At 36.6% G+C, this 72,089-nt stretch overlaps 2 long non-coding RNA genes across 7 annotated transcripts; both read right to left on the reverse strand.

The window, feature by feature from the left end:
- Positions 1–25,507: 25,507 nt before the first annotated feature.
- LOC113302632 lies at positions 25,508–28,812 on the reverse strand. 6 transcript variants are annotated; one of them, XR_003336977.1, is made up of 5 exons: positions 28,542–28,812; positions 28,295–28,392; positions 27,335–28,196; positions 26,175–26,665; positions 25,508–25,819 (listed from the first exon to the last, which is right to left on the reverse strand). It is a non-coding gene; the product is annotated as an uncharacterized LOC113302632 (long non-coding RNA). The 6 variants fall into 6 exon arrangements; XR_003336978.1 differs by having other exon boundaries at positions 27,335–27,651; positions 28,018–28,196; positions 28,295–28,812; XR_003336975.1 differs by having other exon boundaries at positions 26,175–26,308; positions 26,569–26,656; positions 28,295–28,812.
- Positions 28,813–57,742: 28,930 nt separating this feature from the next.
- LOC113302478 lies at positions 57,743–61,088 on the reverse strand. The gene is made up of 9 exons (XR_003336898.1): positions 60,960–61,088; positions 60,750–60,845; positions 59,980–60,241; positions 59,684–59,779; positions 59,489–59,542; positions 59,002–59,094; positions 58,593–58,701; positions 58,105–58,174; positions 57,743–57,985 (listed from the first exon to the last, which is right to left on the reverse strand). It is a non-coding gene; the product is annotated as an uncharacterized LOC113302478 (long non-coding RNA).
- Positions 61,089–72,089: the final 11,001 nt, after the last annotated feature.

Here is a 72,089-nt window from a genome sequence, read left to right on the forward strand (position 1 = left end):
GGTAGCTGTTGCAAAAGGGTTAATTCTTCCTGTAGATTTTTAACTTTATCATGTATATTACCAAAATTTTCTTTGTTCCATTTAGAAAAGTCTCTTCTATTTGTATCTAGTTTCTTATTCAATCTTAAAGCAGCTGATGCTTGCACTGGGTTGGACCAAGATTCACTGATCTGGTCTTTACAAGTACTGTCTCTCAGCCAACACTCAAAGAACTTCCAATTTTTTCTCTTAATAGTCTCAATAGGGTAAAAATATAGAAAATGGGGCAATGATCAGATCCCAGAACAAGTAGATGTTTTAGGACAGTATCAGGAAAATTTACTAACCAATCTGAGTTAATGATAGATCTAGCTATCTAATATAGACTTAAACCTACCAGTGCCATTTTTTCCACTAGTCCATGTGTATGAACTACCGTGATAACCCAAGTCAGATAGTCCAGTGTCATAGATCATCTGAATAATTTTAGGTGTTTTTGAAGAAGAGCCAGAGCAATTTGCTCTTTCATCAGGATGCATGGTGATGTTTATGTCACCAAGAATGATCAATGGGGCATCAATGTTGTAAGTATCACAAACTGTTTTAATGAAGCTCAATTGAGCTTTCTTTTCTTGTGGATATGGAGAACCATAAACACGTGAAAGAAGCCATTGTGGCTTAGCAGGGTCAGTTTTAACTAGAAAATGGAACATATTTTTATCCTTGTAAAAAATATCTAATTGAAAGCCATCTTTCCACAAGAGGAAAATATCTCTAGCTCTTCCTATAGAGGGTACATAGGAATGATTTGGAAACCCTAGGGTCTAACATGTTGGAGGATCTTATCAGAATCAATTTTGGTTTCTTGCAAAAAAAAAAACTATATATGGATGAAGTCTTTTATTAATATCATAAATAGTTTTTTGTGTCTCTGGCGGCATAGCCATTACAATTCCAGGATATAATTCGCATAGTGCATGAGAAGTAAAGACAGGTAATAAATTCAGGTGGTGAAAAGAATAAACAAAAATTTAATGTAATTAAACCATATGGGATAACTTGTTGTAAGAGTTTTGAGTTTACCTGCATGGTCTGAGCCTGACTATGATCTGTGGTTTCAGCAGTGTTATCCCTTGGTTCATTAGATTCCATCATCGAGTTATTGTGATTTTCCAGAGTGGTAATATTTGCATTGTCACTAGTAATAGGAGTTTGAACATGAATGTTATGAGGGTTCATAAGAGGTTCATTGTTTAGCTTAGAGTTTGTCATTCTTTTACCTTGTCTTGATTCATCTTCAGCTTCAACTGCACCCATAGTAAGTGTCATTTCATCTTTTTCCATACTTTCTCCGCCATTAACTTCATAGACATCAGCTTCATTCCTCAGGTACTCTTGATATTCTTCATCATTCAAGGTATCCAAATACAGAAGATGAGAAGTGTACATGCATTTGCTATCGTCATGATCAATAACAAAACACTTTGGGCAAATCTTTTTTGGATGCAATTCCCAGTGATAGTGAATCCAAACTTTTTCATTTGTGGCTGTGTTCCACCACCCTCCCATATGCAATGGCTCATTGAGACTCATTTGTACTCTGGCTTTGACTGTATTACCATATCGTGGTCTGCAGTTTGGAGAAGTTGTAGACACTTTCTTCCCCATATAACCTATAGCTTCATCCATCACCAGGGTGTTGAGATGTTCAAGCCTTAAGTATTTGAACTGTATAGTAAATACTTTGTGTGTGAACTTATATTCAGATATTGGTACACCATTGGTATATTTTTGAACAGCAAAGAGATCTTCTCCTACAATCCATGGTCCATTTCTTATAACTTCATCTCTTTCCTCTTCTGAGTTCAGTCAAACCAGCATAAGATTGTTGCCTATCACGCGGATATGTTTGTTTCTATATTTCCTCCATACTGAGTTGATATCTTCCCATATGGTCCTCATATCAATTTTTTTTCCACATTAGCTTACCCAAAACTCCAAAAACCCATTCTTCCGCAGCACTATTAACTATTTGTGAGGAGCCAACAGTTCTTCTTGTTGTTGGTAACTCGATATTAGCCTTTCCGAGCTGCCTTGATAACTGATTGATATGGTTATTGTTGGATGAAGACATGGTAAGGTTTACTTTGAGGTTACTGAGCAAAGGAAAAGTAGGTTTTGGGTTTTGAGTCCATGTAACATAATATATACTGACTTTCCTTGAATGGTTGTAGACTTTCCTACTTTGATAAGTATCGATCCTACAATTCAGGAAGGGATCATGACGCAGTAAATGGCCATATATTTTGCTTAACAGGATATAGTTTTCTTTTGGGAAAGTATCTCTACAGAAAAGGTAGAAACTTATTCCTCGACAACAAGTACGGATCTGTTTGGGAGGTAATTTTTGAATTTGAATAACTGAGAGGTAATGGTTTTTGACTAAACTCCGGTTTGGAATGAAAATTGAGATGGGTTTTCTAGGGCTACTGTTTAGTTTTTGATCTAAGGAGACTCTTATATTAATACTACTAAGGAGGACTATCTCAGAGATGATGGTTAGCACCACTGCTTGAAGCTTTAATGTTTTGAACACCATTGTCATTGAACCAAGAACATTCCACATACTGAATATAAAGCACCACTGGATCCCACATAAAGTCAGGAGACCGGCAAAAAAATTAGACCTCCACTAGAACATCGTAAGAAAAGAAAGAAGCAAAGAAAAAGATGATTGTACTACTAAGTGACACTAACACAGATAAGTTTGTAATATTGGAAAAACCATTATGATGGTACCACAACCATTAATTAGTTTTAGAAATATGCATTCGAAAAAGTAAAAAAACAGAAGAAATTTATGATGTGGGATCGAAAAGAAGAATCAAGACATGAATCAAATATCATAAAACTCAAAATCAAAAATTGGAAAAAAAATTCATGAAAGAGAAACTCTGCCTTACGCGCCCATGACTAAGATGCTGATATAGCCACGGTCTTGCTAAAAGTATAATAAGAGACTCCAAAAAAGAATGACAAGAAATGACAGAAAATCATTGAGACTAACTAAAGCTTGAATTGTAGGAAAAGTATCATATTAACATGCTGACTCAAAAACATATTTGCAAATTAGCGAGCACCAAAATCCTACTTACATTCATGAATTACTATTGGGCCTTTCATTCTATATAGGTCCAGCAATTGGTTGTCCCTTAATCCAATAAGGGGGAGCTAAATAAAGAAGGTGAAAAAGAGGGGGTACAACAACCACACCCAATATTTCGCTTAGCAATCTGTATGGACTAACTCCAATATACTTTCAAGAGAATCAACCAGACTCAATCTTAATAAAGTATATCAAAGAGTTATAATATCTCGATCTCTCGATTTAATCCTTACTCAAGCAAATAGAAATCTGCGAGTCTGATTAAATATAAGAGAGATAACTTGGATGGTACCAAAGACCAATATCCAAGTGTCAATCAATGTAAATCAACGACCAAAGGTCGGATATTCTAATTGATTGAACTAACAAACGACCTGTGATATTTCAATTATAAAAAAAAATATAATGCGGAAAATAAATAACACAAACACCAGAATTTTGTTAATGAGGAAACCGCAAATGCAGAAAAACCCTGGGACCTAGTCCAGATTGAACACACATTGTATTAAGCCGCTATAGACACTAGCCTACTACAAACTAAATTCGATCGGATTGTAGTTGAACCCCAATCAATCTCACACTGATCCAAGGTACAGTTGTGCTCCTTACGTCTCTGATTCCAGCAGGATACTACGTACTTGATTCCCTTAGCTGATCTCACCCACAACTAAGAGTTGCTATGACCCAAAGTCGAAGACTTTAATAAACAAATCTGTATCACACAGAAAAGTTTACAGTAATAGATAAATATGTCTCCCACAGAAATACCTACGAGTTTTGTTCTATATTTTGATAAATCAAGGTGAACAGGAACCAATTGATAACCCGGAATTATATTCCCGAAGAACATCCTAGAATTATCAATCACCTCACAATAATCTTAATCGACGCGGCGAAAGAAGAGATTGTGGAATCACAAACGATGATACGAAGATGTTTGTGATTACTTTTATATCTTGCCTATCAGAGATATCAATCTCAAGCCAATCTTTACGTTGTACTCGTACGATAGAATAGGAAAGATCAGATCACACAACTACGAGAAAGTAGTACCGGTCTGGCTTCATAATCCCAATGAAGTCTTCAAGTCGTTAACCTGGTTTCCAAGAAGAAACCTAAGGTTAAAGGAGAATCGACTCTAGCTAATACAACTAGTAAAAAACGTAAGGTGTGGGGATTAGGTTTCCCAGTTGCCAGAGTTGTCCCTTATATAGTCTTTCAAATCAGGGTTTGCAATCAATGTTAGATTGGTAACAAAGCATTCAATATTCATAGTCAAATGAAAACCTGATTAGATTCAAGCTAATATTTTTCAACCGTTAGATCGAAAACCTAGCCTGTTACACACAAATGAAATGTACGATTTTAGGTTTGTGTAACTGTACCCAAACAAGTACATTAGTTGGTTCAACAATAGTTAACAAATGGTTAGCCATATGATCACTTTCATATTAGCCATATTCTTCTTTACCATAACTAGTTCAAATGACTCAAATGAAATAGTTAGAGAGTTGTTCAATTACTTAGATCTTATAGAAGTATACAAGACACAATCGAAGCAAAAACGATTTGATTCACTCGAATCCATTCATGAACTTTATAGCCACGGTTTACAAACTTGCATTCCTTAGTTTTTATAAGTTTAAGTTCACGAATAATCGTCTTTAGAAATAACCAACTCAAGTATGCGGAATTAGTTCGTGAACTTAAGTTCCCTGAAGAGTTTACAAACTCCAGCAGATTTTCTCGGGTCGAGAACCTCCGACAGTTCGCGGACTGAGTTCGCGGACTGGTTTTCCGGTTTTCCTGATACGCATACTTTGGTTCAAGGAATAAGGACTTATACATATATGTGTTACCACAAAATGCTTATATCCAACATTAGTTATATATTCTAAACTCTCATTTCAATCATTGAAACATTCTTAGAGGACGTTATATAGTTGTTATTCACAAACCATTTTTCTTCAAAGCCATTTCCAAGTGATTGAAACTTAACATGAATTTCGTCACTAGGTAAAGATAAGATTGGCCAAAGCGAAAGCTTACCAACACATAATTCGAGAAATAGATAGGCGAGATAAACCCGACTCGAAATAGCAAATGTGTATAATCAAAGTCTATATAGAAAAACGACTTTTGTCTCAAGATAGGAGATAGAGTAGATAGACTTTTGAGTTATAAATAAGTTCAAGTATCCACATACCTTCTAGTCGATGAAGTCCCACCAGTTTCTTGAGTAGTTCTTCGACTTGTATGATGATCGCCATGGAGTTCTTTAGCTCAACTACACTTTCTATCTTAGTCCGAGACTTAGCTATAATAAACTAGAAATCTAGACTTATAGTTTTGATCACTAACATTGACAAACATGCTTGAGATAACAACGCATGCGAGTTCGACCGAGCAGTGCTCTAACAATCTCCCCCTTTGTCAATTTTAATGACAAAACTATTAATACATATGGAATACAAAAATAAATAATACACTTTTGTAGATCCTATTCCACATGCCTAAGCTTCAACATTACTCGAAATCTTCGTCACTTCCAATTACTCCAATGATTCCAAAGGTTGTAAGTTTAGCATCATCGTTGTTGAAAATCCGTAGCTATAACAATGAGAAAACATAATTCTCGATCATTGTTATACAGTATCATAATATCATTATGTAGTATCAAAGTTCAATCATATCACAACTTCGACAACAATACCATGGTGATATGTATCACTCCCCCTTAGTCAATACTCTACCTCACATGGAAACCACTCCCCCTTAAATAATGATCCGAAAACCATATGTATTTGTAGTGTGAACAACATATTAATTCTTCCCATTTTTGTCAATAAAATTGGCAAAGGTACAAGAATGAGATCCTAATGAAAATTTCCATAGAGACATTTCATGACCAAAAGAAAGCACATATCAACTTATTTAGATGCAATCATATATCCAAAGCTAAATGCTTTCATCAAGGAGTTTATAAAGATACAAGATAACTCCTATAATATTCCACAGCCGCACTCCTCACAAAGATTTGGCAATTAAGCACAAGTTCATTAAGAACTATCCCCCATAATATGTCATTCTTGAAAGAACAACAAGAGCGACCTTAATTTCAAAATAAAAGAAGGATTTCTTTGGACATAACAAATCACATACGAGTATGAATTTGAATCCAATTAATACTCAATTCAATTAACCACAAGAAAACCCATGATTAATTAAATCGGAAATCATCAACATAAGAGAACTTACGGAGCCGCACAGTATATACATAAAATATGGATCAGGGAAGATCAATACTGCAGAATAGACAAGGATTCATTCTATTTTCCATCACTATTTGCACAATGACATATAATAGACATAATCCTCGTAAACAAAAGTCCATCATATCTTCCATCAATAATGACATAATAGGATTCAAACTTTTGTAATGTCAAAAGTCCATTCATTCTTTTATCAATACATGCATATCGACATACGAAAGACATAACTTTTGACAAGGTATGGGACAATAATAGTTCACGGACGCAAACACACATATCCCATAACATATTGCAATATATAAAACCATAGAGATTAATAATGCAAAAATATCATCTTCCAATTTTTTTTTTAGAATTTAAACAAATAAACCTAAAAACATGAAGATGAAAACGTTGGACATAGCTATGTGTAATCACAATAATGGTTATTCCAAACTCTAGTTATTCTTATAAATAAAACAATAAAAGAAGATTTACTAGGAAATAAGACCTTTGAAGAATTCTTTATCGTCCCCGAACTCCTTATCGTCAACAACCATTGGGACATAAGGTTCATTAAGATAGGAGTTGATATCAATAAACCTTCTTGACTGATGTCGAACCAGGGCCTTCTGAATCTCATGAGTCTTAAACACAAAAGCCTTTATTTTTCGAATCTCCTTTCACATCTCCTTCAACACTTCAAACGTCAGAAAACTTCTGAGAATTTGAAGGAACGGCTCTTGGCTTCCTCACATTCCTCCTTTTTATTTTCAATGTCGGAGATAATAGAGATTTCTCTTTTTCCTTAATGATTGATGTATTAACAATCGTATTAACATATTTTCCATCAGAAGACATGATGCTTGGAGTATCCATAAACGTATGGGTTTGTGAGAGGAAATCACAATTTAAACTCAACAAGTAGTCTTGAGATAAAAAGAGGTTCCAAGGAAGGAAAAAGGAATGTAAGGTTATGCAACCTTTTAACAAGTTCTTGCACGCACAACTTTGAACCCTAGAGAGAGTAGAATTGTCGAGAATAACCCTCCTTTATTGATAGACACAAAAAAAAAAACTAAGAAAATAAGAAAAAAAAATTTCCTAAAGTCTGAGAGGTACACAATCTTGTCTCTTTTGATCAGGCACATGAGACAAGATTTACAAATCAACACAATCACGTTGTGTTGCGGTGAATAAAAATTTTTCCACCATGATCCTCTTGAGAGGAATCCACAGACCTCTGTCTATCAAAACGATTTGACCATACTTTCTTTTCTAATGGTCTTGTTTTGTCCTTGCAAACTAACTTCTTAGACGAAGATAGAATCTTACATACCTCAGCGGTGTTCTGGGCAAGTTTAAGCTTATTTGCTAATCGATTTGCTCTTCGTTGAAGATTGTTGACATGCCTCAATTTGTGTTTGTACTTGTAACACTTTGATAGTTCATGACCCTTGAGAGAACAGTATGAGCACGTCAATCTTGGATATAAATCAAGCATCTGAGATGTGCAAGCTGCTAGACACACAGTGGAACCTGAAATATTATACACAGAGTTTCCAAAGAAGGGGTCAATTTTTTCTTCCAGATTGATTGAGTTTTCTTCTGAAAGAATATCAAGATTGATGTATGTATTGCTACAATTATTAAAGTCAATATTTTCACCAAGAAGTGAAACACTTGATTTCTCCTCTTCATTAGAATCATAGTTGTCAGACATTTCATCAAGAGTTGCAGCAAGACCTTTGTTCCCAGTGTATTTCTTTCGATTTGGACACTCATTTGCAAAATGACCAAAACCTTTACACTTAAAGCACTGAGGCATATCCTCGTCATCAGTCTCATCAATATCCCTATTTTTAGGAGTAACACGATTACGGGGTTTATCTGACGACTTGGATTTATCTCTGGAAAATCGTTTACTTCTCTTCAAAAGAAGATCCCTAAACTGTCTTGTGATCAACTAGAATGACTTGTCAAGATCTTCATCTGATGAATCAGCCTCAGAAAGATCATCTTCATAGATACAAACACTTTTACTTTTATCAAGTAATTTAGTATTCTTTAGTGCTTTGAACGGACGTATGCTCATGATCAAAGATCTTTAGCTTCCCAACCAGAGTATTTTTGGAAATCATTGCGAGATTATTTTCTTCAACGATGGCATGATTCTTAGAGTCGTATTTAGATGGCAGCGATCTGAGAATTTTCATCACAATGTCCTTTTTAAGAATAGTCTTACCCAATGCAAAAGATGCATTAACAATTTCAGACACTTTGTGATTAAACTCATCAAACGTTTCTTCATCTTCCATACGAAGGTTTTCCCAATCAGAACATAAGTTTTGAAGTCTAGCTTCCTTCTCATTGGTATTTCCTTCAAATACGGTTTCTAATATATACCATGCTTCTTTAGACTTAGTGCACTTAGTCATATGGTGCTGAAGATCTGGGGTAATTGCATGTATGATAACATTTAAGCCGTTCGAATTTCGCTTTGCAGCAAGAACTTCTTCTGCGCTATATCTACCAATATCCTTCGGTATAGTTACATCACCTTTTGTAATAACCGGAGGTTCATAGCCATTAACTACATGTACCCATGTTTGAAAATAACGACCTTGAAGAAAAGCACGCATAGAAATTTTCCACCATAGGTAGTTTGAGACATCGAAGACTGGTGGTACGTTTATGGAGATAAAACTTATGTCCATAGAGCCAGATCGCTACAAACACAGACTTGTAAGGTCTTTAAACGTTTTTTCCTGCTATGATACCAATTGAAAAGGCGGGGGTACAACAACCACACCCAATATTTCGCTTAGCAATATGTATGGACTAAATCCAATATACTTTCACGAGAATCAACCAGACTCAATCTTAATAAAGTATATCAAAGAGTTAAAATATCTCGATCTCTCGATTTAATCCTTACTCAAGTAAATAGAAATCTGCGAGTCTGATTAAATATAAGAGAGAGAACTTGGATGGTACCAAAGACCAATATCCAAGTATCAATCAATGTAAATCAACAACCAAAGGTCAGATATTCTAATTGATTGAACTAACGCACAACCTGTGATATTTCAATTATATAACAAAATATAATGCGGAAAAGAAATAACACATACACCCGAATTTTGTTAACGAGGAAAACGCAAATGCAGAAAAACTCCGGGACCTAGTCCAGATTGAACACACACTGTATTAAGCCGCTACAGACATTAGCCTACTTCAAACTAACTTTGATCTGGACTGTAGTTGAACCCCAATAAATCTCACACTGATCCAAGGTACAGTTGTGCTCCTTACATCTCTGATCCCAGCAGGATACTACGTACTTGATTCCCTTAGCTGATCTCATCCACAACTAAGAGTTGCTACGACCCAAAGTCGAAGACTTTAATAAACAAATTTGTATCATACAGAAAAGTCTACAGTAATAAATAAATCTGTCTCCCAAAGAAATACCTACGAGCTTTGTTCCGTCTTTTGATAAATCAAGGTGAACAAGAACAAATTGATAACCCGGACTTATATTCCCGAAGAACAGCCTATAATAATAAATCACCTCACGATAATCTTAATCTACGCGGTGAAAGAAGATATTGTGGAATCATAAACGATGAGACGAAGTTGTTTGTGATTACTTTTATATCTTGCATATCGGAGATATCAATCTCAAGCCAATATTTACAATTGTACTCGTACGATAGAATATGCAAGATCAGATCACAGAACTACGAGAAAGTAGTATCGGTCTGGCTTCACAATCCCAATGAAGTCTTCAAGTTGTTAACCTGGTTTACAAGAAGAAACCTAAGGTTAAAGGAGAATCGACTCTAGCTAATACAACTAGTATCACACGTAAGGTGTGGGGATTAGGTTTCCCAGTTGCTAGAGTTCTCCCTTATATAGTCTTTCAAATCAAGGTTTACAAACAATGTTAGCTTGGTAACAAAGCATTCAATATTCACTGTTAGATGAAAACCTGATTAGATTCAAATGAAATGTACGATTTTAGGTTTGTGTAACCGTTCCCAAACATGTATATTCGTTGGTTCAACAATAGTTAACCAAATGGTTAGCCATATGATCACTTTCATATTAACCATATTCTTCTTTACCATAACTAGTTCAAATGACTCAAATGAACTAGTTAGAGAGTTGTTCAATTGCTTAGATCTTATAGAAATATACAAGACACAATCGAAGCAAAACGATTTGATTCACTCGATTTGATTCATGAAATTTATAGCCACGGTTTGCAAACTTGCATTACTTAGTTTATATAAGTTTAAGTTCACAAATAATCGTCTTTAGAAATAACCAACTCAAGTATGCGGACTTAAGTTCCAGGAAGAGTTTATAAACTCCAGCAGATTTTCTCGAGTTGAGAACCTACGACAGTTCGCGGACTGGTTTTCCGGTTTTCCTGATCAACAAAGTACGCATAATTTGGTCCAAGGAATAAGGACTTATACATATATGTGTTACCAAAAATGCTTATATCCAACATTGGTTATATATTCTAAACTTTCATTTCAATCATTGAAACATTCTTAGAGGACATTATATAGTTGTTATTCACAAACCATTTTTCGTCAAAGCCATTTTCAAGTGATTGAAACTTAACATGACTTTCGTTACTAGGTAAAGATGAGATTGGCCAAAGCGAAAGCTTACCAACACATATTTCGATAAATAGATAGGCGAGATAAACTCGTCTCGAAATAGCAAATGTGTATAATCAAAGTCTATATAGCAAAACGACTTTTGTCTCAAGATAGGAGATAGAGTAGATAGACTTTTGAGTGATAGTTAAGTTCAAGTCTCCACATACCTTTTAGACGATAAAGTTCCACCAGTTCCTTGAGTAGTTCTTCGTCTTGTATGATGATCGCCATGGAGTTCTTGAGCTCAACAACACTTTCTATCCTAGTCCGAGACTTATCTATAGTAGACTAGAAATCAAGACTTATAGTTTTGATCACTAACATTGACAAACATGATTGAGATAGAAACACATGCGAGTTCGACCGAGAAGTGCTCTAACAGAAGGTTAAGTTAGAAAAGTGAAATAGCTTTGATATATAAACTCTTGTCCGTGTGAACGAGAATGTAGTGTCAACCAAAACAGGAGGAAAGTGAAAAGAAGCAGCCACCATTAGAGAAGTTTGGTTAACATTTTGTGAGCTCGAAGAATAAGGGTGTTCTAGGAAGAACTGGTTTGGTTGGTGAAGATTTATCCACCGCATCCTACATCTCTTCAAAGGGGTATTTTCTATGGTTTGTTCAAATCTTAGTAGTAGTAAGTTTCTCATCTTCCTTGTTTTGTTATTGGTTGAATCTACCTAAGTATTTGTTAAAGAATAAGTGATCCACCATTAACGGTGAGTAGAAAAAGAGGGAATTGTTATCCAAGTGTTATATGCACCTTGAAGTTGTGTGGAACCCAAATTTGGTAGATATTGTTGTACCCCATTATTTTTCATAGTGGAAGTTTTCCCTTAATCTTTGGTGTTGTGTCATTGGTATTATTTTCGTCGTATGGCATATTATTGCTTGTGCAGGTTCCATATTGTGCATAACGTCCCAGATCGGTAATTCTCCCAACATTAGGTGCTAAAATGTGCGGAATTCAATCAGGGATGGACCCATGATCTTTTCTTGGGAAGGGCTGCAAAATCATCTTCCAAACAAACTTTAGAATTTAAGTAAATAAATCTAAAAACATTGAAGATGAAAACGTTGGACATAGCTATGTGTAATCACATTAATAGCTATTCCAAACCTTAGTAATCCTTCTTAAAAAAACAAGAATAAATTCTCATAAGAAGTTTTTCTAAGGAAAAACAAACACAACTCCTATGAAGCATTTCACTTACTTTGAATACTCTTCTCATATTCCTTATATTCATCAAGCTCGTCCTCTATCATATCAATCCTGGATTCAGGATTATCTATCTTTTCTTCAAGTCTTTTGGAAGAGGATTCAAGTTCACTCTTCAGGGCACGTACTTGTTCCAAGAATAGATTCATGGTTAAAGAGATCTTATCAAAATGAGAAACAGAGGGATTCCCATTAGGATAGGAATCACGCTTGTTAGAGAACATCTCACTATCAGAAGAATCAAAATGAATCTTCTTAGAGGGAAAGAGAACAATCCAGAAATCACTTTCTTTGCTAGAAAGACTTGATGAGAACATGATAAAAGAGAAAAATGAAATGCTCTCATCAAGGAGATATCTTCATTTTTAAGAAGGAATGAAGATATGGGATAAAATTTCCAAAAATACCTTTGACCAAAACCCTAACAGAATTTGGTTATCCCCAAGAAAAAGTTTTTACGGGAAAAACCGTTTACGTACACAAACGGTTCTTAACTAAAAAAAGAGCAACGAAATAAACAGAGTCAAACTAGAGAAACAAGAATCATCTTAAACAGAATTACAAAATGTAATTTCTCCAATCCACAACAGGACTGGATGATTTCTTACGAGGGGATGAAGTATTCGTTATTCCTTTTTTCTGTTTTTACTTTAGGGAAGAAGAGTTATGCGTATCATTCTTTCCCCTTTTTAGCACAGTTTCGAATACCTTGTTTGTTAATTTTTGCAAGCTATGAAAGGATTTGGAAATACTTTTTGAAAGAGGTAAGGATTTCATAGTGGATTTCCTTTTCATATTCTGAAACAAGGTTTAACAGAGGAGAAATATTCTTGATCTTTAGTGCATACAATATCAAGATGATCCTGATTTCCACACAAGGAGACCAAACTATTTGGTAAGTCCTTGTAGTTTTTCATATTATCCTTTTCAGAGTGATTTGAGAATGACATAGAATCAGGAGAAATTTGCTGATAATGATTAACAGAATTAATCGAAGAAGTTCGATGTTTCTTATTAGCATCACAATTATGAATGATAGCAACTTCCTGTCTTAAATTAAACAGTTGACATTCCAGATCTTCAATTGAAACTCTTCTGGAGAAGATTTTCTTTTCCAGTTGAAACTCTTCTGGAGAAGTAAGATTGTGCATCATGGAATAATCAGGATTGTTAGGAACACAAGTGTGATTATCAGCAAAGAGTTTAAGAGAACCTTCACAGATACCATCCTCAGGACAGTAGTCAAGAGTAGCCATCCATGCTTTAGTTAATTCACTTAACTTCTCATCATAACTTTTGGAAGTATTATGGATACTTCTATAGCACTTAGACCAAGCTTCATAAACATATTTTTTCTGAACTTTTCAATCCCTTTTTCTGACTGACTGGGCTTTCTTTTGAGACTTTCTTTTATTCTGTCTAAGAGTTTTCTTAAGTTGTTATATAAACAGTGACAGAGTTGAATTAAAGCAATTCCCATCCCTTGTATCAATCAGTTTAGGACGTCGAGACTTTTTATCAGATGAAGCAATATGGTTGCTTAACAAGTGACGTTTTTCTCTTTGACAAAGTTCATGATCGAAAATTTTAAGCTTTCCAACAAGAGTATTCTGGAAAGAGTATCAAGGTTATTCCTTCAACGATGGCATGCTTCTTAAAATCGTATCTGGATGGCAGGGATATGAGAATTTTCATCATAATGTCCTTTTCATGAATAGTCTTACCCAATGCAAAGGATGCATTAACAATTTCAGACACTTTGTGATTAAACTCATCAAATGATTCTTCATCTGCCATACATGTATATTCGTTGGTAACAAAGCATTCAATACACAAAGCATTCAATATCCACTATTAGATGAAAACCTGACTAGATTCAAGCTAATATCTTTCAACCGTTAGATCGAACTTAGCTTTTTATACACAAATGAAATGTAACTTCATTTAGGTTTGAGTAACCGTACCTAAACATTTACACCTAGTTTGTTCAACAATAGATAACCAATAGTTAGCAATATGAGCACTTTCATATCAACCTTATTCATCTTCACCACAACTAGTTCAAATGACTCAAATGAACTAGTTAGAGAGTTGTTCAATTGTTTATGTTAGAGCGCTGCTCAGTCGAACTCGCATGCGTTGCTATCTCAAGCGTGTTTGTCAATGTTAATGATCAAAATTATAAGTCTTGATTTCTAGCCTATTTATAGATGTCTCGGACTAGGACATAGATTGTGTAGTTGAGCTTAGTTTTCACGTCGTTCATCATTTGAAGACGAAGAACTACTAAGGAGAGCTTGTGGAACTTCATCGACAAAAGGTATGTGGATACTTAAACTCATCTATCACTTGGAAAGTCTATTTCTACTATATCTCCTATATTGAGACATAAATCGTATTATGATATAGTTTTCTATATACACATTTGAGATTTCGATCTGAGTTTAACTCGCTTACATATTTCTCGAAATATGTGTTGGCAAGCATTCGCTTCGACCAAGTTCATCTTATATCATGTGAAAATTTCCGAGTAACATCTTACGTGGTTTGTGTGATACAATCATTTGGTGTTGTCTTGGAATGTTACGTAATGATTATTTCAATAACTTGAAATTTTTTTTGATGCTAATAGTGTGTGAAAACGGCTATTGTCATCCACTAAGAAAGTTTCAATGATTGAAATAATAGTTTAGAACACTTAACCATTATTGGATATGTCATGTTGTGCACTCTTACACATATGTAATCCATGTCCGGGAACCATATAATGCGCACCCATTTGCGTACCTGTCGGTTTGAGAAATCCGGGAACCTAAGTATGCGTACCCGTTTTCTTACTGGCGTACAGGTTCATTTCCGAGAATTTCTGCTGGGATTTGAAGTTCGTGTACCCGTTTAATTCTATGAGAATATAGCAATTGAACAACTCTTTAACTAGTTTCATTTGAGTCATTTGAACTAATTATGGTTAAGATGAATAAGGTTTATATGAGAGTAATCATATGGCTAACCTCGGTTAACTATTTGTGAACCGACATGGTGTACACGTTTGGGTATGGTTACATAAACCTAAATGAGGTTACATTTCATTTGTGTGTAACAAGCTAAGTTCGATCTAACAGTTGAAAGATATTAGCTTGGTTGAATCAGGTTTTTCATCTAACGCTGAATATTGAATGCTTTGTTACCAAGGTAACTTGGATTGCAAACCCTGATTTGAAAACTATATAAAGGAGAAATCTAGCAACTGGGAAATCTAATCCCACACCTCATGTGTGTTACTAGTTGCATAACTAGAGTCAATTATCCTTTAACCTTAGGTTTCTATCGAGACCCTGTAGGTTAACGACTTCAAAGACTTCATTGGAATTGTGAAGCCAGAGCCAACTATTTTCTTTGTAGTTGCATGTTCAATCTTTCCCGATTCTATAATATTGAGTACAATTGAAATAATTGACTCGAGATTAATTTCTCCGATATGTAAGATAAAAGTAATCACAAACATCTTCGTCTCACCGTTTGTGATTCCACGATATCTTGTTTTGCTAGTCGATTAAGATTATTGTGAGGTAATTGATAATACTAGGATGTTGTTCGGGAATATAAGACCGGTTTGTCAATTGGTTCCTGTTGACCTTGATTTATCAAAAGGCGGAACAAAAACTCTTGCGTATTTCTATGGGAGACAGATTTATTCAATCTATAGACTTTTTTGTGTGAGACATATTTGTTTATCAAGTCTTCGACTTTTGGTCGTAGCAACTCTTGTGTTAGAGCACTGCTCGGTCGAACTCGCAAGCGTTGCTATCTCAAGATTATTGTCAAGTTTAGTTGCCAAAACTATAAGTCTTGATTTCTAGTCTACTTATAGCTAAGTCTCGGACTAGGATAAAATTGTAGTTGAGCTCTAGACTCCATTGCGATCATCATACAAAGACGAAGAACTACTCAAGGAACTGGTGGAACTTCATCGACTAAAAGGTATGTGGAGACTTGAACTTATCTATCACTCAAAAGTCTATCTACTCTACCTCATATCTTGAGACAAAAGTCGTATTGCTATATAGACTTTGATTATACACATTTGCTATTTCAAGCCGAGTTTATCTCGCTTATCTAGTTATCGAAATATGTGTTGGTAAGATTTCTCTTTGGCCAAGTTCATCTTTACTAATGACGGAAGTTATATTAAGTTTCAATTACTTGAAAATTGCTTTGACGAAAAATGGTTTGTGAACAACAACTATACAATGTCCTCTAAGAATGTTTCAATTATTCAAATGAGTATTTAGAATATATAACCATGGTTGGATATAAACATTTTGTGGTAACTCATACGTGTGTAAGTCCTTATTCCTTGAACCAAAGTATGCGTACTTTGCTTCTCAGGAAAATCGGAACTAAAGTCCGCGTACTGTCGGAAGTTCACATCCCGTGAATTTCTGCTGGAGTTTGTGAACTGAAAACAAACTTATTCCGGGTACATAAGTTCGCGTACCAGTATGCGTACTTAAGTTGGTTATTTTCTAAAAACGATTATTCGTGAACTTAAACTTATATAAACTAAGGAATGCATATTTGAAAACCGTGGCTATAAAGTTCATGAATCGATTCGAGTTAATCAAATCGTTTTTGCTTCGATGTGTATTGTATACTTCTATAAGATTTAAGCAATTGAACAACTCTCTAACTAGTTCATTTGAGTCATTTGAACTAGTTGTGGTAAAGAAGAATATGGTTGATATGAAAGTGCTCATATGGCTAACCATTTGGTTAACTACTGTTGAACCAACTAAGTGTACATTTTTGGGTACGGTTACACAAACCTAAATAAACGTGCATTTCATTTGTGTGTAACAAGCTAAGTTTTGATCTAACGGTTGAAAGATATTAGCTTGAATCTAATCAGGTTTTCATCTAACGGTGAATATTGAATGATTTGTTACTAAGCTAACATTGATTGCAAACCCTGATTTGAAAGACTATATAAAGGAGAACTCTAGAAACTGGGAAACTTAATCCCCACACCTCCTGTGTGATACTAGTTGTATCAGCTAGAGTCGATTCCCCTTTAACCTTAGGTTTCTATCGAGACCCTGTAGGTTAACGACTTGAAGACTTCATTGGGATTGTGAATCCAAACCCAACTATTTTCTTTGTAGTTTCCTAATCTGATCTTGTTATTTCTATCGTGCTAAGTACAATCGTAAGATTGGCTTGAGATTGATTTCCCCGATAGGAAAGATATAAAAGAAGTCACAAACATCTTCTCTCATCGTTTGTGATTCCGCAATATCTTCTTTCGCTAGTCAATTATGATTATTGTGAGGTGATTTATAATTCTAGGTTGTTCTTCGTGAATATAAGTCCGGGTTATTAATTGGTTCCTGTTCACCTTGATTTATCAAAATACGGAACAAAAACTCGTAGGTATTTCTGTGGGGGATAGATTTATATATTAACGTAGACTTTTCTGTGTGATACAGATTTGTTTATTAAAGTCTTCGATTTTGGGTCGTAGCAACTCTTAGTTGTGGGTGAGATCAGCTAAGGGAATCAAGTGCGTAGTACCTGTTGGGATCAGAGACGTAAGGAGCGAAACTGTACCTTGGATCAGTGTGAGATTGATTGGGGTTCAACTACAGTCCATACCGAAGTTAATTTGTAGTGGGATAGTGTCTGTAGCGGCTTAATACAGTGTGTGTTCAATCTGGACTAGGTCCCGGGGGTTTTCTGCATTTGCGGTTTCCTCGTTAACAAAACTTCTGGAGTCTGTGTTGTTTCTTTTCCGCGTTATATTTTGTTATATAATTGAAATATCACAGGTTGTCCGTTGAATCGATCAATTGGGAAATCCAACCTTTGGTTGTTGATTGAAATTGATTGATCCTTGAACATTGGTCTTTGGTACCGTTCAAGTGATTTCTCTTGTATTTAATTAGACTAGCAGATTTCTATTTGCTTGAGTAAGAATTGAATCGAAAATGTGAGATATGACTCTTTGATATACTTTTACTAAAATTGAGTCTGACTGTCTAGTTAATTCTCTTAAAAGTATATTGGAGTTAGTCCATACAGATTGCTAAACGAAATATTGGGTGTAGTTTTTAGACCCTCGCTTTTCAGAGCAGGCAAACACGTTTAAAAGACCTTATCAGTCTGTGTTTGTAGCGACCTGACTCTATGGAAAGAAATTCTATCTCCATAAACTTACCACCAGTCTTCGGTGGCTCAAACGGAAAGTTTTTATGCTTGCTTTTCTTCATTCTCGTGATTTTAAAACATGGGTACGTGCTGTTAATGTCTATGATACTCCGGTTAATATAGAAGGTGATGTATCTATACCTAAGGATATTGGTAGATACATTCCAGAAGAAATCCTTGCTGCAAAGCAAAATTCTGACGGCTTAAATGCTATCATACATGCCATTACCCCATATCTTCAGCACAATGTGTCTACGTGTACAAAGTTTTAAAAAGCCTGGGATATCTTAGAAACCGTATTTGAAGGAAATACCAGCGAGAAAGAAGCTAGGCTTCAAAACCTAAATTCTGATTGGGAAAACCTTCGTATGGAATATGAAGAATCATTTGATAAGTTTAATCACAAAGTGTCTGAAATTTTTAATGCATCTTTTGCATTGGGTAATACTTTTCCTGAAAAGGACATTGTGATGAAAATTCTCAGATCACTGCCATCTAGAACGATTCTAAGAAGCATGCCATCATTGAGGGAAATAACCTTGATACTCTTTCCAGAAATAATCTTGTTGGAAAGTTAAAAATACTTGATCAAAATTATGTTCGAACATCTGCATTCAATGTTGTTTCCAACACAAGTGAAGCCTCTAACTTGTCTTGGGCTGATGAATTTTGTTCCAATGATGTTTGTTTTGAGAAATCACTGATAACAGAAAGGATCAGAGAATTTTTAAAAAAAAGCAATAGATGTGATAAACGTCTTTTGACAGCTTTTGCTTCAGATGATTCAATAGAAGAAAAATCCTTCCTAGGTGTCAGCGTCTTGGATACGTCTGATGGATGTAATGAACCCTCAGCTCTGCAGCAAAAACATCCACCTACTCAATTTCTCATTCACAACTTGAGTTTGACACAAAGATTTTTGAATTCTTGAATAGAGAGGTTCTTCAAGAAAATCTTCAATTAAAAGCTTCATTGAAGAAACTTGAATCATCAATTCAGGTGAAAAATCTTGAGATATATTGTCTTAATGATAAACTCACCAGAACCATAGTGCTAAAGGAAAAAGAGATTAATACTCTTAAGGATGATCTACAGAGATTATGTGGAAGTTCTGACAAAATTTCAGCAATGCTATTCGGTCAGAAATCCTTTGGAAATACAAATGGTTTAGGATTTAAAGGCAAAACTGAAAGCATAATCAACTCCATTGTTCCTGTTGATCATGAAAGAATAAAGGTTGATGGTTTTGATAAACATAAGGAAATTCAGCAAGACAAAGAATCTTTATTGATTTGTTCGTTTTGTGAAAATGCAAATCATGTTCAAAGCACGTGTTGGAGATCAAAAGGAACAACAAAATAATTTCCAAACTACAAGAGAACATGCGAAAGATGAATCTGGATAATCAACGTGGTCTTCCTAAAACCAGTGCTTCCAGAGTCAGAAGAGGTAAGAAATCTATTTATACAACAAACCTTGATAATCCACTATGTGGTAAAAGAGGGGAGCGTTTGGCTCACGACGTCACTGTCTAATACCAGTGACGTTCGCATCCTCATATTTAACTTGAGAAAATGAGGTTTGCGTCTATGTGGCTCAAGTGGTGTATTTATACGATTTTCTTATTTTTGTTACAAAAATATTTTCCTAATGTTATAGATAATGGATCATTAAACCACGGAAGACTTGTTCTACATTATTCAAGGGTTTGGGCATTCATAAGTCTATTTATAATCGTTTCTAGTCTTCTTCTTCCCTAAAAGATACAGTTTCATGGCTCCTGTAACTAGAGGCACCACAAGTAGGAATGCATTCGAAGCAGTTAATGTGTATCTGTGTAAAGGAATCTCTTCCTCAAGGGTGAAGAAAGTGAAAGCTACAAATAATGGAGAAGGTTCTTCCTCTAACTGCCTCTTGTCTGTTTATCATCTTGATAATAACTTCAGAGGTTTGGTGAAAGATTTCATCAACAAAAGAAATGATTTAAAATCTCAAATTGTTTCGTCTTTAGAAGAGATAACTCACTATGAACAAATGTTGTCTCTAAAAAAGAACACCTTGCGTGATCTAAAAAGAAAACTTAGTGAGTTGAAAAATATTTCTGAAGATTTAGAGGAATTGAACGATCCCATAATCGATGGGTTTTTCAATAATGAGAAGGAATTCTCGGTAGATGCTCTGAGAAAGTTCTACAATGTCTAGTAAATCTTCTGATGAGAATTTTATTTCTTGTTCTATTTAGAAGAATAACTAGAGTTTGGAATAGCCATTATTGTGATTTCACATAGCTATGTCCAACGTTTTCATCATCTTTGTTTTTTAGGTTTATTTGTTTAAATTCTAAAATTGTTTGGAAGATGATTTTTGCAATATTAATCTTTATGGTTTTATATATTGTAATTTGCTATAGGATATGTGTGTTTGCATCCGTGAACTATAATTGTCCCATACCGTGTCAGAAGTTAAGTCTTTCATATGTCGATATGCATGTGTTTATAAAAGAGTGAATGAACTTTTGACATTACAAAAGTTTTAAGCCTATTGTATGTCATTATGCAAATATTGATGGAAGATATGATGAACTTTTGTTTACGAGGATTATGTCTATTGTATGTCATTGTGCAAATAGTGATGGAAATTAGAATGAATCCTTGTCTATTCCGCAGTATTGATCTTGCCTGATCCATATTTTATGTATATACTGTGCGGCTCCGTAAATTATCTTATGTTGAGTTATTCCGATTAAATTATTCATAGGTTTTCTTAATTTAATTGAGTATTTTTGGATTCAAATTCATATTCGTACGTGATTTGCTATGTCCAAAGAAATCCTTCTTTTCTTGTGAAAGTAAGGCCGCTCTTGTTGTTCTTTCGGGAATGCCATTTTATGGGGAGGAGTTCTTAATTGAACTTGTGCTTAATTGCCAAATATTTGTGGGGAGTGCGGCTGTGGAATATTATAGGGGTTATCTTGTATCTTTATAAACTCCTTGATGAAATCATTTAGCTTCGGCTATATGATTGTATCTAAAAAGTTGATATGTGCTTTCTTTTGGTCATGAAATGTCTCTATGGAAATTTCATTAGGATCCCACTAGTTTTCGTACCTTTGCCAATTTTATTGACAAAAAAGGGGAGAATGAATGTGCAGTTCATACTACAAATACATATGGTTTTTGAATCATTATGTAAGGGGGAGTGGTTTCCATGTGACATGGAGTATTGACTAAGGGGGAGTGATACATATCACCATAGTATTGTTGTCGAATTTGTGATACAATTGAACTTTGATGTTGTGAAATAATACTATGACACTGTGTAACAATGATTGAGAATTCTTGTTTTCTCATCGTTATAGCTACGGATTTTCAACAACGATGATGCTAAACTTACAACCTTTGGAATCATTGGAGTACTTGGAAGTGACAAAGATTTCGAGTAATGTTGAAGAACCAAGTAGATCATGCAAGTGGAAGAGAAGCTACAAAGGTTTATTTATTTATTTTGTATTTCATATGTATTGATAGTTTTGTCACTAAAATTGACAAAGGGGAAGATTATTAGAGCACTGCTTGGTCGAATTCGCAGGCGTTGCTATCTCAAGCTTGTTGTCAAGTTTAGTTGCCAAAACTATAAGTCTTGATTTCTAGTCTACTTATAGCTAAGTCTCGGACTAGGATAGAAAGTGTAGTTGAGCTCTAGACTCCATGGCAATCATCATACAAAGACGAAGAACTACTCAAGGAACAGGTGGAACTTCATCGACTAAAAGGTATGTGGAGACTTGATAGAAAGTATAAATGAGTCAAAAGTCGTATTGCTATATAGACTTTGATTATACACATTTGCTATTTCGAGCCGAGTTTATCTCTCTTATCTATTTCTCGAAATATATATTGGTAAGCTTTCGCTTTGGCCAAGTTCATCTTTACTAATGACGAAATTCATATTAAGTTTCAATTACTTGAAAATTGCTTTGACGTAAAATGGTTTGTGAACAATAAATATATAACGTCCTCTAAGAATGTTTCAATGATTTAAATGAGAATTTAGAAAATATAACCATGGTTGGATATCAACATTGTGTTGTAACTCATACATGTGTAAGTCCTTATTCCTTGAACCAAAGTATGCGTACTTTGCTGCTCACGAAAACCGGAACTAAAGTCCGCGTACTGTCGGAAGTTCACATCCCGTGAATTTCTGCTGGAGTTTGTGAACTGAAAAACAAACTTATTCCGGGTACATAAGTACGCATACCAGTATGCGTACTTAAGTTGGTTATTTTCTAGAAACGATTATTCGTGAACTTAAACTTATATAAACTAAGGAATGCATATTTGCAAACCGTGGCTATAAACTTCATGAATCGATTTGAGTGAATCAAATCGTTTTTGCTTTGACTGTATCTTGTATACTTCTATAAGATCTAAGCAATTTAACAACTCTCTAACTAGTTCATTTGAGTCATTTGAACTAGTTGTGGTAAAGAAGAATATGGTTGATACGAAAGTGCTCATATGGCTAACCATTTGGTTAACTACTGTTGAACCAACTAAGTGCACATGTTTGGGTAGAATTACACAAACCTAAATAAACGTGAATTTCATTTGTGTGTAACAAGCTAAATTTCGATCTAATGATTGAAAGATATTAGCTTGAATCTAATCATGTTTTCATCTAACGGTGAATATTGAATGCTTTGTTACTAAGCTAACATTGATTGCAAAACCTGATTTGAATGACTATATAAAGGAGAACTCTAGCAACTGGGAAACCTAATTCCCATACCTCCTGTGTGATACTAGTTGTATTAGCTAGAGTCGATTCTCCTTTAACCTTAGGTTTCTATCGAGACCCTGTAGGTTAACGACTTGAAGACTTCATTGGTATTATGAAGCCAGACCCAACTATTTTCTTTGTAGTTACGTGATCTGATCTTGTTGTTTCTATCGTACTAAGTACAATCGTAAGATTGTCTTGAGATTGATTTCTCTATAGGCAAGATATAAAAGAAGTCACAAACATCTTCGTCTCGTCGTTTGTGATTCCGCAATATCTTATTTCTCTAGTCGATTAAGATTATTGTGAGGTGATTGATAATTCTAGGCTGTTCTTCGGGAATATAAGTCCGGGTTATCAATTGGTTCTTGTTCACCTTGATTTATCAAAGACAGAACAAAAACTCGTAGGTATTTCAGACTTTTCTGTGTGATACAGATTTTTTTATTAAAGTCTTCGACTTTGGGTCGTAGAAACTCTTAGTTGTGGGTGAGATCAGCTAAGGTAATCAAGTGCGTAGTATCCCGCTGGGATCAGAGACGTAAGGAGCGCAACTGTACCTTGGATCAGTGTGAGATTGATTGGGGTTCAACTACAGTCCAGACAGAAGTTAGTTTGTAGTAGGCTAGTGTATGTAGCGGCTTAATACAGTGTGTGTTCAATCTGGACTAGGTCCCGGGGTTTTTCTGCATTTGCGGTTTCCTCGTTAACAAAACTTCTGGTGTCTGTGTTATTTCTTTTTCGCATTATATTTTTTTATATAATTGAAATATCACAGATTGTGCGTTGAATTGATCAATTGGGAAATCCAACTTTTGGTTGTTTATTGAAATTGATTGATCCTTGAATATTGGTCTTTGGTACCGTTCAAGTGATTTCTCTTATATTCAATTAGACTCGCATATTTCTATTTGCTTGAGTAAGAATTGAATCGAGAAAGTGAGATATAACTCTTTGATATACTTTTACTAGTATTGAGTCTGACTGTCTAGTTGATTCTCTTAAAAGTATATTGGAGTTAGTCCATACAGATTGCTAAGACAAATATTGGGTGTGGTTGTTAGACCCCCGCTTTTTCATCTTGGTTGTGGGTGAGATCAACTAAGGGAATCAAGTGCGTAGTATCCTGTTGGGATCAGAGACGTAAGGAAAGAAATTGTACCTTGAATCAGTGTGAGATTGATTAGGGTTCAACTACAGTCCAGTCCGAAGTTAATTGGTAGTAGGCTAGAGTCTATAGCATCTTAATACAGTGTGGTGTTCAATATGGACTAGGTCCCGAGGTTTTTCTGCATTTGCGGTTTCCTCGTTAACAAAATTCTGGTGTCTGTGTTATTTCTTTTCCGCATTATATTTTGTTATATAATTGAAATATCACAGGTTGTGCGTTAAGATCAATCAATTAGAATATCCAACCTTTGGTTGTTGATTTACATTGATTGACACTTGAACATTGGTCCTTGGTGTCGTTCAAGTAACTCCTCTTATTCAATTGGGCTCGCAGATTTCTATTTGCTGATTGCGAATTGAATTAAGAGTTAGAGATATTAAACTCTTTGATATACGTTACTCTAGATTGAGTCTGCCTATCTAGTTGATTCTCTAGAAAGTGTATTGGAGTAAGTCCTCTCAGATTGCCAAACTAATTGTTGGGTGTGGTTGTTAGACCCCCGCATTTTCAATTGGTATCAGAGCAGGCAAACACATTAAAGACCTCATAAGTCTGTGTTTGCAGCGATCTGATGTGGACAGAAGTGCTATCTCTATAAACGTACCACCAGTCTTCGATAGCTCAAATTACTTGTGGTGGAAAATTGCTATGCGTGCCTTTCTTAAAGCGCGTGATTTTCAATCATGGGTTCACTACACCAAATTCTGGGATTAGAAACAGAGCTAAATCGTTACTAAACGGGGTTGTAACGGCTCTTGCGTGTTTCAGAAAGAGCTATTATAATTTCTTTGTAACGCCAATGTGGCCGTTACGAATTTTGGGTTGTAACGGCGTATGCAACAGGCACCAGCCGTTACTAAGTGGCGAGTCGTAACAGGCAAGAGCCATTACGAAAGTTTTGTAACATGACAGTCTTAACATCTCCAAGCCGTTATGAATCTTTTTGTAACAGCAAAAAAAATTACTGCCAGTCAACATTGCCCTGGTCAAAATTGGTCAGTGACCGGCAGTATATTTTCTTCCGGAAATACAATTAACCTGCATTCCTTTCGTCTATCACATTCAACAATAGCTTCATTCAATTCATATCAATATTCATTCGACTCATACCACATTCAAATTTAATCAATCAATTCATATCAAAAAAGAACATCAAATTCCGAGGGAATACATAGAAACTTCCTAAGTTCAGTTCCTTCTCACTTAGGTCGGTATATGTTCAGCTCAAAAACTACGTACAAAAACTTGCAGATACTTCTCAAAACTTGCAGATAGTTGCCAAGCATTCTTCATCAAGTTCTCCGTAATCCCTGACTTATTCATAAGGATAATAACCAGGCCGTTTGCAGTTCCTGCACAAAGAATCTGGCCTTCAAAAGGAAGGTAGAAAACAAAATCAAAACCGTTAAGAAGCCAAGATTTAAATATACATGCAATTTTGACGTAATTTGCAGAGCTTAGTGCTTTTAATGCAATTATCCTATATGAAACTCTGCAAACGATATGTAAAGAATCCTGAAGTTCTATAAACTGATCCAAAACTACTTATGCACTAGATCCAAAACTACTTATGTAAACTGCAAAAATTTAGGCTCTACCACCCATCACAGAGGAGATACCTATGAAGAAAAGATGGTTATGAGTATCATTGGTACAAATACATATATTAGAAGAAAAATTTAGGCTGTACCACAAATACAAATAGAAGAAAATTTTAGGCTGTACCACAAATACAAATATGAAGAAAAATCACAGCCGATGATGTTGCCATGACCACAAGAAAATGAATGTGGTGAGTGTAATCCCTGTGCCTGACCAGAAAATCACCAACCATTGAGGCATTGAGTGGGGAAACAAGCCTGAAGAGACCGGGGAAAATTGTCAAATTAGTGCTGGAAGTATTCTACTAACCATCATCAGAATGTGGCTATGACATAATCCTTCTGAGGAATGGGGTTTTTATACTACTCTAGTGACAATCCCATGGAGATGGCTGATGATTGTTAACCACTTACACTTTAAAATTGGGAGTTGAACTCAAAAGCGCATAACAAATTGGCAAATGCGAGTACACAGTAATCCTAAAGCATGCTAGTAAATATCAGATTGTATAACTCACCATCCCCAAATTTGATCATATAAGGAGATCAACTATGCAAATCGCGATGGAAAGCCAACAAAATGTTCCAACCTTTTTCACTGTTTTTCTGGAATCACTAAAAGAAGAAGTATAAAGATGATGTTCACATGTGTATATGTGAACGTTTGTCTTAATATGTGTGTGTGAGAGTGAGAGCATTGTAGGAATGGCAATTAGCCACCACAATATCAATCTATAACTAATAACAGGGTTTCGAGGAGGAATCCAGAGGCAAAACTTAAGAAAAAAGGTATTTAGCTCCACAGTCAAGAAGATGATGCAGAGGCAGAGAACTTGGATGAACCGCCAGGGGCCAAGCAAGGGATGCCATTCATCTTTGTCCCATTGAGCTGGTGAGAATTGACCTAATGTTCGTTTTAACGAAACATAAATACAGTGAAAACTCGAAGAGATCTCAAGAGACTTTCCACTACCAAGAAATTCTAGGCATTTACCACTGGCCACTGAAATTCAACACTAGGACCATCTCAATGTGGGCCCAACAGCCATAATTGGTTTTAATCACTTTCCACGATAATAAATTATCATGTGAATATGTATAGCATATGTATCACCATCAGTCAATTGGTTGTGATTGTTTCTACGCCTGCCTGCGAAGCAAACCAAAAAGGTTCACTTGAACAACAATTAACTCTACCTATTGTCTACTAATTTACTTAGTAAGTTATAACTGACCAAAGAATTTTTAAGACAATGCATACGATAGAAGAGAAACAGAACATACTTTATCGATAATATTCTGCTGGCGACTTATACCAACCAACTCGTATATAGTGAGATGTGAAAGAAGCCATCATACATAAACATTCTTAAACCTGTTATTTGTATTCTCCTGCACATAAATACGGCAATCTGTACAATAAGATCTTTCAGGAAGCTCTACAGAACGTACAGAAAAAATGAGCCACAAAAGACATAGTAAGAGTTAAGGATTCAACGAGCTTTTCCAACATGATGAAAAGGTCTTCAGGGCTAAGATGTAATACCAACACCAAGATCGGGATGAAGAAATTTAATGAACTGCCTAGCATCATCACATCTCTGGAAACAGAAAAGTTGCTAAGTCAAACACCATAGATGGTTGCACATATACATTAATAGATCCCAGATCAGCAGATGCACTTCAGTATGTAAACACCGAAAAACTGATGCCAGTTAAATTTAAGGAATTAAGTACACATTTGAACGAAATGACAGGAGAGGAACTAATACACTAAAAAGCACAGTGGCAATTGACTTTTCTGTTGTTGACGGAGTTGTCAAACTTCTATATTGGAAAGTTCTGAAATGTTTGATGCATGAACAGTATACACTAATAGGACAGATACAGTTGTTTTTGGGTTATGAGCCTTCTACAGGTGTCACATATATTTTCTAATTACTAATAGGATAGAAGTTAGGTAATACCTCCCTCAACCTAGTAGAAGTTAGGATATATTTTTCAAGTTACTACAGGACAGCTTAGCAAAAACCCCAGATCACTATAATTTGGACCAGAGAAAGAACAGATTCTACAATCTCAATTAGCAGAAAAACATTTGAACTAATACACAAAACTGACCGCTCCCTCTACTTCTTAACCTGAACTGCAAACAACCATGACAACCCATTAGCTCAAATATTCTAGCTTCAACAACCAATCAATCACAAAAACAAACAAAAAACCAAAAAACATCAAAATTACCTTAGAAGTAGTTAGAACACCACCATCAGCGCTACCAGAAGCAATCCCAACCCCTTGTAGCTTCTCAGCCAACTTATCAACTTCATTCCCATGCGCAGCTGAATAAAATGCCCTAAATCAGAAACCGAAATCTCATAATCGATTGAACAAGAAACCCTAAATCAATTATCTTTTTGAAACCCTAAAACAAATACCTAGATCTAGCTGAAAATAAATCGAAATCAAAACTAAATTAAACAAAGTAGACCAGATGCTTTCACACGATTAGCTGAGAGTGAAGATCAGTTCTTCCAAGTTCGAACTCCGACGAACAAACTAAAATCGAATAAATGAATCATAATACAGATTGAGACCCTAAAATCGATTTATGAATCCCTAAAAATCCTATTATAGATGATGAAGAAACTGAATCAAAATTGATTCATCAAACTCGATCTAGTTTCATCGGCTGAGAGGAAGAGAAGATAGGTTGAGAGTAGGAACTCGATCAGGTTTCATCGGCTGAGAGGAAGCGAAGAGAGGATGAGAGCAGAAGAGAGAAAAAAAAGAAACGAAAAATGAAATTCTCCATCTGGTTACATTAGCGTATACAAAAATCACGCATGTGAATCGCACACGCATGGGGGAAAATATCCTCTAATGTTACTCATTTTGGGTGGAAACACAGAAGTACGCGTGTGAATGGAACACTCACAGACTCCAGGTTTTACGACCCAGATGTGACGAAGCGTGTGGCTGGCATGCCTATAAAAAAACTTCGTAACGGCTGACCTCTGTTGCGAATTTTTCGTACCGGCCATTTGTAACGGGGATTTCGTAACGGCCAGAAAGCCATTACGAATTTCTGTTACTAATCTGGGATTTTGATGTAGTGGTTTATGTGGTTAATGGCTATGATGCTCCCGTTGTGGCAGTAGGGAATGCGACCGTTCCTAAGGATATTGGTGCATATGACGTTGTTGAGATACTTGCTGAAAAGCAAAACTCCGACGGTTTGAATGCCATCATGCCATTACCCCAGATCTTCAGCACCATGTGACTACATGCACTCGGTCTAAAGATGCTTGGGATATCTTAGAAACCGTATTTGAAGGGAATACCAGAGAAAAGGAAGCTAGGCTTCAAAACCTTAATTCCGATTGGGAAAACCTTCGTACGACAGATGAAGATTCGTTTGATGAGTTTAATCACAAAGTGTCTGAAATTATTAATGCATCTTTTGCATTGGGTAAGACTATTCCTTAAAAGGACATTGTGATGAAATTCTCAGATCACTGCCATATAGATACGATGCTAAGAAGCATGCCATCGTTGAAGGAAATAACCTTGATGCTCTCTCCAGAAATACGCTGGTTGGAAAGCTAAAGATCTTTGATCATGAGCATACATCCAAAATCGGAAAAGATGTTGCTTTCAAAGCACAAAAGAACACTAAATTACTTGACAAAAGTAAAAGTGTTTATGTCTCTGAGGATGATCTTTCTGAGGATGATTCATCAGATGAAGATCTTGACAAGTCAGTCTCTTTGATCACAAGACAGTTTAGAGATCTTCTATTGAAGAGAAGTAAATGGTTTTCTAGAGACAAACCTCGGTCATCAGTTAAACCTCACAATCGCATTCATCCTAAAACACAGGGATGCTGACGAGGCTGATGACGAGGATATGCCACAGTGCTTTAAGTGTAAAGGTTTTGGTCATTTTGCAAATGAGTGTCCAAATAGTAGAAAATACACTGGGAATAAAAGTCTTGCTGCAACTCTTGATGAAATGTCTGGTCACTATGCTTCCGAAGACGAAAAATCAAGTGTTGCGCTTCTTTGTGAAGATGTTGATTTTGATAATTGTAGAAATACGTACATCGATCTTGATATTCTTTCAGAAGGAGACACAAGCAATCTGGAAGAGAAAATTAACCTTTCTATTGGAAACTCTATGTCTGATTTTTCAGGTTCCACTTTGTGCAGCTTGCACATCTCAGGCGTCTGGATCATCTTATCCATTGACATGCTCTTATTGTTCACTCAAAGTTCATGAACTTTCAAAGTGTTTCAATTAAAAACACAAGATGAGATATGTCAATAAACTTCAACGAAGAGCAAATCGCCTAGCAAACAGGCTTAAACTTGTTCAAAAAACCGCTGACGTACGTAAGATTTTATCCTCTTCAAAAAAGTTGGTTTCCAAAGATAGGTCAAGACCACTAGAGAAAAGAGTACGGTCTAAAAAATTTTATAGACATGGGTCTATGAATTCCTTTCAAAAAGGTTATGGTTCACCACAGCACAACTTGATTGTGTTGTTTTTGGTGCATCTTGTCTCATGTGCCTGATTAAAAGAGACAAGATTGTGCACACCTCAGGCTTTAAGAAAAAATATTTTTGTGTGTGAAGTTGGAAGGGACTTCCCTGGTTAATCAATAAAATAGGGTTATTCTCGACAATTCTACTCTCTGTAGGGTTGTGATTGTGCGTGCATGAACCTGTGTGGTTAAAGGTTCCATAACCCTACATTCCTTTTCCTTCTCTAAAACTCTTTTCATCTTAAGACTGCATGTTGAGTTTAAATTGTGACTTCCTCTCACAAACCCATACACGTATGGATACTCCAAGCATCGTGTGTTGTGATGGAAAAGATGTTAATATGATTGTTAATCCATCAATCATGAAGGAAAGAGAGAAATCTCCGTTACCTCCAACTTTGAAAATAAAAAGAAGGAATGTGAGGAAGCCAAGAGTTGTTCCTTCAAATTCTCAGAAGTTTTCTGGTGTTCTTGAAGAGTTGAAGGAAACAAGGAAGAAGATTCAGCAAATAAAGCCTTTTGTTATGAGTACTCTCGAAATTCAGAAGGCCCTGGTTCGACATCATCAGTCTAGAAGGTTTGTTGGAATTGACTCCTTTCTCCATGAACCTTATGTTCTTATGGCTGTTGACAACAAGGAGTTCGGGTACGATAAAGAATTCTTCAGAGGTCTCAATGTCTAGTAAATCTTCTTATGAGAATTTATTTCTTGTGTTTTTATAATAATAACTAGGGTTTGAAATATCCATTATTATGAGTACACATAGCTATGTCCAACGTTTTCATCTTCATGATTTTAGATTTATTTATTTAAATTATAAGTTTTTTGGAAGATGATTTCTGCAATTTTAATCTTTATGATTTTATATATTGCAAATTGTTATGGGATATGTTGTTTACGTCCGTGAACCTGTGACAGACCCATACTTGTTCAAAAGTTATCATTATTATGTCAGTATGAAAGTATTGATAAAAGATATAATGAACATTTGACTTACAAAAGGTAAATCCTTTTATGTCATTTTTTTTATGGAAGAAAGGATAAATTTTTGTTTACAAGGATTATGTCATTGTGCAAATAGTGATAGAAAATAGACGAATCCTTCTGTAGTCTGCAATATTGGTCGATCTCCGATCTACATTTTTGTGCACATACTGTGTTGCTCCGTAAGTTCTCTTATGTCGAGCATGACCAATTGAATTGATCATTTTTGTGGTTGATTCAATTGAGATTTTTGGACACAAATTCATGTTTTCATGTGATTTGGTTATGTCCAAAGAAAAATCCTTCTTTTCTTGTAAAAGCAAGGTCGCCTTTGTTGTTCTTACGGGAATGACATTTTATAGGGGAGAGTTCTTGATTGGACTTGTGCTTAATTGACAAATCTTTGTGGGGAGAGCGGTTGTGGAATATTATAGGGGTTATCTTGTATCTTTATAAACTCTTTGATGAATGCATTTAGCTTCGGCTTTATGATTGCATCTAAATAAGTTGGTATGCTATTCTTTTTTAGTCATGAAGTATCTCTATGAAAATTTCATGAGGATCCCACTAGTTTTCGTACCTTTGACAATTTATATTGACAAAAAGGGGGAGAATTAGTGTGTAGTTTCATACTACAAATACATATGGTTTACGGATCATTATTTAAGGGGGAGTCGTTTTCATGTCTAGATGAAGTATGACTAAGGGGGAGTGATACATATCACCATAGTATTGTTGTCAAAGTTGATATACAATTGAACTTTGATGTTGTTTAATAATACTATGACATTGTATAACAATGATTAAGAGCATTAGTTTTCTCATTGTTATCTCTACGGATCTTCAACAACTATGATGCTGAGTTGAACACGTTTAGAATCATGGAGTACTTGGAAGTGCCGAAGTTTTCGAGTCGTGTTGAAGATGCCAAGGAGACCAAGCATTTGAATGAGAATCTATAATTTTTATTTATTTTAGAATCCATATGTATTGATAGTTTTGTCAATTAAAATTAACAAAGGGGGAGATTGTTAGAGAATTGCTCGGTCGAACTCGCATGCGTTGCTATATCAAGCATGTTTTTCAATGTTAGTGATCAAAACTATAAGTCTTGATTTCTAACTTATTTATAGATGTCTCGGACTAGGACATAGATTGTGCAGTTGAGCTTAGATTTCCCGGCGTTCATAATTTGAAGACGAAGAACTACTAAGGGGAGCTTGTGGAACTTCAGTGACAAAAGGTATGTGGAGACTTAAACTCATCTATCACTTGGACAGTCTATTTCTACTCTCTCTTATATTGAGACATAATTCGTATTACGTTATAGTTTTCTATATACACATTTGATATTTCGAGCTGTGTTTAACTCGCTTACATATTTCTCGAAATATGTATTGGCAAGATTTCACTTCGACCAAGTTCATCTTATATCATGTGAAAATTTCCGAGTAACATCTTACATGGTTTGTGTGATACAATCATTTGGTGTTGTCTTGGAATGTTTCGTAATGATTATTTCAATAACTTGAAAATTGCTTTGATGCTAATAGTGTGTGAAAACGGCTATTTCATCCTCTAAGAAAGTTTTAATGATTGAAATAAGAGTCTATAACACTTAACCATTATTGGATATGTCATGTTGTGCACCCTTTCACATATGTAATCCATGTCCGGGAACCATAGTATGCGCACTCGTTTACGTACCTGTTGGTTTGAGAAATCCGGGAACCTAAATATGCGTACCCGTTTGCGTACTGGCGTACAAGTTCATGTCCGAGAATTTCTGCTGGGATTTGAAGTTCGCGTACCCGTTTGCATACTACATAACTCAATCTTAGACCGAGAATTTCAAGTATGCGTACCCGTTTGCATACTTGAAGGTTAAAATTCTAAAATAGGTTTTAAACATGAACATAAACATTTATATAATAAGGAATGCAATCTTTGAATACCTTGGCTATAATGTTCATGATTGATTCGAGTGAATCAAACCAATTTTGCTTCAATTGTGTTCTTGTATAATTCTATTAGAATATAGCAATTGAACAACTCTTTAACTAGTTTCATTTGAACTAGTTATGGTTAAGGTGAATAATGTTGATATGAGAATAATCATATGGCTAACCTCGGTTAACTATTTGTGAACCAACATGGTGTACACGTTTCGATACGGTTACATAAACCTAAATAAGGGTACATTTCATTTGTGTGTAACAAGCTAAGTTCGATCTAACGCTTGAAAGATATTAGCTTGGTTGAATCAGGTTTTTCATCTAATGGTGAATATTGAATGCTTTGTTACCAAGATAACTTGGATTGCAAACCCTTATTTGAAAACTATATAAATGAGAACTCTAGCAACTGGGAAATCTAATCCCCACACCTCATGTGTGTTACTAGTTGCATGACTAGAGTCGATTCTCCTTTAACCTCTTAAGTTTCTATCGAGACCCAGTAGGTTAACGACTTCAAAGACTTCATTGGGATTGTTAAGCCAGACCCAACTATTTTCTTTGTAGTTGCGTGTTCTGATCTTGCCCGATTCTATCATACTGAGTGCAACTGAAATAATTGACTCGAGATTAATTTCTGCGATAGGAAAGATAAAAGTAATCACAAACATCTTCGTCTCATCGTTTGTGATTCCAAAATATCTTGTTTCGCTAGTCGATTAAGATTATTTTGAGGTGATTGATAATACTAGTCTGTTCTTCGGGAATATAAGACCGGTTTATCAATTGGTTCCTATTCACCTTGATTGATCAAAAGACGAAACAAAAACTCTTAGGTATTTCTGTAGGAGACAAATTTATTCAATCTATAGACTTTTCTGTGTGAGACAGATCTGTTTATCAAGTCTTCGACTTTAGGTCGTAGAAACTTTTGGTTGTGGGTGAGATCAACTAAGGGAATCAAGTGCGTAGTATCCTGCTGGGATCAGAGACGTAAGGAACGAAACTGTACCTTGAATCAGTGTGAGATTGATTAGGGTTCAACTACAGTCCAGTCCGAAGTTAATTGGTAGTAGGCTAGAGTTTGTAGCGGCTTAATACAGTATGGTGTTCAATCTGGACTAGGTCCCGGGGTTTTTCTGCATTTGCGGTTTCCTCGTTAACAGAATTCTGGTGTCTGTGTTATTTCTTTTCCGCTTTATATTTTTTTATATAATTGAAATATCACAGGTTGTGCGTTAAGATCAATCAATTAGAATATTTTTTTAGTGTATGTGTTTTCCAAACTTTGGTTGTTGATTTACATTGATTGACACTTGAATATTGGTATTTGGTACCATTCAAGTAACTCCTCTTATTCAATCGGGCTCACAGATTTCTATTTGCTGATTGCGGATTAAATTAAGAGTTAGAGATATTAAGCTCCTTGATATACTTTACTCTATATTGAGTCTGACTGTCTAGTTGATTCTTTAGAAAGTGTATTGGATTAAGTCCTCTCAGATTCCCAAACGAATTTTTGGGTGTGGTTGTTAGACCCCCGCATTTTCAGCTTAGATCTCATATAATTATACAAGACATAATCGAAACAAAAACAGTTTTGATTCACTCGAATCGACTCATGAACAATATAGCCACGGTTTGCAAAGATTGCATTCCTTAATTTATAAATGTCTTAGTTCACGAATTAAACTGTTTTTAGAAAATAACCCACTTAAGTTCGCATATGGGTACGCATACTTAAGTACCCGGACTGATCTTGTTTTCATCTTACAAACTCCGGCCGAAATTCACGGGATGTGAACTTCCGGTAGTACGCGTACGGGTGCGCGGACTTAGCTCCTATCATCCTGAACAAGAAAAGTACGCATACTTTGGTTCAAGGATTTTGGACTTACATAAGTATGAGTTAAAATACAATGTTTATATCCAAACATGGTTATATATTCTAAACTCTCATTTCAATCATTCAAACATTCTTAGAGGATGTTATATAGTGGTTATTCACACACTATTTTTCATCAAAGTGATTTTCAAGAGATTGAAATAACTAACATGACTTTTGTCCCGAGTAAAGATGAACTTGGAAAAAGTGAAAGCTTTCCAACACATATTTCGAGAAATAGATAAGCGATATAAACTCGGCTCGAAATAGCAAATGTGTATAATCGAAGTCTATATAGCAATATGAATTTTGTCTCAAGATAGGAGATAAAGTAGATAGACTTTTGAGTGATAGGTAAGTTCAAGTCTCCACATACCTTTTTTTCGATGAAGATCCACCAGTTCCTTGAGTAGTTCTTCGTCTTTGCATGATGAACGTCGTGGAGTCTAGATCTCAACTACTCTTTCTATCCTATTCTGATACTTAGCTATAAGAAATCAAGACTTATAGTTTTGGAAACTAAAATTGACAAACAAGCTTGAGATAGCAACGGTTGTGAGTTCGACCGAGCAGTGCTCTAACAGATAGAATGTGTAGTTGAGCTTTAGATTTCACGGCGTTCACCAATTGTAGACAAAGATTACTGAGGAGCTTGGAGGAACTTCATCAACAAAAGGTATGTGGAGACAAAAAGTTATCTATCACTCAGAAGTTTATTCTATTTGTATCTTCTAATGATACTAAGTCGTATAGCTATATATACTTTTACATTATACACATTTGATATTTCGAGCCGAGGTTAACTCGCTTATCTATTTCTCGAAATATGGGTTGGAAGCTTTTTGCTTTAGATATGTTCATCATATTCTTGACGAGTTTAGATGGAAACAATTTATTTGTTGGAAACTAAATATAATGTCAAAAGATGATCATGTGAAAATTACCTTGAACATCTTATATGATTTGTGTGAGACGGTCATTTGATGTTAATTTGGGAAGTTTTTTATTGATCATTCGATCACTTGAAAATTACTTGAAGCTAATGGTTTGTGGGAGGCAACCATTGTCGTCTTATAAGGATGTTTCAATGATTGAAATGAGAGTTTAGAACACTTACCCATGTTTGGATACAACATGGTATGCAAACCTAGTATACAAACGGATTTACCTGAGAAGGTAAGAAACTCTTGTTTGTGTACCTAGTATGAAACGGGTTTACCTGAGTTGGGTCTGGAACGGTTGTTCACGAACCGGGTTTACGAACGGCTTGACTAGGCCAAGGTACAAAGCTTTGTCCGCGTAGGTGAAGTTCTAGAATCGGTCATGTATGATTCTCATACTCATGAACTAAAACATTTATGATTTAAGGACTGCAATCTAAGCAAATCGTGGCTTAATGTTCATGAATTGATTCTTGTAAAAGTACTTTGTACGATTACGAATCAAACCGATTTTGATTTAATTTGTTCATATATAATTCTATGATATAGTGAACAATTGAACTTTGAAACACAATTAGATTCATTTGATTATCTTTCATAATTGATTGATCTTCATATTTGATATGCAAGTGTTAGATGAATACGGCTAAGATAAAAGTGTTCATATGGCTATCTTCGGTTAACTATTATTGAGCCAACTCAATATACACATTTAGGTACAGTAACCCATATCTAAATGAAGGTATATTTCATTTGTGTGTAACAATCTAAGACCATATAACGGTGGAGATTGATTGCTTTATTTTTAAGAAAACTTAGCTTGAATCTTAAATCAGGATATCATCTAACGGTGAATGTCGAATGCTTTGTTACTAAGCTATCTTAGCTTTGATTGAAAGCAACCCTGATTTGAAGACTATATAAGGGAGAACTTTAGCAATGGGAAAACCTAATTCCCACACTTATGTGTGTTCCTAGCGTACTAGAGTCGATTCTACTTTGACCTAGGTTTTTCCAAAACCATTATAGGTTAACGACTTGAAGATTTCATTAGGATTGTGAAGCCAGAAACAACTATTTTCTCTGTAGTTGTGTATTCTGATCTTACTTGTTATATCGTATTAAGTTTTATCTTCTCTAAGATTTACTCGAGATTTATTTCCGACAGGTAAGATATAAAAATTAATCGCAAAAGTTGTTCGTCTCAGACTCTTGTGATTCCGCAATAACTTTTCCTATTACTAAGTTGGGTTATTGTGAGGTGACTATATTTTCTAGGCTACTCTTCGGGAGTATAAAACCGTATTATTAGTTGGTTCATGTTCATCTTGATTTTATCAAAATACGGAACAAAAACAGAATAAAGAATAAACATATCTGTGGGAGACAAATTTGTTTATAAATCTTCGATTTTGAGTCGTAGAAACTCTTAGTTGTGGATGAGATCAGCTAAGGGAATCATGTGCGCAGAATCCGACGTGGTTCTAGAGGCGTAAAGGAGAGTAATTGTACCTTAATCGGTGTGAGACTTGGTTAGGGATCAACTACATTCCAGAACGAAGTTAACTTGTAGTTTCCTAGAGTATGTAGCGGCATAATACAGTGTGGTGTACAATCTGGACTAGGTCCCGAGGTTTTTCTGCATTTGCGGTTTCCTCGTTAACAAATTTTTTGGTATCTATGTTATTTTTTTCCGGATTATATGTTTATATAATTGAAATATCACAGGTTGTGCATAGTTCAATCAGTTGATAAATCCGACCTTGTTTATTGGATAGAACTTGATTGACACTTGGGCATTGGTCATTGGTACCGTCCAAGTTATTTCTCATATCAATCAGACTCGCGGATTTCTATCTGTTTGATTTGCTGATTGTATTGGGAAAGAGATATAAACTTTTTGATATAATTCTTGATTGAGTCTTTCTTTTAAGTTGGTGCTCTCGGAATTAAGTTGGAGTTTAATCCATACATATTGCCGAACAAATTATTGGGTGTGGTTGTTATACCCTCGCTTTTTCAATTGGTATCATAGCAGGAAAACACGCTAAGACCTCATAAGTCTATGTTTGTAGCAATCTGACTTTATGGACAGAAGTGTTATCTCAAACGTTACAACGCCAGTTCAGAAAAATTCTGAATTGGTTCAAAGCTTGGATTAACTTGAGGATTCTCTCACATCTTTTTCATTGCCTGAAACTGTGTATAACTGGGAAACCCGCCTGGATGGACAGTTGGATGAACTTTCAGATGAAAGTGATTCAGATGTTGAAAATGATGTTGATGAGGAAGTCTCGCAATATATCAAGGTTTTCGACCATCTCATTAAGAAAAAGAAGTCAACGTCTTTCTTGACTGAGTTTCTGACTCCTCTCTGTCAAGAATACAAGAAAATGAGAAAACTGTTTAAGGGTTATGATTGAAGATATAATCTGTTACAATCTCTTCTTAAGGATCGTGAAGAAGATGTGCGTTCAAAAAATTCAGAATGTGAAAATCTTCATCGTAATGAAAGAAAAACTTGCAGAATCTGAAGCAAGGTGTGAGTCTCAACAAAGTTGTTTCAGTGAAGATAAAATGCTTTTCTTTCTCGAGAAAAAATATTAGAGGCTGACCTAATTGCTGCTCTCGATAAGGTCAAAATGTTGGAAGAAAACTTGAAAAATTTTGGCTCTAGTTCAACCTTATCCATTATGCTGGGAGCATGTAAGAAACTTCGTGATACACGAGGTTTGGGATATAAAGGAACAAACACTTCAACTATTAGTAAGATTGGTGTTGTTCATGCTAATAGTGTTTTCCAACAGAAGAATCTCACTAATAACAAAAGTGATGATCTACCTCCAGCAGCTGAAGTACCAGAGAAGGTTCGTCAACCTCCAAAGACAGCTCTCATGAGATCAGGTAGTGGCATTCCATTCAGTTTCCATTACTGCAGAAACAAAGGTCACCTTGAAAAGAGATGTTGTTTTCGTCTACGGAATGAGAAACTTCATAACATTCTTGTTTGGATGTTTAAATAAGTGATCAAACATATATCTCATATTACATGTTTGGATGTCTAAAGAAGTGATCAAACATAGGACGTTGTGCAGTTGTTTGCACCATCTCTCTTTGTACGTGCCTAGCTTCTTTTTGAAATTCATTTCTATGGTTTTTTTTGTGGCCTCCGCTTTCCCGTTGCTTTTTGGATAAATCGGAGTTGATTTTTTTTTCTGGATGTTGAAGATCTCGAATACATGTCGATGTTCTTCCCTTGCAACTACTTGCCATTGTCTGAAACTATGGCTGCGGATATTGCAAACCTGCATATAATTACAAGAATCCAAAGACATCAGAGTCTATGATTCTTTCCAAAGGATTTACTTCCACCCACTTAGTGATGTATTCCGTAGCCACGATCAAGTATTTTCTTTTCAGTGTACCCTCCACCAAGGGTGCGACTATATCAACCCCCCATTTGACAAATGGCCAAGGGATAATAACCGAATTAAGCTCCGTTGTTGGGGCTTTGATCTTCCTGGCAAAGCGTTGACATTTTTCACAGCGCTTAGCCATGTTCTTTGAATCTTCGTCTATGAAAGGCCAATAGTATCCTTGCATTTTGGCCTTGAGAGCCAAAGACCTTCTTCCATTATGGTTGTCGGTTTCTCCATTAGGTATGTCGTTAAGTATCATTTTTTCTTCGGTCCTCGAGAGACATCGCATCAATGGTCCGATAAATGACCTTTTATATAATATCCCGTCACGTAGCGCATATGTGGATGCCTTTGATGTGATCTTCCTCGCTTCCTTTATATCTGCGGGCAGGGTACCTTTGTCAAGATACTGGTGAATTGGGATTTTCCAATCATCCTCTGGTTCATTCCCCTCGTCGTCTTCCACCATGGGTTGATCTTCGTATGATTCTTTATATTCTTCTTTAGTTTCTTATTCGTTTGGATCATCCTTGTCTAGCTCTCTCATGGCCCGAGTTTGGACAGCCAGTGTCTCATATGTTCATGAGACTCAACCTCCTATCGAAGGTTCATATATTATTCTGATCAGCACAACTGAAGTGGTTCTATCTCTTAGCATTGATGATATGTATGCCAAGGAATTTGCATGCATATTATCCTTTCGACAAACATGCCTGAACTATGTTCCTTATTTGGGACGCATGCTCCTGTGCTAGCGTTAGATACGTGGATAATAATAGACCCAAAGTTTGATATTTGAGTTCGATTTGCCTAATGACCAACTGAGAGTCACTAGTTAACCGAAAATCTGTCAGTACAAGCTCCCTTTCTAAGCGCAATGCATGTATCAGTGCTTCGTACTCCACAATATTGTTATTGTATCGATCGAATTCTAGCCTGAAGGCATAGATTAATCGATCTCCCGTAGGTGTTGTTATCACCACTCCTATGCCTGCGCCTTCTCTGTTGGAGGAGCTATCTACGAATATTTCCCACTTGCGTATAATCTGAGGTTCAAGCAAGATCTCAGGGTCCTCCTTGTATTCTTCCATCCCCGGGATGTCATCTACTTCTGCTTCTTCCTTGATGGGTAATCCTGCTAAGAAGTCTGTCAGTATCTGCGATTTCTCGGCCTTCCTTGTTTCAAAAATTATCTGGAACTGTTTGATCAACGCGTTCCAATTCTCCACCCTTCCTATTTTCTCCATGGTGTCGAGGATCTGACCTATTTGGGACTTTGTTAGGACTCGGATGGTACGTGCATCAAAGTATATCCTTGTTGGTGGGAGAAAACGATTTGCTGATTTTTCTAGGAAAGTGGAGAGACGACCGTGCGGAGGAGACTCTCGACCGATCAAATTGCTTTAACCTTTTAAAAACAGATGCACTACATGGGAGTGCTTTGAGTTCGAGATATCAATCTGTAAGACTCCGGCCTAATCCAAGACAATGGTCGTTCCAGAGTCAATTCGGTCACAAGAGAGGATGGGTCGATCTGTAGGAGGGAAGCTGAGAACTGTTTGAGATCAATCTTGATCAAGGATTGTGGATGTGTTGTGTATTCTGAGTGAATAAATTCTGATCGATTGCATTTACTCTGCTGAGAGTGATTGCTCAGACGCTAAGAATTCTTGTACTGTTGTTTCAATCATGGGTTCATAGACTTATTTATATTGCAAGAAATAGTAGACACGTTGATCTCAGTAAGTGTGACGGTTTCTGGAGTCAAAGAGTGAGAAAGTGGGAAATTGTGTTAAAACCAGTTAATCATCATGAGGATACTTGGTTGATTGTCCATCCACTACTTCGTTAACTCTTCCAACCGCTTGCACGACTTAGTCACATTCTCATCGTGGGTGAACACACGTGTCGTAGGCCACCAGACCAAAACCCTAGTTAATATCCCCATGTGACACGATTGATATCTCGTGATTGTGGAGTCTGCAAGGAAGACGTTTATTTAATTAGTTAGTTGTTGACTTGATTGGAAGATGAGTCCTTGTATTGCTAGTCGAGCATGATTTACGAACACTCTAGGATTCATGAATTAAACATGTCTATTGAGACAGTTGTATAATTATCGAATGAATGTCAATAGTTAAAGTGAGCAAATATTGCTCATTTTATAAATTGTTGAATATTGATAGTTGAACCAACATTCATAGTCTGAGCAAATATTGCTCGTCTGATGCATTAAATATTGATGATCGAATCAATATTCCTAGTTTGAGAAAATATTGCTTGTTTGGTGAATTATTAGTAGAGGGACCAATTAAATTATTAATTTAAGATACTGGAAACTGGACGAGTATAATCAATTAAAAATGTCGATTGCAGGGTCAACATAAAACTATTAGTATTTGAACATGTTCAGAATTATGCTTTAATTAATGATTTTATGAAAAATCAACCACTGGGTGAAAGAGGGACCGACTATATGGGATGATGAGCCGACCATGTAGTGCCCAGATGCTCGAGTGAGCAAATACCAAAGTCTCTTTGTTAGATCATTGCTCGGTCAAACTCGCATGCGTTGCTATCTCAAGCATGTTTTTCAATGTTAGTGATAAAAACTATAAGTATTAATTTCTATCCTATTTGTAGATGTCTCGGACTAGGACATAGATAGTGTAGTTGAGCTTAAATCTCTCGAAGTTCATCTCTTGAAGACGAAGAACTACTAAGGGGAGCTTGTGGAACTTCTTCGACAAAAGGTATGTGGAGACTTGAACTTATATATCACTTGGAAAGTCTATTTCTACTATCTCCTATAGACATAAGTCATGTTACGATTTCGAGCTGAGTATATGTCGCTTACATATTTCTCGAAATATGTGTTGGTAAGCTTTCGCTTCGACCAAGTTTATCTTATATCATGAGAAACTTGCCGAGTAACATCTTACATGGTTTGTGTGATATAATCATTTGGTGTAAGACTTGGAAGGTTTCAATAATGATTATTTCAATATCTTGAAAATTGCTTTGATGTTGATAGTGTGTGAAAACGGCTATTAACATTATAGAAGAATGTTTCAATGACTGAAATAAAGAGATGATAATGTAACAATCTTTGGATATAAGCATATATAGTGTGTTCGCACATTAGTGTATAAGTCCATAAACCGGAATCCAAGAGTATGCATATGTGTGTATACGGATTTGGTGAAGGAGACAGGTTAAGTATGCGTACTCGTACGTATACTGGTGGAAGTTCTCAAACCGAGAATTTCTGCTGAATATGGTTTTGGCAAAACTCACAAACTAGTCACCTTAAGTATGCGTACCCGTACGCATACTGACGGAAGTTTTTGAACCGAAAATTTCTGCTGAGTTTGAAAACTTCACAAACTCAAAACCGGTTGCTTAAGTACGCATACTTAAGCTGGTTACTTTGTCAAATTGGTCAAGTCCATGAACTTAAACATTTAAATCATAAGGAATGCAATCTTTGCAAACCGTGGCTATAATGTTCATGATTGATTCAAGTGAATCAAACCGATTTGATTTCAATTGTGTTTTCTAAACAATTGAAGAACTCTTAACTAGTTTCATTTGAGTCATTTGAACTAGTTATGGTTAAGATGAATAAGGTTGATATGACAGTAATCATATGGCTAACCTCGGTTCACTATTTGCGAACCAACATGGTGTACACGTTTAGGTACGGCTACATAAACCTAAATGAGGGTGCATTTCATTGGTGTGTAACAAGGTAAGTTTGGTCTAACGGTTGAAAGATATTAGCTTGGTTGAATCAGTTTTTTCATCTAACGGTGCATATTGAATGCTTTGTTACCAAGGTAACTTGGATTGCAAACCCTGATTTGAAAACTATATAAAGGAGAACTCTAGAAACTGGGAAAACTAATCCCCACACCTCATGTGTGTTACTAGTTGCATAACTAGAGTCGATTCTCCTTTAACCTTAGGTTTCTTCTCGAGACCCTGTAGGTTAACGACTTGAAGACTTCATTGGGATTGTGAAGCCATACCCAACTATTATCTTTGTAGTTGCGTGATCTGATCTTGCTGTTTCTATCGTGTTGAGTGCAATTGAAATAATTGGCTCGAGATTTTATATCTCCGATAGGAAAGATATAAAAGTAATCACAAAAAAACTTCGTCTCATCGTTTGTGATTCCACAATAACTTGTTTCGCTAGTCAATTAAGTTTATTGTAAGGTGATTGATAATACTCAGCTTTTCTTCGGGAATATAAGTCTGGTTTATTGATTGGTTCATGTTCACCTTGATTTATCAAAAGACGGAACAAAAACTCTTGGGTATTTCTGTGGGAGACAGATTTATTCAATCATATAGACTTTTCTGTGTGAGAAAGATTTGTCTATCAAGTCTTCGACTTTGGGTCGTAGAAACTCTTAGTTGTGGGTGAGATCAGCTAAGGGAATCAAGTGTGTAGTATCCTACTAGGATCAGAGACTGTACCTTGAATCGGTGTGAGATTGATTAGGGTTCAAATACAGTCCAGTATGAAGTTAATTGGTAGTAGGCTAGTGTCTATAATGGCTTAATACAATATGGTGTTCAATCTGGACTAGGTCCCGGGGTTTTTCTGCATTTGCGGTTTCCTCGTTAACAAAATTCTGGCGTCTGTGTTATTTCTTTTCCGGATTATATTTGTTATATAATTGAAATATCACATGTTGTGCGTTAAGATTAATCAATTAGAATACCCAACCTTTGGTTGTTGATTTACATTGATTGACACTTGAACATTGGTCTTTGGTACCGTTCAAGTAATTCCTCTTATATAAAATCAGGCTCACAGATTTCTATTTGCTGATTGCGGAATGAATTAAGAGTTAGAGATATTAAACTCTTTGATATACTTTAATCTAGATTGAGTCTGACTGTCTAGTTGATTCTGTAGAAAGTGTATTGGAGTAAGTCCTCTCAGATTGCCAAACAAATTGTTGGGTGTGATTGTTGTACCCCCACATTTTCAATTGGTATCAGAAAAGGCAAACACTATAAACCTAATAATTTTATGTTTGATTGATCCCTAAAAATTTAATCTATGGAAAATTTCTTTGGAAAACTTGCTCTTGGCATCTGTAATGCACGCCAGAAAACCTTAAAGATTGTTCAAAGATTATTATGGAAAAATCCTCCGGTTTCTCATTATAATCTCATCTCATCTAAGACCTTGGAAAACTTAGATGATGATAAACAATCTAAAGGGAAGATTGAGAAAACGTTCGTTACGCTCAAAGATATGGACTCCCACTAGATTAACTCTTAATATTTTAAATAAATATTATCGTAATGGATCAATTGACAAATATCTATTTAGATCTTTTGAAAGCGTTTTTAGATTCTTAGAAAAATTTAATTCTGTTAAGTTTAAGAATCGACCCGATAAAAGTTATGTACATGTAAAACTATGGAATAACGATGTACGAACTGAACATGTTGTCAACACAAGTAGATCCAATACGGGTTCTCATGTTTTAGACACAAGGTCAATATATAGGAAGAATCTTCTTTCCAGTCATATGAAAATAAAGGTGGAAAGCTCTGACAACCCTGATTATCATCATTACTATGATTATATCACTGGGACTGCTCACAAATATCAACCAGGAGTGTTGCATGAGGATTCCTCTGAACATCATGTCACTTTGTAACAAGCCTGGAACTATCCCATTTATATATATATATATATATATATATATATATATATATATATATATATATATATATATATATATATATATATATATATCTTGAGATGGGACAAGAAATGGTTGATTTGTGCAGCAGAGTTAAAAACGTTATTCTGTCCTTCTTGAATATTCGAATAACCTTTCAGTTGCATCCGTTTCGTTTTACATATGTAATTTCACGGGTTGCACAACCTTGATGTGTGAACATCAATAGAAATCCTACTTTCATTTGTGTTAGAGCATTGCTCGGCCGAACTCGCATGCGTTGCTATCTCAAGCATGTTTGCCAATGTTAGTGATCAAAACTATAAGTCTAGTCTACTATAGCTAAGGTCTCGGATCAGGATAGAAAGTGTAGTTGAGCTCAAGAACTCCATGGAAATCATCATACAAGACGAAGGACTACTCAAGGAACTAGTGGATCTCCATCGACTAAAAGGTATGTGGAGACTTGAACTTATCTATCACTCAAAAGTCTATTTATCTCCTATCTTTAGACAAAAGTCGTTTTGCTATATAGACTTAGATTATACACATTTGGTATTTCGAGCCGAGATTATCTCGCCTATCTATTTCCCGAAATATGTGTTGGTAAGCTTTCGCTTTATCCAAGTTCATCTTTATCTAGTGACGAAAGTCATGTTATGTTTCAATCAGTTTGAAAATTGCTCTGACGAAAAATGGTTTGTGAATAACAACTATATAACGTCCTCTGAGAATGTTTCAATGATTGAAATGAGAGTTTAGATTAAGTAACCATTGAAATTTTGTCTCATGTGCCTGATCAAAAGAAACAATGATTTTGTACCTCTCAGGCTTTAGGAAAAGCTTTTTTAAGTTTTAGGAATTCCCGTCTATCAATAAAGGAGGGTTATTATCGACAATTTTACTCTTCATAGGGTTGTGAGTTGGTCGTGTACGAACCGGTTTAAAGGTTTCAAAACCCCACATTCCTTTTTCCTTCTCTGTAACCTCTTTTTATCTCAAGACTACTTGTTGAGAAAATTGTGATTTCCTCTCACAATACCATACGTTTATGGATACTCCAAGCATGATGTCTTCTGATAGAAAAAATGCTAATATGATTGTTAAGCCATCAGTCATAAAGGAAAAAGGAAAATCTCCATTACCCCCAACATTTAAAAGGAGAAGAAGTAATGTGAGGAAGCAAAGAGCCGTTCCTTCAAATTCTCAGAAGTTTTTTGATGTTCTTGAAGTGTTGAAGGAGATGCGAAAGGAGATTCAACAAATAAAGGCTTTTGTGTATAAGACTCATGAGATTCAGAAGGCCCTGGTTCAACAACATCAGCCAAGAAGGTTTATTGATATAATCTCCTACCTTAATGAACCTTATGTTCCAATGGTTGTTGACGACAAGGAGTTCGGGGACGATAAAGAATTCTTCGAAGGTCTTATTGTCTAGTAAATCTTCTATTTTTTTCTTGTTTTATTTAGAAGAATAACTAGAGTTTGGAATATCCATTATTGTGATTACACATAGCTATGTCCAACGTTTTCATCTTCATGTTTTTAGGTTTGTTTGTTTGAATTCTAAAATTGTTTGGAAGATGATTTTTATAGTATTAATATTTATGGTTTTATATATTGCAATATTGTTATGGGATATGTGTGTTTATGTCCGTGAACTTGATTGTCCCGTACTTTGTCAAAAGTAAAGTCGTTCGTGAGTTGATATGCATGTATTGATAAAAGAATGAATTGACTTTTGACAAATACAAAAGTTAAGCCTATTATGTCAATTTTTGATGGAAGATAGGTTAAAATCTTTTTTGTTCAAGGATTATGTCTATTGAATGTCATTGTGCAAATGTGATGGAAAATAGAATGAGTCCTTGCTTATTCAACGGTATAAGGTCGATCTCCGATCCACAATTTTTGTGTACCACTGTGTTGTTCCACAAGGTGTCTTATGTTGAGATCTATCGACTGAGTCATTGTTTTGACATAGTTGTTGTTCCATGAGATACTTTGTGTCGAGCATGACCAATTAAATTGATTACTTTTGTGATTAGTTTAGTTGTGTTTTCCGATTAGATTAATTACGGGTTTTCTTGTGATTAATCTAATTGAGTGTTTTTAAGTCTCCACAAGTTTACTATGTTGAGCATGTTTGATTAAATTAATCATGGGTTATCTTATGGTTAATTTAATTGAATATTTTGGATTGAAATTCATACTCGTATGTGATTTGTTATGTCCAAAGAAATCCTTCTTTTATTTTTGAAATTAAGGTCGCTCTTGTTGTTCTTTCGAGAATGAAATTTTATGGGGGGGAGTTCTTAATTGAACTTGTGCTTAATTGCCAAATTTTTGTGGGGAGTGCGGCTGTGGAATATTATAGGGGTTATCTTGTATCTTTATAGACTCCTTGATGAATGAATTTATCTTCGGCTTTATGATTGCATCTAAATAAGATGATATATGCTTCTTTTTTTTTGTCATGAAATGTCTCTTTCAAAAATTTCATTAGGATCCCGTTCTTGTATCTTTGCCAATTTTATTGACAAAAGGGGGAGAATTAATATGTAGTTCACACTACAAATACATATGGTTTTCGGATCATTATGTAAGGGGGAGTGGTTTCCATGTGAGATGGAGTATTGACTAAGGGGGAGTGACATATCACCATAGTATTGTTGTTAAAGTTGTGATACAATTGAACTTTGACACTGTGTAATGATACTATGACACTGTATAAAAATGATTGAGAACTCTTATTTTCTCGTTGTTATAGCTACGGATTTTCAACAACGATGATGCTAAACTTACAACCTTTGGGATCATTGGATTACTTGGAAGTGACGAAGATTTCGAGTAATGTTGAAGATTAGGATGTGCAATAGGAGCTACAAAAGTTTATTTATACATTTTTTTTTTGTATTCCATATGTATTGATAGCTTTTTCACTAAAATTGACAAAGGGGGAGATTGTTAGAGCATTGCTCGGTCGAACTCGCATGCGTTGCTATCTCAAGCATTTTGTCAATGTTAGTGATCAAAACTATAAGTCTTGATTCTAGTCTATTATAGCCAAGGTCTCGGACTAGGATAGAAAGTGTAGTTGAGTTCAAGAACTCCATGGTAATCATCATACAAGACGAAGGACTACTCAAGGAACTAGTGGATCTTCATCGACTAAAAGGTATGTGGAGACTTGAACTTATCTATCACTCAAAAGTCTATTTATCACCTATCTTTAGACAAAAGTCGTTTTGCTATATAGACTTAGATTATACACATTTGGTATTTCGAGCTGAGTTTATCTCGCCTATTTATTTCTCGAAATATGTGTTGGTAAGCTTTCGCTTTACCCAAGTTCATATTTATCTAGTGACGAAAGTCATGTTATGTTTCAATCACTTTGAAAATTGCTCTGACGAAAAATGGTTTGTGAATAACAACTATATAATGTCCTCTGAGAATGCTTCAATGATTGAAATGAAAGTTTTGATTAAATAACCAGTGAAGGATATAAGCATTGTTGTGGAAACACATATATGTATAAGTCATTATTCCTTGAACCGAAGTTTGCGAACTTTGTTTATCAAGTGAACCGGAGTAGTGCGTGAGCTAAGTCCGCGAACCCAGTCTGCGAACTGGCGAAGTTCTCAAACCCGAGAATTTCTGCTGGAGTTTGTTAACTCCATCCGCGAACTTGAGTAGGTTATATCTAAAAATGATGTTTGTGAACCTATTCATATTAACTAAGGAATGAAATTGCAAACCGTGGCTATATAGTTCATGAATCGATTCAAGTGAATCAAATCGTTTTTGCTTCAACTGTGTCTTCTGTAGTACATAAGATTTTCTTTAAATTGAACCACTCTCTAACTAGTTCATTTGAGTCTGTTGAACTAGTTATGGTGAAGAAGAATATGGTTGATACGAAAGTGATCATATGGCTAACCATTTAGTTAACTATTGTTGAACCAACTAATGTACAAGTTTGGGTACGGTTACATAAGCCTATAAACGTGCATTTCATTTGTGTATAAAAAGCTATGTTTTCGATCTAACGGTTGACAAATATTAGATTGAATGTAATCAGGTTTTCATCTAACAGTGAATATTGAATTCTTTGTTACCAAGCTAACATTGATTGCAAACCCTGATTTGAAAGACTATATAAGGGAGAACTCTAGCAACTGGGAAGCTTAATCCCCACACATTCTGTGTGATACTAGTTGTGCTAAGCTAGAGTCGATTCTCCTTTAACTTTTGGTTTCTTCTTCTAAACCAGGTTAACGACTTTAAGACTTCATTGGGATTGTGAAGCCAGGCCGATACTACTTTATCGTAGTTGTGTGATCTGATCTTGATGTTTCTATCGTACGAGTACAATTTTAATAATTGTCTTGAGATTTCTATCTCCGATAGGCAAGATAAAAAGTAATCACAAACATCTTCGTCTCATCGTTTGTGATTCCACAATATCTTTTTTCGCTGCGTCGATTAAGACTATTGTGAGGTGATTGATAATACTAGGTTGTTCTTCGTGAATATAAGTCCGGATTATCAGTTGGTTCCTGTTCACCTTGATTTATCAAAAGACGGAACAAAAATTGTAGGTATATTCGTGGGAGATGGATTTATCTATTACCATAGACTTTTCTGTGTGATACATATTTGTTTATTAAAGTCTTCAACTTTGGGTCGTAGCAACTCTTAGTTGTGGGTGAGATCATCTAAGGGAATCAAGTACGTAGTACCCTGTTGGGAACAGAGACGTATGAACATAACTGTACCTTGGATCTGTGTGAGATTGGTTGGGGTTTAACTACAGTCCAGACCGAAGTTAGTGTGGAGTAGGCTAGTGTCTGTAGCAGCTTAATACGGTGTGTGTTCAATTTGGACTAGGTCTCGGGGGTTTTCTGCATTTGCGGTTTCCTCGTTAACAAAATTCCGGTGTCTGTGTTATTTCTTTTCCGTATTATATTTTGTTATATAATTTAAATATCACAGGTTGTGCGTTGTTCAATCAATTAAAATATCTGACCTTTTGATTGTTGATTTAAATTGATTGACACATGGAAATTGGTCTTTGGTACCATCCAAGTTATCTCTCCAGTATTTGATAAAGACTCGCAGATTTCTATTTGCTTGAGTATATATCAAATCGAGAGATTGGAATATAAACTCTTTGATATACTTTTTATCTTGATTGAGTCTGACTGTCTAGTTGATTCTCTAGAAAGTATATTGGAGTTTTTCCATACAGATTGATAAGCGAAATATTGGGTGTGGTTGTTAGACCCCAACTTTTTCACTTTGTAGGTCACGGTTCAGAAACGGGTCCAAGCCCATTAGTGGGTACTTAAAAAGAGAAGTATGCATTCCTCTTTCTTCCTCCTCCTTGTCCGCGTATGTGAGCTCTCTAGGGTTCGTGAATTTTTTCCATTAAAACTTCTTTGGAGAACAAATAAGAAAGAAGGTGTTAAAAGCTCATTCCAAGTAAGTGATTTCCTCTTCCAATTTCTAAATACTATGAAGAATTTCAAGGTTCCAAATGTGGTTTCAAAAAACCTAGGTGCTTCATCTACTTCTAGCATGAATTCACCCATAGATCAAAATTCAATTAGAATTAGATTTGTTGATGATTCTTGTGAAAATGTTTTTGAAAAGATTTCATCCAATGGGTTTATTTTAGAAAAGAAGTTGGATTCTATTAATGGATACAAGGAGGATTTGATTTGTTTTGAAAATTTTAAGTTTGGAAACATCTTTGATGGTCTTGGTGAAGGATTTAATACTCTAACTAGAATCTTCAATGCCAACATTTATGATGTTGATCTTGAAGACATGGAATTAAATACCATGGTCTATAGAAAAAGGATTCTTGTTAATAGAGAATTAATTTCAAAGATTACCAGAATTCCTTTGGGTAATTTTCATATCCCTAGGCCAAGTAATGATCGACCATCATATGAAACCATCTCAAAAGGTATTTGTGAGAAAAACATTGATTGGAATGAAGGAAAATTTCCTACTAATCACCTTAGCTTTGCCTTGATGTCTTTTGGAAAACTTGGTATATCTAATCTTTGTCCCTCCACGGTTGAGAATTCCCGTTGGAGTCGTGAGTTCTCCGAATTAGTCTATTTCCTTGTGATGGAAACCGAATGTCTTGACATTTGTGGATTTATTATTTATCAAATATTGGCTATGACATATTCCAACAAGAAATTAGGTTACCCTTGCTTGATTGAGAGAATTTGTCGCAATTTCTCCATTGAGCCTATTGGAAACTCCATTGGATTTCCCAAGCTTGTTAGGCCGTGTACATTCAACCGGATGAAAGAGAATGCGTGCAAAAGACAAAGATGTGACACAACTAATGGCTTGAGTGATTCTTCTTTGAAGCTTCTTCGCAAAATTTACAAGGGTGTGTGTAAGTTGAATAGCAAAGTAAGTTGTGTTCAAGAAAAATTGTTGGTGATTGCTACCAAGTTTCCCGATCTTAAAGAAGACATGGACAAGGTTCGCTCTACCTTCATGGTCTCCGATGATGAAGATGATGAGTAGTTTCTCTTACCTTGATAATTGGTTTTAGAATGTTTCTTTCGTATATCTAGTAAATCTTCTTTTTGTGTTTAGAAGAATAACTAGGGTTTGGAATAGCCATTATTGTGAGTACACATAGCTATGTCCAACGATTTTCATCTTCATTGCTTTTAGATTTATTTATTTAAATTCTAAAGTATTTTTTGGAAGATGATTTTTGCAATTTTAATCTTTGTGATTTTATATTGCAAATTGTTATGGGATATGTTGTTTACGCCCGTGAACCTGTGACTGTCCCATACTTGTTCAAAAGTTATCTCTATTATGTCGATATGAATGTATTGATGAAAGATAGAATGAACTTTTGACATTACAAAATTTAAAGACTTTTATGTCATGTTTTTGATAAAAAAAAGGATAAAACTTTTGTTTACAAGGATTAAGTCTAATATATGTCATTGTGCAAATAGTGATGCAAAATAGAATGAATCCTTATTTATTCCGCAGTATTTGGTCGACCTCCGATCCACAATCTTTGTGCATATACTGTGTTGTTCCATAAGGTTTCTTATGTTGATCACAATAGACTGAGTTGATTATGTTCTTATGATTAACTTAGTTGTTGCTCCGTGAGGTTCCCTATGTCGAACATGATCAACTAAATTAATCATTCTCTTTTGGTTAATCAGTTATTGCTCCGTAAGTTCACTTATGTCAAGTATGACCAATTAAATTGATCATCTTTTTGTGATTAATTTGGTTGTGTATTCCAATTGAATTAATCATGGGTTCTCTTGTGGTTAATTTGGTTGCTATTTTTTGATTGAACCAACTATGGGTTCCCTTGTGGTTGTTTCAATTGAATTTTGTGTATACAAATTCATGTTTTCATGTGATTTGTTTGTCCTAAAGAAATCCTTCTTTTGTTGTGAAAGTAAGGTCGCCTTTGTGGTTCCTTAGGGGATGACATTTTATGGGGGAGAGTTCATTTTGAACTTGTGCTTAATTGCCGAACTTTTTGGGGAGTGCGGCTGTGGAATTTTTAGGGGTTATCTTGTATCTTCATTAACTCCTTGATGAATGCATTTAGATTAGGATTTATGATTGCATCTAAATTTGATGGTATGTTAATACACTTTTTGGTCATGATGTATCTGCATGGAAATTTCATTAGGATCCCACTAATTTTCGTACCTTTGCCAATTTTGTTGACAAAAAGGGGGAGAATTAATGTGTAGTTCACACTACAAATACATATGGTTTACGGATCATTATGTAAGGGGGAGTGGTTTTCATGTTGAGATATGTATTGACTAAGGGGGAGTGATGCATATCACCATAGTGTTATTGTCAAAGTTGTGATACAATTGAACTTTGATGTTGTGTAATAATACGATGACATTGTTGTTTATGGGTAAAAAATGTTTCTGCTGATTTTTGGTAAATTTGGGTGTGTGGATGAGAAAAAATCTAAACCTAAAACAAATGCACTGCACGGGAGTACTTTAGATTCGATAGATCAATATGTACAATCCTGGCCTAAACCAAGAAATGGTCGTTCCAGTCTTGCTTCGATCACAAATTGAATGAAAAGGGTTGGTATTAGGGAGGGAAGCAAAGAAGATGTTGAGACCAGAATGGTTAATTCTGAAGGTGTGGCTATTTTGTGACTTGTATCAGAATTTGTAACTGGCTTGCAGGATGAAAGCTATCAGTTCTTTGGTATTTTTATGGATACTGTGTTGTTGTTCTCACCAAAACTTGTTGTTTTGTGGAAATAGATAAAACCTATTTATACAAGTCATATTGAACTCACCCTGATCTCGTAGAAAGTGGGAGTGAATGAGTAATGGAGAAGTGGTATCAAGTGTAAATGCCAGAGACGACGTTCCCACCATGTAGGAAACTGGTTAGTTACACCCACTACTTCTTACCGCCACTAACTGCCCTGCTTTCTGACACTTTCTTATAATGGGTGTGTTGTACGCCGCACGCTGTAAACCGCCAGACCAATACCCTGATGAGCATCCCCCAGTTTGTGACATGTTTGATGTATCGAGTGTTTTCGTGAAAAACGCGTAGAAGATTGCTATGTGTGTAAAGTCAAAGTCAGGAGACTTGCCACAGGAGAATAGCACGTGATGCTATTTGGCTTGTCTTGGTTGGTCTCCCAAAACTTGCCACGGGCTTGTCAATTCTGTGGCGAATTTGGACGGCTGAGATCGTAACTCATGAGAAAGGGTGGCCATTGATTATGGCCACATTCTTTTGGCGCCTGATGGTAGCACAGCGGCGTTATTGGAACACACCAATGGCGTAGTAGCATATAGCGGCATGCCAATGGCATAGTGGCGCCTGACGTAGCCGTGGCACAGTGGCGCCTGGCGTAGCCATGGCAGCTATTTTGGAATATTGGTGTTAGACCCAAATATGGCTCCGGAAACATTGGCCTTGTTTTTACATCAAACTTTAAGGCCTTAGGAGAATTACCTGACTTAGTTGGTGTGACAACTTTAGCTAAATTAGGGTTTGGAATATCGAAACCCTAAGTAGCGTGTGTGGCATGGCCGCGGATCGATGACGTCTTATGCAATCGGTGCCATGGCCACATTAAAGGAATTATGGCAGGACATAACATGGGAATAACCACAGGCGCAAGGATGGCCACGACTGGTTATAGAATGGCGTTGTTCTAGGGTTTGGCGGTTCCTACATGGCTCATGGCATGTTATAGGGACAAAGTGGTGTAATTGGGCCACGACTGGAAATTAGGGTTGGCACGTTTGGAATACCCTAATTGGAATATGCGTTTGGCCACGAACAAGAAATGGGTTAGCATATTGGCGCGCTATTTAGGGTAAGTTGCCATTGTGGCAAAGTGGCACGTTTGGTATGTTTCTATGGCAAAGTGGAACGTTTGGCATGTTTGGCATGCCGATTAGTGTTTTTGGCGAGGCATGTTCGGCATGCGACTAATATGCTGGAGCGGAATGGAACGTTTGGCATGCCAATTAGCGTATTGGAGCAACTTCAGAAAGCGACTATCTGGTGCAACTTTTCCTCTTTTGATACCGTGGCATGTTTAGAGCGACCTGATTGGTCGATTAAAAGAGGGGCCGGCCAAGCATGGGTGTGTCCACACTTCCAGTGTGCGTGTAGCGGATTAAGAGCAACTTGATTGGTCGATGGGAAATAGGTCCGACAAGAATGGGCCCAACCACAACTCATGTGCATCTGGCGGGAATAGGGGCCGGTTCGAGCAGCATGGGGTGTGGCCACTTGCAAGTGGCCCCGTCTGTCCTGTGGCATGGCCATACCTCCTTTTGTTGCTACTCCTATTCCGCGGTTCCTTTTTTTTCGTTGTTTTCTGATTATGGTTAGAATTTTGCACCTACTAATCCATGGTGGATTAATTACCTAGTTCACCTAGGCTTAATTTCGACAGACAAGGTCTGATATACTGCGCGGGGCGCAAAACCCTAATTTTTTCAAATTAATCAGGGTAATATCTGAATCTTGTGAATTATCACACAATTGATTGAATTATATATGATGACACAGAGTTCTTTAAGTTCATTGCCAGAGAGCAATATGCTTTCCGGTTGAATACTTTATGCAAGGACCTTAACCTTGATACTTGGAAATTCGTGCTACTCTGCTGCGAGTGAACACAAAATTTTCATGCCATATCAATATTAAGGGTTCATCCGGGGAACATATCACACAAAGCATTCAAAGAAACTCATATTAATTGAATAATACAGGCAAGGTGCCAAAATTTACAGAACATCTGGGATCGTTGCTACATGCACCATTCTGGTTAAATTTCATGTGAATATATGTTGCTCAATAAATGCTCGGATGAAGAGGTTGAACACTCATCACTTTTACATGGCTCCGTTTCTTTGCAGAGAGACGACACATTAAATGCAGGGTTTTACAAATTTGGCCCTGAACTAAAAACCACCATCAACATTAAGTCCCCTGCTTAGCACGTAACAGTGGAATTGTTGCGGGGTAAGCATGAGATGTTGACATACAAGAGTAAAATCGAAAGAGCAAGACATGAAGAGATTGCCAGAAAATTCGACTAACCTTTGGCAGGAGGCATAAGTAGCCTATGGTACTTGTGCTGGCGTCTTGGCGTATTTCCGGCTTGGTCACGGGGTACTGGCGTTGGTTTGGCCATAGAGCTTTGCTTCCCGGAACGTTGGCGCCAATTTGGGCCATGGGGATGATGCTGACGTTGTAACTTCGGTCACGAACCATTGATGTTGGCTGCGACTTTTTCCGCGGAGCGGTGATGATGGTGCTGCAACTTCAACCCACGGAGCGGTAATGATGGTGCTTCTGGCTTGGGTCACGGACTGTTGATGTTATAAGGCGTTAACACCGCGGGACCAGCTGTCTTCTTCTATGCGCAACCCAAAAAAAAAGAAACCTTCTTATACTCAAACTCCAAAAAATCTATGCATATAAAAGGTGTTGCCTAAACTTCTTTATTTTTTCGCGTAGTTGGCTTTGCTTCCGCGTTTCGGTCTTAGTTGCAAAGCAGTAAAGCAAGCGAGCATATTTAAGGTATGTGTTCCAACGTTTCTTCCCTTTTTGTTTGCTCTTCTGTGTTGGTGTAAGCCCTATCCATAGGCATGTCTTCCATAAACTTATAGAAATACTCCAATATGAATGATTCCTCTTTGCCGGTAGTATTGTAGTATCGTTAACCACAACATCAATAGTAGTGAAGCCGATTATTTTGTGAAGCAAGCATGTATGGATGGCCGTCGTTGGCTCCTTTCTCCATAAAACCTAGTTTTAGTTTGTTTGTTTTTTTGTTTGGCCGTGGGCGCTATTCTCGAGGCAAGACATGGTTTTGTCTAAGAGCATATATCCCGCGGCAAGTTTTTACTCGAGCGAGCATCAGTCCCCATCCCCTTTGGCCATGAGTGCCATGACATGTGGCCAAAGAAAATTTCCCGTATAAAACTCGTTGCTGACTCTTGATCATTGTATCCAAATTTCTGAAAAAGTCTCCATGCATGGTTTTCTTCGAAGTAGTAATTTTCTGCCTTGTTCCATTGTAGTTACTTCAAAAGCATAAGGAATTTTGTTAAGATGTCACCTGAAAGCAATTCTGTCGCCGCATCGAGAAATGCTAACAACTCCAATCCAAACATGGATGATGAGTTCTTTCACTACACCAAATTTAACGTTTAGCAACAACTTATTCCTGTTGCTGACCGGCGTTGCAACAGATTTCTGCCGTTGCGAAACACCTTGTCGCAGATTTTCGCAACAGCTTTAGCTTTGTTGCTAAATTCGGACGGCAACGGCAGTCGCAACAGAAACAAGCTGTTGCGAAACTAAAATTTAGCAACAAGAACAAGTTGTTGCTATTATGTTGCTAATTTTAGAGCTATTCCGGGATATTTTTTATTTGGACCGCATATAGTTGTTCTGGTTCATATTTAGCAACATATATTCGTCGTTGCTAAATTCTTGCAACCGAAAAAAAAATATAGTCAAGTCTTCGTTGACCCAGTCAAAATTGATTTTCCCCAATATTTATCTGCAATTACCAGCTCCCCTTCAACTACCCTGCTAATTCTTGTGATTTAATCTAATAACTTTGATATCCAATATGCAATCAAGATAAAAATTGAACTACATAATTCTCATGATTGACATACAAAAGTTCCATGTTGAGATTTGCCAATGAATTGAAAAAAAAATGATTCATTAATGGATGGTTGACTTAAAAGTATCACAGTAAAAAATAGAAATGTTTACAAGTTTCACAACTTACTTACTGACATGATAAAGATGATAAAATTAGACACACAATGTTCTACATGGCAGCAGTAAATAGATACAATGTTAACATAATCTGTAACTAGGAAATTGTATACCTAATTGCAGCTACAATTCTGAGCCGAAGCAGTTTAACACCGACTATTTCCTGCAAAAACCGACAACTCATCAGCAACTCTTCAAAGATCTCAAAAATATGACCAGAACAAAAGAGAAGCAGCTTCATAGTATATGCAGAAAAACATCAACTAGGTATAGACCTTGTACCTCCATTTGCGGATCCAGCTTAACTGTACACATTTGATGTGGGCTGCTGAATGACCCCCCTTCGTACTATCTACAGAAAAAAAAATTAAAAAGAACAAAAACCCACTCAAAATCAATCTCACTTACTTAAGCTACTAAGGCTTTAGGAAAAGGATGAGCAATAATAAATATTAAGCCTCATGAGATAGAAGAATTATGACCCCAAGACCCACACACAACATAAGAATAATACGTAAATATGTTCAAGTAGAAACGATCGTCTAAGGGCCAAAGATTTTATTAACTTCACAATTCTCTTGAGATCTTGCACCTTCAGTTCAAGTTGCATATCCCGTTAAAACAAGCTTACAGACCCAGTACCAACCCTGCAACTTGATCTATTATGGCGTCAAAAGATCTCTTATGTCTACCCAAATGTATTCGTAAATTCTAATGCGTCCAACCAAAATGCGTTTAAAATAATGAATGAGATGAAGTTTAAACTCTACTTGGTCACTGAAGCCCGCATTGAAAGACATGACTTCACCCTATTGGCTTCCACCAGTTGCCACTGATGTTACATGGAATCCTTCTCCCCATTTCTTGAGTATTAAGTTCCTGTTAAAGTTAGATCATAAAGAATTCAGCAACTGAAGTTCAAGACCCCACACAAGGAAAAGAACTCTACAAATATGTGAACTATGATGTATTAAGGAAATCACGAAAATGAGTGTCTCTAAGGAAAACAAAATTCAGAAAAGTTTGAGCTTGAATGGAAAGAAAGAAAAGTTTGAGCTTGAATGTAGGCCAATGCTCTGCAGTTCTATCATGAATTTTTCGTTCAGACACATGACTTGATGTTAGCAGTCAGAAGAAGAAATTGCTAAGCAGAACTATTTGAGAAGGACGGTGACCCACCCAAATGATTCTCGTCAAAGCCAGCTGCAATCCAAGTATCTGAATTCATCAATTCACAGCTGGAATCAAGATCAGACTCCAACGTATCCCCATCTTTACATTCACAAAAAGAAAAAAAAAATCAAATCTCACAGATCAAATTAACTTCAAATAAAACCAAAATCAATTCATAAATAAAAAACAAGAAACCTTGATGTTAGCAAAGATCTTGAATGGATTAGATAGTCTCATAACCAAATACTTTTTCAGTCTGTTTATTTTTAAGAAGCTTCGAAGTTTGTCGGGCTTTTTCAAATTAAACTGTCCAAGTTTGTAGCGACAAAGACCTATTCCAATCCTTACAGCTACAGGATCATTAGGATACACTTGCAATGCCCTCTTAAACAAGTAGAAAATAGGACGAAGTTCAGTTCTCATTATGATAAAATAAAAAATGGGTAAACACATGTTAATGTTAACATCCACACAATGCGTAGAACAAACATACCTTATATAAGTCCAAAGACTCTGTGTAATGGTTAAAGCTGAACTGAACACATGCCTGCACACATGAAATTTTATCAAGCAAATAAGTTTGAAGAAAAAAGACCGGCAAATCTTATGCTGGATACTGAATATTGCAAGGTTGTAAGATCCAGCTTAAGATGCATCGGAAGAGCAATAGGTTGTCAATTCGACATACCTGACCAAGAAGGACAGGCACATTCTTAGGATTTCTTTCCAGCACAATCTTAAACGTTGAAGATGCTTGTTCTGTTTCACCCTTGGCCAGTAAAAGCTGGCATGTACACAAGAAGTTAGGATCTAGATTTTAATTTCCAAATCATGTCAGTAACAACATACTTATGAAACTTTCGAAAACATAACCACTTGGTTTCAATTCTTCTCTCTCCATTCTAAACATCTAATTACTCAAACACAGTGCTTCATTCATCAAAACAAAGTAAATAACATGTGTTCAGCGTTAAACTTACTAACCTTTACCAACCCAAGTTGAAGGCTCGTGTATGTCAATCCTCAAAGCTCTATTATAATACTGTGTTTCCAAAAATAATTACTCATCTTTTTCTCTTTGCTTAGTCTCAATTTTTCCTTGGTAACTAAAATATGCTCCCAGTGCATTCAATATAGCAATGCGCTCCGCTTTCATATCAGCATAGTACTCATCAATCTCTGGCGAAGACCCTTCCCCCAATATATCCTTGAATTGTTCGATTTTTCCTTGTTTGAAGTATTCCCTCTGAATAATTAAAAAGTTAATGTAACGCCATCGTTAGTAGAACTATACCAAACACTTCAATACAACAATTCACTCAAAAAGAGCACGTTTTGGAGATCGTTTAAATCCACATTAAGCTACTATCATTACACTAACAACTATCCAGAATTTCTAACCTGGTTTCCGACAACCCATCAACACATAAAATCCATTCATGTTAAGTTAAACTACATTACATCAATGACCAATGTACTTGTGGTCATTCATGTAAACAAAAATCCGATTTTTTTTCTCCGCTGAGATTGCTTTAATCACAGTATGTTCACTAAATTTCGAATTTTCACAACATCGGCATCACAAAATCAATCTAGACATAAAACCCAGAACCAAATTATCATCAATCTATAAAAAAAAACCCTAAATTTCACAAATTTAACCCAAAAATCAACTAAAAGTTTAAATTTTTCTAGGGATTTCAACAACAAGGATAGAAATTAAATCTTTAGATGACTAAAGAGAGGTATAATACCGCAATAATAATACAGAGATCAAGAGGAGCTTGTTCAGCTTTTAGTATCTCTTTCTTTCTATTTAATTCCATCTTTATCAAATCGGCACAGTTTCTCTTTTCCATACAAAATTAACAAAAATAAATAAAGTCAAACCAATAAGCAACAAAATCGATTTAAATTCGAATTAGAAAACTAAATCACTGAGATTTAGATAAGAGATTCTTCACCAGTCACAGCATAAACTTCTTCAAGTTTAATGATAGGAGCATTTGTGCACCTGTATATTTTTCTTCACCACCATATGCGGCTCCTATCTCTTCTTCTTCTTCTTCTTTTTGCGGCTGGATAGAGAGAAGGGTTAGAGAAGGTTTAGAGAAGGGAGTGGATAAGATTTCTGAAGTATAGGGTTAGAGATATATGGGAGTCGGGGTGGATTCATCTATATGATTCAAAATGGGTTGAGTTGACTTGGGAAGACAAGTAACAATGAGTGTTACTTGGAACGCAGACGAGTGGCATGCGTGATCTTTCTGCAGTTGTTAATAGCAACTGAAGCTCAGCAGTCGCGAATGTCGCAACAGAAAATAGTTGTTGCTAAATCTTAGAAATAACTTTTTTTAGTTGCTAATTAGCAACAGCTTTAGCTCTGTCGCTAATCTGGGTTGCTAAATCCAGAATTTATTGTAGTGTTTACAAGGTCTGCTACAATTACAAGGACCCATCCCAAATTTATGGCAACCCTTCTGACTGATTCAGAGAATGAAAGAGAAGTCCAATCGGTCTATCCAGGGTGTATAATGAGGTTTTTCCTCCAGAAGAAAGAGTACTCGGCTTCTCCCATAGACTTCAAAATTTGTCATAGTCCATTGCGCTCTTATGATAAATGGATGAAATTCATGATAGGCCAAGACCATGTAAGGGATAATCTGACTGGGGCGCAAATCATGAATGCTTTTATGGCGTCTGCGACACTTCAAATTAGATAAGATGCTGCATGTTTGATTACTTTCATCTCCAGATGGTGTCCGGAAACTCACACGGTTATATGTATATGGGGTGAGATGACCGTTACTTTGGAAAGCGTATTCGTTCTGTTGAGTCTTCCAATAATGGGGAATCTTAACGTCATCTTGTCTGAGGAAGAAAAGGAACTACATGCTACTTTGGTCACGAAATAAACAGAATATGTTCAGAAGCATTATGAGGAAAAGTGCTTCTACAACTGGTGGGTGTCCGAATGGTTCCCCAATGAGCCAGAGCCAGATCAGGTGATGGATGATACACTCCATGTTGCTGCATTTTTAGCTCTGTGGTTATCTAGGGACATTTTTGATGATGGTTCTGGCAAGAAAGAGATAAGGCAGGAGCTCATCAAATTAGAGAAAGGCGTTGATCTTCCCATCGACAGTTTGTTTCTTGGCTCCTTGTACACCCATCTGGATCACTTAGCAGCGGACATGTATGTATCTAGTGGGTATATGAAAGTAGACTCGTATGCCCATGTCGCCTTTCTACAAACATTATTGTGGGAGCATTTCAAAGATTACGCTCCTAAACCGAAAACCTCATTTCCTGATACATATGGAGGCTCCAGGATACTCCGTTGGTTGGAGAGACGTCCAAAACCTGGATCAAAGCTCATTGACTTTCTTGAAAACGCGCATAGAATTGACTTTCGTCCTTGGGCTCCAGTCCACACGTCTATAGTTCAGCCGAACACTTTTGCTTCTGCCTCGAACATGACGTTGCATTCTGCCGAAGAGAACATTAGCATTGGAGAAACTGTGTTTATGCGAAGCTGCATTCCTGGATATGTGCCATGTTTTTCCAGAGGATCTTGTGAAGTGATTCCTTACAACATTGACAGGGATGCTCGTCATATGGGTTTTGATCAGGGGGTTCCGTTTCCAAAAGAACTGTTGTCAGCCGTTTTCAATAGCCGTGTCTTTGCGCCCCATAAATGCCTCCCCTTTCTACTCCCAGAACGAAAATCGGTGACAACCTCTAAATATAATGTTTTCTGGTAGGAAAAGTTCCTCGTTATTCATCAATTCGTGCAGGATGTTGTGACAGTTCCACGCGGCAAGCCCTCTTCTAAAGTTCTGGCAAAACACGGATTGTTGAGGTTGCTTTCTTCGGGTAAGCGGAAATCTGGCAGTCTCCAGGAAAAAGAGCGAAGGTCGAAAAGTCGTGTGAGCGGCATCCAATCGGGTTCTAAGGCCCTTGTGACTTTCAGTTCTTCCAACACGCAAGTATGTATGATTTTCTTTCTGATTTGGCCGTATTGCATAAATATTTTGAATTGTCGCCACTGAACACCCATTCCCCTTTTTGACTCAGGGTCTTAATAAGGTAAACGCCTTCACCAGACTTGCACGTGGCCAAAAAAAGGCGCATTCTGAAGAAAAGTTTGGCGATACTGAGCCCCTTAACAGTGAAGAGGAAGGTGAAGAAGAAGAAGAAAGCTCAGAATCCGACGGTGATGAGAAAAGTACTTCAGAGCGTAGCAGTGAGTCTTCTTCCAGTCCCAATGGGCCCGCAGATGAGTCGGTGAGTTTACCACACGTTTTCTTATTGTACTATGTATTTATACGGAATAAATATTAAATTGGTGATATTTACAGGAAGAAGCCGCTTCTGAAGATAACCCTGAGATGGAGATTCATGGCAATGAAGATGTAAATATGTCTCCAATCATGGAATCCGTATCCGCTGGTAATCCGGAGATGGAGATCGATCATCATGAAGGTTCTGCTGAGTCTCCAATGGCGGAAAACGTTGTCGTGGAGACGGGCGTGATTGTTCCCAAAGAATCTTTGCTAATCGCACATCCAACCGCAGGTGTCGTTTTCAATCCTCCATTCGAGGCTCCTTTCGAGGGTCACATGTTGATTGGAGGATTCAGCGTGCCAGTGAAGTATGCTGAGTTATATACCAAAATATGGGAAAAGTATGGACATATCGCAACAACCAAAAAGATCACCAGCCAATTTGCGTTGGTTAAGCATGTGGAAGAAGCCTTTTCTTCAATTCATGACATGTGCAACATGTCTGGCCACACTGTTTCTGAACATGTAATCTCGAGCTGGAAGTCCATCGGGATGTGTGTGTGAACTTCGAGTTTAATGCCTCCTAGTTCTATGAAGGACTTTCCAAAATCCAAAAGCTGCAAACTGAAATGGCTGGAGCCCCGTCTGCGGATTTCATCAACCAGCAGGAGGCGGAAATTGAGAGGTTATCACAGGAGTTGGAGTTGAAGTTGAAGCAGGATGCTCTTCAAAACATGAAGGATGCTTTCTCCAAGAAGAATGGGTTGTTGTTGGACAATTTCCCTTGAATGCTTTTAATTTTCTAAACCTCCTCTTTAGGTTTTCTTTTGAAAGGCAAGAGACGCTTGTTACATGGCTTGATTTTCTAGTTTTTGGATTGATAGATGACTGTTTTATAAGAATTTTTGAATTGGTTTATCTTTAGAATGGATTATTATTTTTGGAATAATGGCTCTTTTATCAATTGATATGTTGGAATCCGAATTATGAATGTAAGTAACATAATTATTCTGGAAAAAAATGTGAAACCGTGAATGTTGCATGAAAAGGGAAAATATGGGATGATATGAAATCTTGGGACAATTGGGTTATCGGTTTCCACAGTAATTACAGAATTGATGCCTGCGTACACCTTCAATAAGTTCAAAAAAATAGGTTGCATAAACATTGTCTGACAAAACTTACTCGCTTTAGGGTCTTTCAACAAAATTGAATCTTCCGGGCATGAATCCGAGTTTTCTGTGTGACGCCATCCTGTCCGCGAGAAGTCCCCAGTCGTTCTTCATTGTATGTGAAAAATCTTTACATCGATCCGTGGAAAGGCGGAGAATCTCTAGTCCCCGAGCGCAATTCTCATGAATCTATCTTTTCTTGGACGATGCGCTTTAGAGAATTGCATTCACTGGTAGGATGATGGATGAATCTGTGATAATGACAATATCTTGAATCTATCACCTCTTGCTTAGTTGGTGGACGCCATACCGAGGGTAGTTGGACCACTCCCTCTCGCACCCAAACTTCCAGTAACTCCATGACCTTTCTGATAGGCAACGGGAAGCGTGGATATTCTGGGTCTGGCTTCTCTCGCATCAGCGGTTGCTGTGGTGGGAGTTCTGGCAGGCTTTGGTATAAAGTTCTTTTCGAAGGAGGAGTTGACGATTGAGCGATCATTGATTCATGAGCGGACCGTTTACTTATACCATATTGCTGAAGGGTATCTTCTCTTGGGGAATCTGCGTCAGTGGCAACAACACGAGGTGGTTGGGCTGGATATTGTTCGTTTCCATAAGCGGTAGATTTCTCCCTCTTCAGGTGCCTCTTTTTTAAGCAAAGAAGTTGTGGCCGCGGATTGCTGGACGACTCTCTGAACTTCCGCGAGGGCTTGGAGATAAATGTTTTCCAACAAAGCTTCATAGGCCGGCTCTTTACCTTTGTCCTGTAGATGTTGTGGCACACCTGGTAAACCTCCTTCCTTGGCCCTGTGAAATTGTCTTGGCTCTCTGGCAGAATTAAATTGGTTGTTTTTCTTTTGCTCTTGTATAACATGGCTACATGAAAAATTTGCATCTTCATTGGTAGAGTACAGGCTTTGGCCAAAGATCGAACGTCCTTCGCATTATTCTGGAAATTGGTGAGATCTTTCTGACAGGTACTCGCTGACTCTTTCCACAGTTGACTTATCATACTTTTCAGGATGTGAAGAGGTTCGTTTTGCTGCCTGATAATATCAACTTGGCTTGCAGCCATATCCTCTAGTATTTTTATCATGTCTTCCATGGTGGATGGCTTCCGGCTATTCACTGCTCTTGAAAGGTTTGAAAGACCCGAATACATCTGGAAGTTAGAACCTTTGATTGAAACAAGCATTAGTTAATGATTGAATTAGGCCTAAGACCAATTGAGATAGAAATGAAATTGAGAATTTAATTTGTAACTGAGAGATTTAATCTCCCACTGTGGTCGCCAGTTGTTTATGGGTAAAAACTGTTTCTGCTGATTTTTGGTAAATTTCGGTGTGTGGATGAGAAGTAAATCTAAACCTAAAACAAATGCACTGCACAGGAGTACTTTAGATTCGAGAGATCAATTTGTACAATCTTGGCCTAAACCAAGAAATGGTCTTTCCAGTCTTGCTTCGGTCACAAAATGAAGGAGAAGGGTTGGTCTTAGGGAGGGGAGCGAAGAAGGTGTTGAGACCAGAATGGTTAATTCTGAAGGTGTGGCTATTTTGTGAATTGTATCAGAATTTGGAACTGGCTTGCAGGATGAAAGTTATCAGTTCTTTGGTATTTTTCTAGATACTGTGTTGTTGTTCTCACCAAAACTTGTTGTTTTGTGGAAATAGGTAAAACCTATTTATAAAAGTCATATTGGACGCACCCTGATCTCGTAGAAAGTGGGAGTGATTGAGTAATGGAGAAGTGGGATCATGTGTAAATGCCAGAGACCACGTTCCCACCATGTAGGAAACTGGTTAGTTACACCCACTACTTGTTACCGCCACTAACTGCCCTTCTTTCTGACACTTTCTTATAATGGGCGTGTTGTACGCCTCACGTTGTAAACCTCCAGACCAATACCTTGATGAGCATCCCCCAGTTTATGACATGTTTGATTCCTCGACTGTTTTCGTGGAAAACGTGTAGAAGATTGCTATGTGTGGCAAGTCAAAGTCAGGAAACTTTCCACAGGAGAATAGCACGTGATGCTATTTGGCTTGTCTTGGTTGTTCTCCCAAAACTGGCCACATGCCTGTCAATTCTGTGGCGAATTTGGATGGTTGGGATCGTAACTCATGAGAAAGGGTGGCCGCTGATTATGGCGACATTCTGTTGGCGTCTGATGGTAGCACAGTGGCGTTATTGGCACACGCCAATGGCGTAGTGGCATATAGTGGCATGCCAATGACATAGTGGCGCCTGGCGTAGCCGTGGAAACTATTTTGGCATATTGGTGTTAGACCCAAATATGTCTCCGGCAACATTGGCCATGTTGTTATATCAAACTTTAAGGCCTTGCGAGAATTACCTGACTTAGTTGGCGTGGAAACTTTAGCCAAATTAGGGTTTGGCATATTGAAACCCTAATTAGTGCGTGTAGCATGGCCGCGGCTCGGTGGCATCTTATTCAATTGGTGTCATGGTCACATTAAAGGAATCATGGCCGGCCATAACATGGGAATAACCACAGGCGCAAGTATGGCCACGGGTGGTTATAGAATGTCGTTGTTTCTAGGGTTTGACGGGTTCTACATGGCTCATGGCATGTTATAGGGCCAAAGTGGTGTAATTGGGACATGATAGGAAATTAGGGCTACAACTAACGCCACTAAGTCAGAGCTGTGTTTGGAATACCCTAATTGTAATATGCTATGACGTTTGGCCACGAACAAGAAATGGGTTACTACATTGGCGCGCTATTTAAGGTAACTTGCCACGTTCGGCATGCTTCTGTGGCAAAGTGGCACGTTTGGTATGTTTCTGTGGCAAAGTGGCATGTTTGGCATGCCCATTAGTGTTTTTGGCGACGCATGTTCGGCATGCTACTAATATTCCGGAGCGGAATGACATGTTTGGCATGCCAATTAGCGTACTGGCGCAACTTGAAGAAGCGACTATCTGGCGCAACTTTTCTTCTTTTGATACTGTGGCATGTTTAGAGTGACCTGATTGGTCGATTAAGAGGGGCCGGCCAAGCATGGGTATGGCCACACTTCCAGTGTGCGTGTGGCGGATTTAGAGCGACCTGATTGGTCGATGGGAAATAGGCCCGGAAAGTATGGGCCCAACCTCAACTCATGTGCATTTGGCGGGAATAGGGGCCGGTTCGAGCATCATGGGATGTGGCCACTTTAAAATGGAGTCGGCTAGCCTGTGGCATGGACATACCTCGTTTTGTTGCTACTCCTATTCCGCGGTTCCTTTTTATCCTTGTTTTCTGATTACGGGTAGGATTTGACACCTACTAATCCATGGTGGATTAATTGCCTAGTTCGCCTAGGCTTAATTTCGACAAGCAAGGTCTAATATACTGCGCAAGGCGCAAAACCCTAATTTTTGCAAATTAATCAGGGTAATATCTGAATCTTGTGAATTATCACAAAATTGATTGAATTTTATGTGTTGACACAAAGTTCTTTAAGTTCATTTCCAGAGAGAAGTATGCTTTCCGATTGAATACTTCATGCAAGGACCTTAGTCTTGATACTTGGAAATTCGTGCTACTCTGCTGCGAGTGAACACAAATTGTCATGCCATATCAATATTAAGGGTTCATCCGGGGAACATAGCATAGAAAACATTCAAAGAAACTCATATTAATTGAATAATACAGGAAAGGTGCCAAAATTTACAGAATATCTGGGATTGTTGCTACATGCACCATTCTGGGTATATTTCATGTGAATATATGTTTCTCAATAAATGCACCAGTGAAGAGGTTGAACACTTATCACTTTTACATGGCCCCGTTTCTTTGCAGAGAGACGACACATTAAATGCAGGGTTTTACAAATTTGGCCCTTAACTATAAACCACCATCAACAACTGTATAACAATGATCGAGAATATTTTGTTTTCTCATTGTTATAGCTACGGATCTTCAACAACTGTGATGCTGAACTTACAACCTTTAGGATCATGGAGTACTTGGAAGTGACGAAGATTTCGATTTGCGTTGAAGATACCAAGGAGATCAAGCATGTGGGTAAGAAGCTTATTTTTTATCTTTTTTGTAATCCATATCTATTGATAGTTTTGTCACTTAAATTGACAAAGGGGGAGATTGTTAGAGCATTGCTCGGTCAAACTCGGATGCTTTGCTATCTCAAGCATGTTTGTCAATGTTGGTGATCAAAACTATAAGTCTTGATTTCTAGCATATTTGTAGATATCTCGGACTAGGACATAGATAGTTTAGTTGAGCTTAAATCTCACGACGTTCATCTATTGAAGACGAAGAACTACTAAGGGGAGCTTGTGGAACTTCTTCGACAAAAGGTATGTGGAGACTTGAACTTATCTATCACTTGGAAAGTCTATTTCTACTATCTCCTATATTGAGACATAAGTCGTGTTACGATATCGTTTTCTCTGTACACATTTGAGATTTCGAGCTGAGTATATATCTCACTTATATGTTTCTAGAAATATGTGTTGGTAAGCTTTCGCTTCGACCAAGTTCATCTTATATCATGAGAAAATTGCCGAGTAACATCTTACATGGTTTGTGTGATACAATCATTTGGTGTAAGACTTGGAAGGTTTTAATAATGATTATTTCAATATCTTGAATTTTTTTTGATGTTGATAGTGTGTGAAAACGGCTATTAACATTATAGAAGAATGTTTCAATGATTGAAATAAAGATTTGATCATGTAACCGTCTTTAGATATAAGCATATATAGTGTGTTCGCACATTAGTGTATAAGTCCATAAACCGGAAGCCAAGAGTATGCATATGTGTGTAAACGGATTTGCTGAAGGAGACAGGTTAAGTATGTGTACCCGTACCCATACTGGCGGAAGTTCTCAAACCGAGAATTTCTGCTGAGTTTGTGATGCGTGTCGTAACCACAACAAATTAATTAATGTTTTTTCCACCTAATTAACAACTAATATAGTGTAGTCAATTTCGTTCCCACGAGGAGCAAGAGGTTTTAGTTGTTTAGTTGTCACAAAACGGGGGGATTGGTTTTGGATTTTAAAAACAAAAGAAAGTAAATAAAGCAATTAAAAGTGTATGTTGAAACCAATAAGAGATATTAGATCAAGGAATCCTTCTTCGTTGCAAAAAAATGATCCAAGTTATGTTTTTTCCACTTTTTATTAGTCACAGATTATCACCAACCGTAGGTAAAGAAGTTAGCTCAGTGCTAAATCCCTAGTATCACCGGATACGGAAGTTGTCGACTACCGGATTCTATTCACCAAACCACCTAGTAGTAGATCAATCAAGATGTATTTTAGTTAAACACATTAAGATTTATGAATTTATTAGGTTGATATCAGTAGTTAGACTCTTAGCTCAAGGTCTACTTGCTAACGTTGTTTCCACACACAATTTCTTCATGGAATCCCCCTGCAAGGTCTCGTGTTTGCTACTTGTATAAAGAGTCAAGAAACGATTACTTATCCCCTAACTTTCACTAGCTTTAGATCAATTAACAAATCAATTTAGTATGCATCCTAAACGACCTATCAATCAATCATGAATGTATAAACATTACTATTAGTAAAAGCAAACGATAATCATGTGAAAACTTCAAAGTAGATTTAAAACAAAACTCAAAACATGTTAAGAACTAGAAATTCATCCTCAATCAATAAAATTAGCTACTCATGCTAAGGAGTTCACACAAAGAATAAAGAAAAGAGAAGTGTTGTGTGTCTAAGAAGGTGTGTAAAAGTTGTGTAGAGAACTTCTCTATTTATAGGCTTCAATTTCCTAGCAATCCTCTTAGGAATAGAATCCTCATTCCATAATAACACCATTTTCCCTTTGTAGCTCAACTTCCAAATCCAAGTCTTTCTCAAATCTTCCATCTTCTCTTTCCAAATCCAAGCCCAATTCTTCAAACCCATGAGTCTAGATGAGTCTAGAAAATTCTTCATTAATTGAGTCGCCGGAACTTCATTGGTATCATCGGAATACGACACCGGAAAGCTCCATGCCGGTTGATTGAATCTTCATCGCCACTGACAGAATATTCCGTCCGGTACCGTTATATTTAACTGTCAATCTAACGGTCCTCTGTTAGTCAGCTGGGTCAAGGAAGGGATTAGCCGAGTCAGCTCAATTTTACTGGCTCTGAATTGTGTTCGCCTCTGAAATGACTAATTTTCCCTTGTCGCTCAATTTGGATAATTTCTTCTTCTTTTCTTCCGCATGACTCCAAAGTAGCTATAAAACTCAAAACACACGTAAAATACATAATTTACAAGAAAAATAGCAGGGAAAGCATAAACAATAGATAATAAATAGGATGTATTTTAAACCCTATCAAATTCTCTCACATTTAGACTTTGCTAGTCCTCGAGCAAATCAAACTAAAACTTACAACTTCAAAGCGTTCCAGCGTCCCAAGCATCCAAAGAGTTATGAGGACATAGAGTTTCTGCATGCTAGTAATAAGAAGTTAGAAATACTAAAGAACATATTCTCATTCTTAAATGTTGAGTGAGAAATAACCACACCATAATGAGAGAACGCATGTTTGAGGGCGATCAATAAGCATTTCGCCTCGACTTCTGCCTCACCAAAAAGGGTTTTATGAAATTGCACTCAAAGGACATACTTTTATGGTTCTCACATGTGTGCAGGTAGGAATGAAGAGAGAATTCCTGCAACACGTTGAATGGTGGGAAGGACAACTTCCGAAATATTTTAAAAACCCACATCTTTTAACGTTTTGAAAAACCATTTTTCTGACGATCTCTAAGAAAAGAAATCAACCACTATTATCGAGGATGATATTACTTACTCACCTTCACATCCGATCGCCAATGATGATAACACCACTCTCACGGCATCCAATAGAAACGTCTTCCACTCCTCGTCTTCATCTTCTTGGTCTTCGGCTTCGGCTTCAACTATTGATGATAAACACTCGAACTTCGTAATTCCTTGATAATTTGTAACTCTTTACCTTAAATCCTTGTCGCTTGAAACTTCCTTATAGATTTTTCTTCCCCACGGCTTATTAAATAAAAGATAAAAACAAAAATTTCTCTTACCATCATTTTTTTTTCATATTTTTTTTAAAATTTTTTTTTAGAGACAAGAGAAATAAAATACAAAACAAAGTGAAAATAAAAACAAACCATGGCCGTGGGAAAAGTACTTTACCGCTTGATTCTTCACAACTTGTATCATCTCGAAATCATAAACTTCAATAATTCTCACCTTTTGCTTTTCTTTGCTCTTGTAAATAAGTCTTCAACATGTACATATAATTCCGCTCATTGTCTAGTTTCTTTACTTGGATATGAAATTTTCTCTTTTCTTGTCCATTGCTTGTAAACCTTGAACTTTTTCAACTTTCCTTGTAGATTTTGATGTCGCTCCCTTGTTGATGATGATACTGTTTCTACAGATCCGTTGTTGTCGAGAGAGAGAATGGTGCTAACTGCAAATCGAACTACAAGAAGGAGGCTTTCATCTATAGACGTCACCCTCATGATTGACAAAATTAGCACTCAAGATATCAAAGAGTAGTGCTTGTATTGGTGGGAGGTTGGGTAGCTCACCATTCTACCCGGAATTAACGTACGGTGACACACACTCAAAAGAAAGCTCTTTAGTTATTT

Source organism: Papaver somniferum, chromosome 8 (genome assembly GCF_003573695.1).
Source record: "Papaver somniferum cultivar HN1 chromosome 8, ASM357369v1, whole genome shotgun sequence".
NCBI lineage: Eukaryota > Viridiplantae > Streptophyta > Magnoliopsida > Ranunculales > Papaveraceae > Papaver > Papaver somniferum.